This window comes from Vigna unguiculata, chromosome 5 (genome assembly GCF_004118075.2).
Source record: "Vigna unguiculata cultivar IT97K-499-35 chromosome 5, ASM411807v1, whole genome shotgun sequence".
Taxonomy (NCBI): Eukaryota; Viridiplantae; Streptophyta; class Magnoliopsida; order Fabales; family Fabaceae; genus Vigna; species Vigna unguiculata.
The window spans coordinates 12,011,875-12,083,963 of NC_040283.1; the positions used below are offsets into that span (position 1 = coordinate 12,011,875).

At 31.9% G+C, this 72,089-nt stretch overlaps 6 protein-coding genes across 8 annotated transcripts; 2 read left to right on the forward strand and 4 right to left on the reverse strand.

Moving 5' to 3' along the window:
• Positions 1-103: 103 nt before the first annotated feature.
• LOC114184362 (glycine-rich protein 2-like) lies at positions 104-418 on the forward strand. The gene has a single exon (XM_028071674.1). It carries the CDS (start codon positions 104-106, stop codon positions 416-418), a length of 315 nt encoding a protein of 104 aa, XP_027927475.1.
• A 12,487-nt stretch (positions 419-12,905) lies between these two features.
• Positions 12,906-22,455, forward strand: LOC114184094 (delta-1-pyrroline-5-carboxylate synthase-like). The gene is made up of 20 exons (XM_028071332.1): positions 12,906-13,064; positions 13,527-13,598; positions 14,745-14,848; positions 15,066-15,168; positions 15,293-15,454; positions 15,569-15,864; positions 15,963-16,113; positions 16,206-16,370; positions 16,487-16,564; positions 16,734-16,823; positions 16,983-17,069; positions 17,245-17,331; positions 17,395-17,491; positions 17,572-17,675; positions 17,812-17,887; positions 18,438-18,588; positions 18,667-18,735; positions 21,628-21,694; positions 21,788-21,858; positions 22,067-22,455. Exons 1-20 carry the CDS (start codon positions 13,014-13,016, stop codon positions 22,146-22,148), a joined length of 2,163 nt encoding a protein of 720 aa, XP_027927133.1. The 5' UTR covers positions 12,906-13,013; the 3' UTR covers positions 22,149-22,455.
• A 1,803-nt stretch (positions 22,456-24,258) lies between these two features.
• On the reverse strand, positions 24,259-27,291 carry LOC114183291 (NADPH-dependent aldo-keto reductase, chloroplastic-like). 3 transcript variants are annotated; one of them, XM_028070260.1, is made up of 8 exons: positions 27,209-27,291; positions 26,598-26,730; positions 26,423-26,473; positions 26,191-26,267; positions 25,435-25,522; positions 25,061-25,336; positions 24,712-24,957; positions 24,259-24,610 (listed from the first exon to the last, which is right to left on the reverse strand). In XM_028070260.1, exons 2-8 carry the CDS (start codon positions 26,721-26,723, stop codon positions 24,524-24,526), a joined length of 951 nt encoding a protein of 316 aa, XP_027926061.1. In that variant the 5' UTR covers positions 26,724-26,730; positions 27,209-27,291; the 3' UTR covers positions 24,259-24,523. The 3 variants fall into 3 exon arrangements, with proteins under 3 accessions (XP_027926061.1, XP_027926062.1, XP_027926060.1); XM_028070261.1 differs by lacking the exon at positions 27,209-27,291 and adding an exon at positions 27,122-27,143; XM_028070259.1 differs by lacking the exon at positions 27,209-27,291 and adding an exon at positions 26,833-27,104.
• A 1,545-nt stretch (positions 27,292-28,836) lies between these two features.
• Positions 28,837-31,703, reverse strand: LOC114183510 (uncharacterized protein At2g39795, mitochondrial). Its single transcript, XM_028070551.1, has 3 exons — positions 31,381-31,703; positions 29,384-29,718; positions 28,837-29,297 (listed from the first exon to the last, which is right to left on the reverse strand). Exons 1-3 carry the CDS (start codon positions 31,633-31,635, stop codon positions 29,141-29,143), a joined length of 747 nt encoding a protein of 248 aa, XP_027926352.1. The 5' UTR covers positions 31,636-31,703; the 3' UTR covers positions 28,837-29,140.
• Positions 31,704-43,790: 12,087 nt separating this feature from the next.
• Positions 43,791-47,526, reverse strand: LOC114185972 (wall-associated receptor kinase-like 20). The gene is made up of 3 exons (XM_028073963.1): positions 46,690-47,526; positions 46,056-46,127; positions 43,791-45,040 (listed from the first exon to the last, which is right to left on the reverse strand). Exons 1-3 carry the CDS (start codon positions 47,504-47,506, stop codon positions 43,965-43,967), a joined length of 1,965 nt encoding a protein of 654 aa, XP_027929764.1. The 5' UTR covers positions 47,507-47,526; the 3' UTR covers positions 43,791-43,964.
• A 20,792-nt stretch (positions 47,527-68,318) lies between these two features.
• On the reverse strand, positions 68,319-69,104 carry LOC114183841. Its single transcript, XM_028070995.1, has one exon. The coding sequence runs from the start codon at positions 68,977-68,979 to the stop codon at positions 68,704-68,706; it is 276 nt and encodes a 91-aa protein (XP_027926796.1). The 5' UTR covers positions 68,980-69,104; the 3' UTR covers positions 68,319-68,703.
• Between the last annotated feature and the right edge of the window lie 2,985 nt (positions 69,105-72,089).

The following is a 72,089-nucleotide window of genomic DNA, read 5'->3' on the forward strand; positions in this document are numbered from 1 at the left end:
ATTTCAAAGAAATTATTCAGAAGTTTCGTGGAAAATTGGTGCTTGAGTTTTGTCTTATAAATATACATAAATGTGAGGATCAAAACGAGCAACAAGGAAAAAGATGGGGTGTTTTTCCTCCCGAGATAGAAACACAAGAGATGAGAACAAAAGCAAGAGTGGTGGAAGATTGCAAAGTCGTGGCTATCAAGGTAGCACCAGAAGAATCGATGCTGGTTTGGTTTCTGTACCGGACATGGGTTCGGTTGTAACTGATTATGGTTCCACTGCTCATCATCATGCAAGTGGTTATCATGGCTGTGCTGGTGGAGGTGGAGGCGGAGGTTGTGGAGGAGGCGGTGGCGGCGGAGGTTGTGGAGGAGGTGGTGGTGGTGGAGGAGGCGGTGGTGGTGGAGGTTGTGGAGGAGGCGGCTGCTGAGGTTCGTCTCTTTGACATTGTGTATAGTGTTATTATTTTCCGTTTACTATTTGCAAGAGTTTTTACTTTTTGTCTGTTGACTGATATTTTCTGTAATGCTTTGATGTCATTATATTAATTATGTTTAGAATTTCATGTAAACTTGGTTCGAATTTGAGTTCTGAAACTAAAGAAAATATTGTGAATTGAATGCATAAAGTTTGGTTTTTAAAATTCACAGTTTCTTTGCATGGATATGGCAAAGGGCTGCCCCACAAAAAAAAAAAATGAACGAGTCTTGTGCTAAAGTTGTGCACACGTATGATGAAATGATGTATCCTGAGTGGTTAACTAATGTAGTAATGTAGTACTCATAGTAGTCCAATAATTATATACAGGTTAAATATGTTTTTGTTTAAAATTTAAAATTAGTCTCTTTTCAAAATTTTTTAACCAATTTAATCATTTTAAATGTATAAATATAGTCCTTTTAACCAAGATTTGTTAAATTTATTTGATGTTTCAAAAATGTTTTAGGATAATATTTGAGTTAACATTAAAAACAAATATATTAAATGCGGTAAACAATTCAAATACTATGGTGAGATGTGTTTGTGACATCATATAAACTTAACAAAATTTAGTTAAAAAGATTAAATCTACACATTTAAAAGGATTAAATTAGTCAAAAATGTTGGAAAAGGTACTAATTCCAAATTTCACTCAAACTTCAGGAACAAAAACATATCTAACCCTTATACAAACTTAAGACATTTTTCATTTTTTGGTAAATAAAAAATAAATGATAAACGAAGAGAATTTTTTTTATTCAACTGTAATTTGGGCTCTTTGTTTTTACAAAATTCACAATTTTAGGCACAAACTTTTTTTCCTACTATTTTACTCTTATACTTTCATTTATTCGCAATTTTATAAGTTATTTGAATTTCGTTTTCTGCTTTGTGTTGATCCCTTGGCTTTTAATTATTCATAGTCTTTTATTACTTTGAATATGACGCAATCAAAATTGAGAAAAAAATATTGATAATTAATAATTCGAATAAAAATTAGAAACAACTATCAACTAAAATCACAAAAACAGACTTTTTAAATACGATATTTATGATTTTTTAGGTTAAGTATCAGTCTCATGTGGTGCAGATGACCTAGATTTACGCTACAAAGTATCCGATGTAAAATTGGAGACGGACGTAATTTGTTTCATTTTTTTTAGACTTAAATATCTTTTTGGTCCTCATTTTCGTAATGTTTGTTGCGGATGGTCCTCATTTTCATAGAATGTTTAAAATGGTCCTCATTTTTACCGAATGTTTAGAATGGTCCTCATTTTCGCAATTCGTGTTTTATTTGGTCCTTTTTTGTAACGCCGTTTAAATCATTAACAGAACATTGTACAGGTGGCACGGTTTGTATTAGGGTGTGTTACGTGTACTGTAAAGGTGGCTTAATTAGATATTTGGGGATAAGTAAGTAAGCTAGGATTTTGGTAGGGAATGTTTGGGCAGTTGGTGAGTTTTGACAATCTTGTTCCTCCATTCCCAATTGGTATTGCTGCAATCTTCTTCCTGCAATCCCATTGTATAGGTATGTTACGGTCCCAATCTTCTTCCTTTCACTCTGGTTGTAATCGTTGGAGGCAACCGTGTTGTATCACTTCGTGCACTATTGGTGGTTCAACGATAAAGGATAACACACAAATCAGCAAAGGAGGTCATAGAAAAAAAATGTAGCATATGCCGTCAGATTGGACATAACATGAACAATTGCCCAGATAAGTCTGTGGATGAGCAGACTGCAACACCTGCTGAGACTGCACCAGATGCCCAAATTGCTGAGAATGCACCAACTGCTGAAACTCAAACAACTCAACCACCAAGGAATGAAGTGGAGAATCAAGCAACACCACTACCAACACCAGAAGAACCATCTCAGCAGTTTAGGATAAAATTACAGATTAGGAGGAGACCATGATAGCAGCTACAAACATCTTAGTTATTTTAGAATTTCTGATGTAGAATTCATTATTGATGTACTACATTTTGACTTTCCTTAAACTTCGTTCAGTTTCACTTTTGTCAAACATTGATGTAGTGCATTTTGATGAGGATGAATTAATGTTATGAATTTAACTTCTTCCAGACTTATATCAATTTAATTTTTCCGAAACTTAAATCAATTTCACTTACTTCAATGCTCAGATTAAGATGTCATTTTGAACATGTTGGGACTAATATCAACATAATCAAACTAATTCATTTCTTCATTTAACAATAGTACAAAATAGATTGGACTTTAAAAGATTACACACAATAACAGTACGAATAATACAATAACAACTCAAGTGAACCCTATTACTAATTGCAGCCTCTTCTCAGCAACCTTCAATGACTTCTCTAAATCATTAATCTGCCTCATTTGTGTCATGATGATGACATCCTTTTCATCAACACCACCATTTGAAAAAGTTGCAGTCCACATTATTGGAACCACCACTCTGTAAATCAATAAACCAAAAATTAAAACCAATTTATTATTAACACAAAAATAAAAATAGATTGTACCCAAAATTTTCTACCAATATTCTTTGGAGTTCTTGCCATCCTCAAAGCAGTCATCCCTCTACAACTACAAATCGGGGTTAATTCGTTTCTCGTTGAACCACCAATAGTGCACGAAGTGATACAACACGGTTGCCTCCAACGATTACAACCAGAGGTAAAGGAAGAAAATTGGGACCGTAACATACCTATATAATGGGATTGCAGGAAGAAGAAGATTGCAGCAATACCAATTGGAAATGGAGAAACAAGATTGCCAAAACTCACCAACTGCCCAAACATTTTCTACCAAAATCTTAGCTTACTTATTTATCTCCAAATATCTAATTAAACCACCTGTACGGTACACGTAATACACCCTAATACAAATTGTGCCACATGTACAATGCTCCGTTAATGATTTAAACGACGTTACAGAAAAGGAAAAAATAAAACACGAATTGCGAAAATGAGGACCATTCTAAACATTCAGTAAAAATGAGGACCATTTTAAACATTTTGTGAAAATGAGGATCATTCGCAACAAACACTACGAAAATGAGGACCAAAAAGGTATTTAAGCCTTTTATTTATTTAATTTTTTTTTTGGCTTAAATCAAAATCAGAAATGCATAAAAAAAATGCTAATCTGTATACAATAAATCATGGTGTTCTGAAAATCATAGTCTAAATGATTAACATAATTTTAGAATACATATACATGAAACGAAATTATAAATAGCAACAAATTATAATACAAAAATTAATGGAAAGATTTATGTGATTATAAGATATGTAAAAGCAACCAAGGTTTACATTGAGACTCAATTAATTATATTTGCACTACTTACAAGTCAAACCAAACTATGTAAAGACATTGTAAGTGCACAAATATATTATAATTCAAAAAAAATAATACACGAGAACCTACCTAAAATAAAAGAATTACAAACAACATAAAGAGAAAATAGGTTACAGAGATCATATGGCAGAGGTAAATGAAGAATGACAATGTGAGAAAGCACATAGAAAATAAATAACATAAATCATGACAAACAAATGGTAGGTAATGTTGATGGAGAAAAGAAAACATAACATTAGAAAGAGAAGAGAAAACAACAACATCAACGACACAAGAAGAAAGCAACGAGAATGATGCAAAAGAATTGTATAAAAGACACCTACGATGATAATTCCAAAACAAACATCATCAAAAATACATATGAAGTATAGTATGAATATTAGGATAACAATTCAATTAGCGGTCGAAAATACATATGAAAAAGACAAACACGTAAAGTAAAAAAAAAACACGTGTAAAAAACGAATGATTGACATGACTCATTATTTTTCACGTAAAAAAAATTATACAATTAAGTGAAGAGTATTAAATCTATACATTAATATACAACCTAATAAAATCAAACTTTGAATTTGAATTTGAAATAGAAACAAAAATCAAAATCACTTTATAGTTTCGGGAATTAACTCATAATTTAATTTACTCAATCTATACTTCTATACTATTAATTAAGAAGTTTCTCTTTTTGGTGTAGACACATTTTTTTATTTTTTTTTCTTTTGATAATAATTTTTCTAAAGTTAAACAAAAGACATTTTCTTTTTAATTTTACCCTTTTAACAATTAGTTTTCTGAATTAAAAAATTACAAAAGAAAAAAATTATAAAATTTAGTTATTTTTATGATTATTTTTATAAAAATTATTTTATAGCTTATTTATATAATTTTTCAATAATTAAAAATTATTTTATAATTTAATAAAAGTTTTACTATAATTAAAAAATAAGCATTAGTTTAGACTAATATCATATAGAACAAATAATTATTTTATTGAATATCACATAAAACAAAATACGGTATTTTCGAAAAAATGAAGAGAACGTATATCCTTAATAAATTCAATAAAAAAGACACACACAAAATAGGGGTCTCCTAAAAGTCAAAGTCATTCTTCAATTCAATCAGTTTTTTCTTAGTCTTGTTTTTCTTGTTTGCTCATTTCCTCAACGCATTTAGTTCTCTCAACTTCTCACTCCCACGATCGTCGCTCCGCTTCATTCGCTTCCACATCCGTGTTAGTGCTTTCGGCAACAGTATATGTATATATTAATCTTCATTTCTGTTATCATGTTTTATCGTGTTCATTTCCAAATCCGTATCGGTGATTTCTTTCGCTGATCGGAGGATTGGGAATTTCGTTCTCAAGTCCCGTGTTGTGAGAACTGATTCATGTTTCATTTTTGCATTAGTGGCCATGCTCATTTGTGTTAATAATTTTCATCTGAGTAATTAATTAGTTTTAGTAGCATCATTTGCGTCACACTAATGAGTATAATCGGAAAACTCATCCGAAGAGTATTGTAGGACTATAAAACTTAACATTGATGGCGCCAAGTCCTTGAAGCATTTCATCTGTATGAACTTCTCTAGATGCAGCCATTACCTTTTGAGCACTTTCAAACATCAAAGAAGGTTATTTGTCAATGTCATTCCTCCATTAATTCCATTAATGGAAAGCCTAGCTCTGAACAGGTAACATCTTGCCAATTTTTACTGTTCTTAGGACAGAAACCATTGCAAGTTTGTTTGGAAATTGGATTTTTAGTTAGAAACAGTAGTATTATGAATGCAATCCAAATCAAGCTGTTATGAGAAAATCAGATGGCAAGGTAATGTTTGCTCAAGGAAAGGATTTCGTAGACTTCCTATTTGATTTTCTAACTTTCCCTTAGGAAGAGAATTGTTCGGATGTTGGAAGGATATTCTTAGATGGGCAGCGTTGATGGATTAACATTAGTATAGATGAAAACAAGTATTTGAAAGGAAAGGAAGGGAACAACCGCCTTATTAATCCTTATTAATCCTGTTCTTGCCTACAGTTTAAATTAAGCATGCATATCAGATGTTACTTATTAATGGTCTATTTATGATTGTTATTAATCTTGTCCTTGTCCTTGGGTTGTGGAACCATTGGTTTAAATTTAAAACTTTTGCTTCCCATATTATTATGCTTTTTGTTATAAGTTACACACAGTCTATATCGGTTGTTAATACTCTTGTCATATTGAAGGCTTCTTTAAGCTCAAAATCGGCTAGACAATCGGTTTCAGTCATTGTTACTTGATCTAATTAAGTGCATTTCAGTGCTAGTGCTTTTCACTTTCACTTTATGCATATCTGATATTGAGAGGAAACTAGTACTTTTGAAATCAATGTCTGCCGGAGTAGATAAAGATGTTGTGAACTTCTTTGTTCCTCTCTAATAGTGTGTATGTAAATAGAACTTTTATTTTTTAGAATTTTATATTTGTTGGTATTTTAAATACTTGAAAAAACCAAGATAATAAGTACTAATATGTTTGAGAAATATTTTTTCATATTTTTTAAATACACTCCTTACTTTTTAAAGCCAGGTGAGAAATTTTTTTCATATTTTTTAAATACAATTATTATTTTTTAACCTTTTTCTTATATCCTTTATACGTAAATGAAGAAGTAGTATAGGGATGTCACTACCTTATGAGCTCATTTATTAAGCTTGAACAGGACAAGAACAATGGTATAAAATAAATAAATACATAAAAAATTAAAAAAAAACCACGAAGTGACACATGACAGTTACTGTTCATGGCCGTTAATGATTTAAACAGTATTAGCAAAAAATGACCCAATTGAACACAACCAAAATTAGGACTTATTTGAAAAAACTTGACGAAAATTGGAAAAAAAAAGTATTTTAACCTTCTAAAAATAAGTAAATTTATTAAACAAATATTAAAATATTTTTTTTCATAATTTTTCTTTCGGTATCTCTTCATAAGTATAAAAAAAATCTTATACTTGATTCTTGTGATTTATTTTTTATAAAAATGGGTAATTTGATTTCAAAATTATTAAAATGGTGTAGATTTAAAAAAAACCGAGTTTTGACACATTGTGTCATGTTGACGTAATTTCGAAGAAGTTATCATATATAAGCAATTTCGCTACAGCTGAAATCAAGTTATGTCAAATTTAAACGACTTCTTTCGAAAAGTTAAAATCGGTGTAGCTTGAAATGACTTTGATTAAGGTTAATTAAAGAAAAACGCAACGTTATGTCATGTTGACATGACTTCAGTTGTCTTACGAAGTATGTTGAAGTCATCTGAGGTTGTGACAACTTATGAGTTTATAGAATGTGTTGAAGTCATATGAAGTTGTGACAATTTCCTTTTTATTGAAGTTGTGGGTGTTTAGCACGATTTCAGTGTGTTGAAAGATTTAATGAAATTTTTTATGCTTTTATATTTTTTAGTTTTTTATAATAAAATAGAATACGAAGAAGGTTATGAATAAAAAAGAAAATTCAATTAATTTTGAAGGACTACATTGTTTGTTACATTTGGGAAAAGAAATTACTTATGGGATGACGTATCACACAAATGTCTTCTTCTTTCTTGTCTAAGTCTTATTTGAGGAGGTGGAGTTGGATCATTGATAAGTGTCCAATGTGAGATAAATTTGAGATGAATTTGACACTTATTTTGTTTGATTTTAATGATTTTTTGTATGAATCACCCCTAATTTAGTTTGTTTTGCAGCTTCCAATATCAACAAAGAGTCAAAGTCAAAAAATAAAGAAAATTAATGCATTTTTGGAAATTATGGGCAAAACTGATATTGGTGTAGTTGAGTGGCAGAGTTGAGGCTTGAGCCACACTAACAAACCCATTGCGCAAGCAAACCTCAAGCACCAAACTCGAGGTTAAGCCATGAAAACTCATTCTTTAGGAAGTTATCTCAAGAGTTGTAGCACCAATGCATGAACCCTAAGCCATAAAGGAAACCCACCTAGGGAGGAAACCTCTACAGTTGGAGCCATAAGTTCACTACTGAGCACTGCCCTAAACAATTTATAAGAGTAGAGTTGCACCCTTGTTTAGACAAACTTTTTGTGAGAGTTCTTTTGAGAGACTTTTAGAGAGGTCCTTTAGACACTTTCTCTTGAACTTAGAAAACATTATTTGAGGGTAAAAGAGGATGACTCTTCCATGTATTGTATTGTTCTCACGTCGAGGTATATACATCTCGTGGGTGGGACAAGAAATTAATGGGTGGTCCGTTAGCGGCCCGATAGCGGGTGGAACAGAATGTCCAAGAAATCTCGCTAGGATAAACTCTCTTTTTTTAACAATGGCTTTGATACCATGTTAGAAGTGGGATTTAAGCGTAACTTGTAAAACCCGTGAAATTTAATTAAATAAATAAACAATTAATTAATAAATGCAGGTGGGAGAATTAATTATGACATTAAATTATGAGTGAATGACGTGGAAAAGTACTAGCTCATGTGGTTGAGAGTACTTGGTTTATGTGAGAGGACTTGGGTTCGAGTCCTATGTATGCCATTTTGGTTTGCGTATCACTTTTTCCATTTTTGGGTTTCTGAAGAGAAACCGTCTGGCGGTTCAGAGTTCACCGCCAGGCGACGCGTGTTGGACAGCCCAGTTTCTGGGTTCTGGTTGAGTTACCCGGCGGTGATGTATACCCGCCAGGCGACGCGAGTCACATTGGGCAAATTCTGTGTTTTTCTAGGTTGTGGCGAAAATCTAATCGAAGGGAAAGACAAAGGAACTGGTTAAATGATGTTGTGATGGTAAATAGTATACGAATTTACTCAATTAATGGCAAGATTGGATGGAACAGTGGGAGGATACCTTATAGGGCTGAACATTTGGGGTTCTTGTCCTAATGATAAATTGGTAGTTAGTGATATTGGGAAGCGAGAACGAGAGCGCTCAAAGTGAGAATTGTGTGATAAGGAGTGTGAAAGGTTTAAGACCAGAATGGGGGGAAATGGAGTTGAGTTCGCAAGCACGGTGATGCTGGGATTCATACCCAGATTACGTGAACCGCTTGGCGGCACGGGATCTGCCGGCAGGCGCCATAGCAGAATCAGTTAGGGTGCTGGATGGGGGAAAATTGTGAAGTTTGGAAATTCTGGGGAGCATTCAGGTACCTATTGTGTGACAGTGTAACATAGATAGAATTGGCATTGTGAAGGGATGGCTATATTAAGGAAAGAGAGTTTGATAAAATAAATTGAGAAGACTATGATGGGTTAGAAACCTGGTAACTTTAAGGATGGCAGAGCTAAAGTATAAATTGGTTACTTAAATTGGATAGGTTATGTTTGAGTCCAAGTAGTAGTCAGAATAGTTGTTGAAAGTAATTGGAATAATTGGACGGGTGGGGAGTTCAGAGTATTAGAGTGATAACATAGAGAAACTTGATTACAATACGGTCATGGTTGAAGAAAGTGGGAAATGCTGTCAAAACAGAATGAGTGTGATGCTTGATGCGGTAATTGTGATCATGATTAGAGAGTGAATTTACATTGGTGAAACAGTGATAAAGGGAGACATTACAAGAGGAAAAAATTACAGTTAGTGATATGCTGGAGTGGTGATAATATAGTTGGATAGTCTGAATGATATTTGAACACAATCAGAACAGCCATTGTGAAATTACTGTCATGGCGCCTGGCGGCAGGGTGCAACCCGCCAGGCGATCGCGTCAGAGTAGAGTGGTACTGGAGTTGTGGCGCCTGGCGGCGAGAGAGTAATCCGCCAGGCGATATAGGCAGAGACAGTGGGATTTCTGGCGCGATGGCGCCTGGCGGTAGTGGGTTGACCGCCAGGCGGTGGCTACTGTGCTTGAGTGTTTTGAGGCGCTTGACGCCTCCCGGTACGTGTCCCCCGCCAGGCAGTTTGGAAGCTGTGGTGCCTAGCGGTATGTATCCCCCGCTAGGCGATTTTGCTGTTGTAAGTCCTAGTTATTGGACTTTGTAAGGTGTTCTACAAGGCTTTTGGTGGTGCTTCAAAGGTAAGATTGATGGGTTCCTTGAGTTGAGCTCGGAACGTATCCCTTGTGTTGAGCTCAGGATAGGGGTTAAGCACGTACATTCCTCGAGTTGAGCTCGGAATGGCATCCCTCGAGTTGAGTTCGGGATGGCAGATGAACATGATGAACCCTTGAGTTAAGCTCGGGTTGACGAGTGTTGCCGGTGTGAGTGTGCTGGTTGTGGCCAGTACGAATGGGTCCAGATAGATTGCCCTCCTCAGTTGTTGGCTAACGAGTTTGGTAGTCTTGGGACATTACGAACTATGTTCGTAATTGGGAACTCCACCTGGCGTTACGGTGTATGATCCGTGGCATTGCTTCTTGCACGTGCTCTGTCGGTTGTGGCCGATAGGTTTGGCAGCAAATTATCTTGGGGTAATCACTAGAAGAGGTAGAACACGAATGGTTTGGTTGTGGCCAGACATTAGAGAATTGAGTAAGCTATGGAATCTTGATTTTTGTAGAGTTTACAGCTGTATAACTGGTTATTTGATTATTGTTATGATGTATGTTGTTTTCATAAGCTCACCCTATCTGCTTGTGTTTGGTGATGATCGTGTACGCGGTACATGTGAGCAGAGACTGATGATGCAGGTGGAGTTGGTGAGGCTTAGTCACAGAGCGTGAGAAATGCTTGGGATTTTTATACATTTTTGTATTATTTTGAGTTAGACTATTTTGTAAACTCTTATGAGAGATTTTATTATGTTATTTTAGTTTTACTAACTATGTGTTTTTCTTTTATCCTCGGAAGTTAATAAATTTTAAATTTCCTGCGTTTTTGGGAAATGAGGTTTATTCATAAATGCGGCAACTTTATAATTTTAATAGTTTTATTTATTTAAATCAGTAATATCCTAACGGGATGTTACATAACTCAACCCCACAAAACTGACTTGTAAGGTGAGGTTTGCACCTCACTTATATACTATGAAATTGTCTTATTTCTAGTCGATGTTGGACTTCCAACAATACAAGAGAGGGACAAGGTGTTGAAATCTAGCTTCCACACACACACACACAGAGAGACACACACACACGCAGACACGCACACACGCACACACACACACACACACGCACACACGCGCACACACACACACGCACACGTACACACACACACACACCTTGCACAACAAGTGGATGGTCGTACAATGATCTGCATAATTCATAAATCATATGAGATTGGTAAGTTAGTTCAATTGGCCTTAGTAGGTATTTTCCTTTCTCTTGAGTTAAAACAAGTGATACCATATCAAATGTAAACACCAATTGAGCCACATTTATCCATCCTTGAAGTAGCACACCATGAAACCATCATATACATATTAAATTTATGTGACCCCACCAAGCCCAATTGCACCTTCAAGCTCAAGCCCAAGCCCAAGCCCAAGCCCATTAAAAGGCCCAATAACAAGAAGTATGATGAAGAACATTCAAATGGGCCTCCCAATAGATGGACACAAATATAATGGGCTTGTCACATTATTTTCATGGGCCAAAGAAATCAACAAGACTTGAAGAAGTGCATCAAAGCCCAATAGAATATATTTTAAATTGGGCCAATATTTGGGCTTTGCTTTCAATAATGGTGTAAGACATAAAAATAGGTGTTACATGTACAAATGGGCTCGACCCACTAAGAGTCTCCCTTAGGCCATGACTTCCTCATGGATCATGCATCCCATGGAGCCAAGTCCACACTCCACCTGTGTGCCTCCTTCATCCAAGGGCTAAGAGAGTGTCTCATTTTCCAAGTCTTCATCCAAAGGCTAGGAAGATGTCTCCTTCTCCAAGCCACCATCCAAGGGTGATGATTAAAGCTTCTCCTCCAAGCTTGATCTAAGGGCCAAGAATTAGCCTAGCTTTTAGGCTCACATATAAAAGCCAAAAGTAGACCATTTGTACATTTTACTCTTGAAATTTCTGATAGAATGTTTGTGTTGAGATCACTCCACTCTTCTATTATTTTGAGAGCACCTAAGCTAGAGGTTTACAACATTTCCTCTAGCCACCTTCCACTAATCTAGTTTCTAGTCTAGTTTTCCTTTCACCACTCCAAATTCCATTGCTACAAGAGCCTTAAACACTTGTCTCCATGTCATTTTCCGCTGCCTATGGAGTTCCTACTAGCCACCATACATTGGAGCTCCATCATAAATTCTACCACAATCACAAATTCAATCCAATCATCAAATGACATTGTCAAACTAGCCAATTCATAAACATATGTACTATATGTTTGTTCACTTTTTTTATTATAACAAAAATGTATTAAATTACCAAATAATTTTTAATTATTGAAATAAAAAAATATAAATTATAAAAATTTTTTTATAAAAAAAATTATATTTATAATTTTAATATAGATAATATTTGTTGTATTAATAAATTTTATTATGAGTAATTATTTAAATTCAAAGAATCATAAAATTGAAAAATATTTTTTTACTATAGATAATTATTTGAATTTAAAAGATAGTTACTAAAAATTTAAATAATGAATTCTTTTATTATTAATATGAATATGTTTGTAAAATTCAAATTAAAAAAGTATATAAATTTGATTTTGAATTTAATTTTGGAAGTTGAGGGTGTGACACACTAACCCACAATAAATCTCTCCAACCAAGTGTTGGCTAGGGAGTGGGAACAGGAGTTTCACGGATTTTGTGTCACTCCAACAAAAGAGGATCCGTGATTCACATAGAAAAAGACTCTTTTGGTGTGTCGTGTTAGAATATGCGATGATATTTTTGTAAATTTATAATAAATAATTAAAGTTAGGTATATAAATTTTAATTTTAATAAATAAATGCATAATCTTTTGAAAAGGGAAAAACTAACTTTTTTTAGTTAATATTTAAAAATATCTATAAATCTAGATTTTAATTTTAATATATAATAAAACTAATATATTTAATTTTTATAACAATAAAAACTAACCATTCTTTCTGTTTTTTCTGGGTTCTGTAGTAATTCATCTCATTATTCTCTTTAAAATTCACCTGGTATATCTCTCTAATCTCTCACTCTAACAACTTCATTCATAACAAAAATAACACCACAACGCTCTCCTCACTTTGTTTCTTCGTCTTCCCTTCTCTCCTCCTTCACTCTCAATTTGACGCTTTCTCATCCTTCTTCCTCGTTAATGGATCCCACTAGAGCTTTTGTGAAAAGTGTCAAACGAGTTATCGTCAAGGTTTCTCTCTCTCTCTCTCTCTCTCTCTCTCTCTCTCTCTCTCTCTCTCTCTCTCTATTTAATCGCATATTTCATAGCAACAACAACAACGTTCACTCTTCATCTAATCTGTTTCGCGTGCATGGAATGAAGAAAACCTAGAAAACTGTTATTCCTCTTTTCTAGTTTGTGTCACGATGCATGCATGGAGGATGGATTGTAATGCCAGTGTTATTTTCATATTTTACAGATGAAAAGGAACGAGATCTATATTCTTTATCGCTGCTATTTTGGAAGCATACATGCTGTGTATTGTTAATTAATGGTTCTGCTGATTACCGATTAAGAGATCAATAAATGGATTTTTTTTTTTCAGTTAGGAATTAGGTTAGCATTGCATTAGGAATTAGGTTAGTATTTTTGTTAATTAGTAAGTATATTATTATCATTAGCGAAACTAATTTTTGTTGGTTATTTTCTAAGGTTGGAACAGCCGTGGTTACTCGTAGTGATGGAAGATTAGCATTGGGAAGACTTGGAGCTCTCTGCGAACAGGTATAATTAATTAACACTTACCATACTGTCAAAATATAATTTGAATTTAATTTATTTGCACTTCAATTATCCTCCCATTTATTTTATGGAAATTAACATCCTATTAAAATAATAAATGCAGAATTTAATAATTTAAACATATATGACAATCTGTACTATTGTAAACATATATAAAATTAAATGGCTTAAATATATGGATGTGAAACGAGTGACTTTTTATTTTTATTTTTATGAAGTATTTTCTTTGGTTTTTAATTTCTGTAAATTTTCAAATTATTGTTTTAGAATAAATACTTTTGGTTCAACACTTGAACTAGTGGTGACACATCATATTGAAAAACAATTATTTTCAATTTTAGAGAGGTATAAATGCAAACAATTTTTCTTTTGCAATAATCAAAATCAAAAACATGTATATTTTAGCTAAAAAAACATTTAAACATAAATTAAATTTGTATCACTTAAATCAAAATATCTAAGCTCCATCAATTCTTAACACTTAACTATTTTTTATTGAGTACTCGATACAAATTTTACAACAAATTGGATAGCTCACAAATTGAAATTTTGTTTAAGTCTCTGTATTATCTCCATCAATTTTTGTCACCACATATTTACATGTGTGTTAAGTTAAAATATGTGTCAATTAATTCAGTAACTGAAAGTAGTTTAAACCTTCACAAATAGGAGTTTAGTTTTAATACTGAATTTTATGTACAGTTTCTCTGTGTTTTTAAAATATACTTTGATATATTAAAATATATTAAAAAAATTCATGTGTGAAAATTATAATGTATTTTGGAGTCAAACAAAAAAAAATGAAGAGAATACAAATTCACAAAATACCATATCCAAATCCAGCAAAATATTCCATTATTTTATTCCTAAATGTTTTTCCCCTGTTTACCTACAATACCCTCCTCTCCTCCATACCTTGATATGTTGCCACCTTCTAGCATTGGGTATGTTAGTTTATTTGAATTGGAAAAATTACATGAATTAAGGAAGATGGTGAATGGATGGAGTGAAACTCGCTAAATCTTTGTTCCGTTTCTTCTACGTAAAGACTAACAAAGTTTACATATATTTGATGTTTTTCTCTGATCATATAGTTTTTGTAGTAACTGAAAGCTATGTTTCCTGCAGCTTAAAGAGCTAAATGATAAGGATTATGAGGTTATACTAGTGACTTCAGGTGCAGTTGGTCTTGGCCGACAGAGACTAAGATATCGAAGATTGGTCAACAGCAGGTTTTTGAAATTTCTCTTTTGCTGTTAGTAAATACATATTTTTCAAATTCGTGCATCGAGCTTTGCATTAATAGCTAGTGCATAATACTTTAGTTACATCAAATCTGTAAAATTTGGTAAAAAGTTAAATATTTGGTGATGTTTTTGTGTGTGTAAACGCTACATGAGCATTGTATGAAAAAATGAGCGTAAAATAAAGGGGTGATTTTGTATGCAGCTTTTCGGATCTTCAAAATCCACAAGGAGATCTTGATGGGAAAGCATGTGCAGCTGTTGGGCAGAGTAGTCTCATGGCTCTCTACGATATCATGTTTAGTCAGGTTGGCACAAAATTAAATTGTGCATTCAATATTCCGGAATCTTAAATTTGTATGTTTTGCCATAATACAATAACAGGTATTTTATCAATCTAATTGATGTTGATATGTCATTTGCCTGGTGCAGCTTGATGTAACTTCGTCCCAACTTCTTGTAAACGATGGGTTCTTTAGGGATACAGCTTTCAGAAAACAATTGTCAGACACTGTGAGCGCATTATTGGATTTAAGGATTATCCCCATTTTCAACGAAAACGATGCCGTTAGTACTAGGAAGGCGTCCTACGAGGTATGCTGCTTCTCCTTACACAAATTTTCCTTCTGGAAACTTACTCTTTCTTTTTTTTCCCTTAAAAAACACTAGTTTGATTTTCTTGGTGTCGTGCGTTTGATTACTTTTAAGGGCAAGAACTGTCTGCAGGATTCTTCTGGTATCTTCTGGGACAATGACAGTTTGGCAGGTCTATTGGCTCTAGAACTTAAAGCTGACCTCCTTGTTCTATTGAGTGATGTTGAGGGTCTTTATAGTGGCCCTCCATCTGACCCTAAGTCAAAGTTAATTCACACGTATGTAAAAGAAAAACATCAAAGAGAAATTACTTTCGGAGAAAAGTCAACATACGGAAGAGGGGGTATGACTGCGAAAGTCAACGCGGCTGTTTGTGCTGCTTTTGCTGGCACACCTGTGATTATTACCAGGTATGAAATATGCATTCATGGATCACCTAGGCACAAGCATAGTTGGGTAATTTTGCATTTTTTGCTGACCTCAAATCGCATTTCAACCGCCATGGAAGTGGCTTTGCTACAGACAACATCATAAGAGTGCTTCGAGGGGAAAGAATTGGTACTATCTTCCATAAAGATGCTCATTTGTGGACCAGTATAAAGGAAGTGAGTGCTCATGATATGGCAGTTGCAGCACGAAATAGTTCTAGACGACTTCAGGTGAGTGAAGTTACACGTATAAAATGTGAAGGGCAGGTTCACTTTCCTGAGTTTCTTTTGTTTTATTGCATAATTGGTGCTTCTGGTTTCAGCTCCTAAATTCTGAAGAAAGAAGAAAAATATTGCTGGCAATAGCTGATGCATTAGAGACTAATGAAGGTGCGATAAGGCTTCAGAATGGAGCTGATGTTGCTGATGCAGAGGAGCTGGGATATAACAAAGCACTCATATCACGTTTAACCCTGAGACCCGAGAAGGTAAAGACTTTATACTGAAGTGAAAAGTTGAAAGAAAACTTTTCAAATCATATATCGTGAAGTTTTCTCTTTGATAGAACATGGTTTTGTTTGACCTCGGATTTTGTATTTTTCAGATCTCCAGTCTTGTAAAGTCTGTTCGCCTTCTGGCTAACATGGAAGAACCCATTGGTCAGATTTTAAAGAGAACTGAGGTCAAAGCCCCTTATAATTATTTTAATACAGTACATAAGTAACAACTTGAATTATTTAAACATTCAACAGCTATTTCCTTTTAGACGTATTAACTTTTGTAATTATCCAATACCAAATTCTAAAAAATGTTATTAACTTTTGCAATTCTGATTACTTCTCTGTGTCCAGCTTGCAGACAAACTCGTCCTGGAAAAAATATCATGTCCTTTAGGTGTTCTCCTTGTTATATTTGAATCTCGACCGGATGCCCTTGTTCAGGTTAGGAGACCCTATTCCTTCTCAATTATAATTAAAATTTATGTCTCGTTATATGAGCAAGTAGAGATTTAAAATTTATGTCTAGTGAGACTGGTAAAGTAAGTCTTAAAAATTTGTTTCGTGCATTGAATGTTGATCTTTGTTGAAATGGATTAATAGATAGCTGCATTGGCAATTCGAAGTGGAAATGGTTTACTTCTTAAAGGAGGAAAGGAAGCCAAACGATCAAATGCAATCTTACACAAGGTTTGTGCAAGTCATTACCTTAGACCTTTATTATCTGATTGATTTTAATAATAATTCTCCACTTTATTAGGTGAGGATTGACCAAGTTTAATGAGCACTATATTAGATCATTTATAGTATTCTCCATAATTTTAGTTTATAAATGCTTATATATTCACTTTCATCATTATTGTAGGTTATTACTTCTGCTATTCCAGATACAGTGGGTGCCACACTCATTGGGCTTGTGACTTCAAGAGAAGAGATTCCAGATCTGCTCAAGGCAAGTAAAATTCCTAAACTCATTTGTCTGAAATAAATTTCAACTAATTATACTTTTCCACAGCTTGATGACACGATAGATCTAGTAATCCCTAGAGGCAGTAATAAGCTTGTTTCTCAAGTCAAGGAGGCAACAAAGATTCCTGTCCTTGGTCATGCTGGTAATATAGTATTTACGTTTTTTATCTTTGATTGATGTTACAGTGTACGATTTTATCAAGTTATTATTTTTGGAATGCAGATGGAATATGTCATGTATACGTTGACAAATCAGCAAATATCGATATGGCAAAGCAGATTATTAGGGATGCAAAGACTGATTACCCTGCGGCTTGCAATGCAATGGTAATTGCAGTTTACTTCCCTTGGAATGTCTTCTCTAATGCATGTTTATCTGCCTCATATTTCCCTTTGAGTTTTCTTCATTTGCCATTCATTATGCAATTTGATCTATTGACTCTGCTCATTACAATTTTCTAAGGAAACCCTTCTTGTACACGAAGATCTGTCAAGGAATGGTGGACTTGTTGAACTTGTTGCTGAACTCCAACGCCAAGGTTTGACCTTGGTTGCTGTGAATAAATTTATGATGAACAAAACATGCACATTCAAGATGGATTTTATATACGTTCTTTTAAATTGCACCGTAGCTTCTTTTTCAACACCCTTTTAAAATTTCGATATTATAAATTTTGCTGATTATTTGTCGTCGTTGTTATTGTTCTAGTTGTTTATTTTTTTCCTGAAAACTAATGAGTACTCTGTGTGCAATGAACATCTTTTTTTAAACTTAGTACAAATTTGGAAAACATAACTAAACCCAAGACAGAATGCCTTTTCTTAGGTTAGAGAGAATGCATTTAAAATTGAAACAGAAAATATGTATAATGATTAATTAAAAGGTAAACTGTTGTCATATTTATCAAAGCTGATCATTTTGTTCTGACTTCTGAGGTATGAGTTTCAAGTTTATGAAAAACTAATTTCATTCTGTTTATTTAAATATAGTTTTTTTTTTTCTAAAAATATTACATGGATTTGTGCTGTTAAATTGGAACACATGCACACAGGGGATAACAAGACTTGTGTGATTTAATCAATCTGCAGGCGTTGAAGTATATGGTGGACCAAGAGCCTCTACCTTGTTAAATATTGCTCAAACAAAATCTTACCATCTGGAGTATAGCTCACTAGCTTGTACAGTTGAAATTGTAGATGATGTATTTGCTGCCATCGACCACATAAATCAACATGGAAGGTAAATTCGGGTTCCCCTGCAAAATCTACATTTTGCATTGCTATATTCTAAACAAATCTATTTCTTTCCTTCCTGTAGTGCACATACTGAATGCATTGTTGCAGAAGACTGTGAAGTTGCTGAAGCTTTCTTACGTCAGGTTGACAGGTAAATATATTTTTTTCCAGCAACCTTGTTGGTCCTTTGCTTCCAGTGCCAAATTCCAAGAAATATTAATCCGGCACTATCGTGTGGTAGTTTAATTCCAATGCACGTAGTAATTTGTCTGAACCACTAACCTCTCACTTTCTAAAATTTCAATGTGTCTGGTATATTGGATATTGCATTTGTCCAGTACAATTCTTCATATTTGATGATTTTTTTGAGCTCCATCTATATATTCTAAAACAATTTGGGATAAAGTCACCTTTTTATAAAACAATGGAACGTCTTCTCATTACAAAGGCAGTTTTTGTAGCTAGCTGTTTCATCTGTATCAGTAGAAATGTTAGGATATTAATGTAATCAGCATGTTATGGATATTTATACTACACTTTTGCTCTACTATGTTTCTGTGATACAAAAGAAAAAGAAACGACTAAATTATTAATACAAGCATATGTGTAGAGTTGTTAAACCATTAAAGGAACAGAATTGGTGTCATTATTACAGAGGCTGTGTAGTTGTGGCTGGTTGTTTCATTTGTATTCTTAGAAATGCTAATATTAATGTAATTAATGTAATAAGCATGTTATGGATATTTGTACTTCACTTAGTTCTCTAGGGTTTTGATCTCATCATTTGTTCTGTAGATTGATAATAGAAGTTGGAGTTTGGGAATGTTTCTTACCCTCTAGGGCTGTTCACAGGTTGGGTTGAGTAAGATTTGTGTAAACCCATTACCCAACCCACTAAAAATATATTGGATTGGATTGGGGTTAGGTTTCTACATTTTTTATGATATCCAACCTAAATCACTCTTGAGTGGATTGGATTAGGTTAGGTTAACTAGATCAAGATTTTGAAAAAGTCTTTTTTGTTAAAAGTTGTAATTTTCAAGTATCAACTTAATAAAAAAATAATTCAATTTTTACAAAAAAATTAATTCAAGGCTTTAAGTGGGCCAATAAATCAAGTTGTAACAAGTTAATTCAAGAGAATATAGCTTCTAAATGTGTGCAGAGAGTTTAAAGTTGTCAAAATGAATGATAGTGAATTTGTGGAAGAGTTCCTTGATCGACTTTAAAGGTGGTGACACATATAAAGCTGTTTAGAGAAGAACTGAGTAATCAATGTGTGGCGGAGAAAATCTTAGCTTGTCTTCTTGAGAGGTTTGAATCAATGATCTCCTCTCTAGAAGGGAACAAGAATTTCTCCAAAATAACAATATGACAAAAATGATGAATTCTCTACAAGCCATTGAGCACAGACGATCTTTCAATGGAGGAGAGTATGGAAGGTAACCTAGAAGCACAAACAGAGGTAAAGTTCAAAAATGGAAAAGTTGTTGGTGATAAAAAGGAGACGTTTGAGGAACAAAACAACAAGGGTAAAAGTTGGAAAAAGTTTCCACCTTGATCCTACTCCAAAAAGAAAAAGCATACTAAAAAGTTTTGTTGGTTCAAACTAGAAGTCAGGTGAGTCTGTAACCAACTTGGGTTTATAAAAACAGACAATACCAACAAGGACAAAGTGCTTAGATTGTCCTACACACCTCTAGACAGAGGAGAAACTCTTTGTTGCAAGTTGCTACTCAGGAATAAGAGCAGAGGAAATTCGTTGATAGAGAGTGGATGCACAATCCATGTGTCTCATAATACTACCATTTTAAAGAGCTAGGAAAGACATACATATCCAAATTCATTATAGGAAAATGAAAAAAACATAGTACTGAAAGGTAAAGGAGTTGTGTATGTCAAGACTCTCTCAAGTACAAATTTATTTAAGATGTTCTATTTGCACCCAAACTAAGTCAGAGTATGTAGAGTGTGGGAAAGATGATAGAGAAGAACTATTCTCTAATTTTTGGAAAAATGAAGTGTAAAATATTTTACCCATTTAAATGAAAGATAAATGTTTCTAGTTGAATGGAAGAATAAACAGGAGCAGGCCTTTGCAAACAAAGCGGGCAACTCACATCTGTGGCACAAAAGACTTGCCACTCAAATTATTCCACTGTGAAATATTTGAGCTCAGAATGTTAAGACAGATTGAAGGTCAAGAACTCTAATACAAGTCCTGACATGGAATCTATAAAAGTAGAGCATGAGCAGATGAAAAAGGAATACAAAGAAGAATAAGACCCTTAATGATTTGCCGCAAAAAAACATTGTTGTTGTGAAGCAAGAAAAAGATTATAAAATGTGTTGAATCTTGTTGAAGATCTAAAGAAGCAAAATGAAAAAATTCAATGCCAAAATCATTCACCTTAAACAAAAAATGTCAAAGGATAAGGAAAGGAAAGGTAGATGGTTAGGAGGGGCATCAGTTCAAGGAAACTCACTTTGACAATTCTAACACATTTGAGGAAGAATGGACAACGAAACAAGAGATTGAACTTCACTAGCTCACACATGTTTTTAACAAAAATGCCAACAAGATGATGATCGTGGTGATAACAATGATGATTATGATTTGGAGGTGCATTGCAGCTCTAAAAATCAATCAGCATATATAATAATGAAGGCACTTCTGAATGCCTAGTTTGAATTGGTAAGATAAGAACTTGGAGTATTGAAAAAAAATCTCAAGAAGTATTAGAATTTGAGAATGATTCTTTTTGATGGATCACTCTACCGGAAACATTTTATTTGTACGGCCATTTATCATAACAAGGGGAGCCTTGAGAAGACTCCTATGTCATAAGCAAATTAATATAAAAAACTATCAATTATCAGACTTTCCTAACAGTTTTTATCACGTCAGGATGCATGTGATCAAATAGAATTAATGCTTCGTTGTGTTTTTATGCATAACTATTGTTTGAATTATGAATTAGTCTAGTTATAGACTTGATGTTTCTGACTGAGGAATATACATTTTTGCCTGGTGCACAAACAGTGCTGCTGTATTCCACAACGCAAGTACAAGGTTTTGTGATGGAGCACGATTTGGCCTTGGTGCAGAGGTAATGAATGTACTTTCCATTAGCATACTTTAACAACAGCTTCATAGTCATTCATATTTTCTTTTGTATATTCCTGGTTTTATTGTTGATCAGGTTGGAATAAGCACAAGCCGAATTCATGCGAGAGGTCCTGTCGGGGTTGAAGGGTTGTTAACAAACAGATGGTACGGAATTCTTCAGTGCCTTATGTTTTTTCTTCCATTCTAAGTACACGTCAACTGAACAAACATTTTCAATTATTCTTGAACATTTTTTGTATGTAAACATATCTAGAAATATAGTTTTAAAACTGTACTGTTTTTGAAGATCATTTCTTCATTAATTGTATACTGAATTAAATTAAGCTAGACTAAATGATGCACTATGATGCAGGATATTGAGAGGAAACGGGCATGTGGTAAATGGTGATCGAGGGATCACCTATACGTACAAGAATCTACCAGTAAAAGCATAAATGCGCAGCTAGAGATTGGTAAGGATTATCGTCATTCACCTCATTAAACCAGCAGCAATTTTTCTGTTATATTTTTCTCGTACAGAAGTTTCTGCTGCCATCCGTGCAGTGTATATTTTGACTTCCATTTACCCCTTCCCAGATTTTTTTTCCTCATCTGGAACATGCTTAGGGGGAAATAAAATAACTGCACGAATGATTAGGCTATGTACTCGGGATTTTTTTTTTTTTATTAAAGTACTACTTGAGATTGTGAAACAGCAATGCAGTGACAAATAGGATTATATATTTATGGTTTTGAACAGGATTATACATTTATTATTCTTCTAGATACTCTATCTTACATTATTAATAAACGTTGCTGTGAGTTAAGGGTTGTGCACTACAAAGTTTAGATTACAATGTGGATGAATTAAAAGACGCAACTCTGTATTTCTGAACGTGCATCAAGAAAATATCGATCCAAACTAATAAACCCTTAACATGAAGAAGGGCCAGAGAAGCTCAAAATGTGCTTATATGATAATTTGAATAGGAAAGAAGCCTGATGTTACTTAGAACGCTTTAACAGAGATGGACTTTTTAAAGTAAAACAGTTAAGAGTTGAAATGGCGTAGTGATTAGTTGATAATTGGACAAAAATGTGTGTGTGTGGCACTCAAGTTAAGGAAAAATGTAATTCCTAATACTGTGAAGTGCAATAATCTTTTCGATGGGTTGTGCAAATAAAGGGGAATCGTATGTGCAATCTCATTGATGAGATGCATGATGGGGCTCCAGACTCTAGCCTATTTAGCTGCAATTTATTGTTTGACGATTTTTGCAAGAGTAAGCAACAATTTTTGAAGATAACGTAGTTGCATTAAATTTGATGATTGTTTTCCATGGAATTTGTTCTCTTGTGACCGTTTAAAACATACTTACGATTTATAAATAGTTGGCTAGTTTCACAAGAACGTTTTCAATTGCTTTTGACCAAAGTCGTTCTCCAAAATGTTCATCATCAGACTAAACAGTATGGTACGTGGAATCTAAAAAGAGAGCCTCTTTGATACAGCTACCAAGAAAAGAGGTGTTGTAATAAACCTTGTGTGAGGTGACAATGTAAAACTTCTCCCTGCGTTGAATATTGGAAGTTTTTATTCTTTTCGGTATGTGAATCTTTTTTTAAAAGACAAAGGTGTTAAGTGAAGTTTTTCGATCAAAATTGACATGCAGAGCAGCACGTCAAAATGTAATAAAAAAACAAAAATATTCACGAGGGTCAAACAATAATTAGTACAATAAAGACTAACATCGAAGGTCGAAGCTTATTATTGTAGCATGGAACTGCAGAATAGAATGAAAAATACTCTGGCTGTGTTTAATTCCTTTCATACTTGTTTATTTTTATTTTTATTTTTTTCTGAGACAATTATAGACTTCTCAACAATCAATTCTCATCCTAAATTCTAGGGGAATCCTAGTGGAGTTGTGTAGTTTGCATACAATCATAGGTATAATCTCAATGCTTCCATTGTACTCCAAGATGAAATTCTATCATAACTCTATGAAATTTTGCAATGTTTCCACAATAACTATTTTGAAAACCTAAGGAAGTAGAAATAGTGTTAGGAGATTTTTTTTCTCATTCATTTTCATCTACATAACAGTCAATTTCTCATCCCAAATCTATTTCATCTTTTGAAAATTGCTTTCCAAACAAGTGTTTTAAGAAAACAGATAGTTGAGAAATATTTGCACACTACCATCCCACCGCTACTTAAGCAACCTTTATGATCTGAAAACTATATACTTCATGAAAAGAAAAATCAAACACACCCTTAAAATGTACTCTCACAGTTTATCTAAAAAGGTGTTTTCAATGGTAAACATTATTTTACAAGTGGTATACGTAATTGTTGCTAATCCAAATTGTAAATATTTTACTTTCGGTTCATAGAGAAAGTCTTTTCTGGTTATAATTTTATCTTTAGAGTCTGGATAAATTATTTAAGTGAAACTTGTTTTGAAAGGGCCAAACTGATTTCATTCTAACAGTTTATTGTTCTTGCTAAGGGATACAGACTGACAGAGTGCTTGAACAAAAATGAAATGCACTAATTTGCTATTGAGCAGCAATTGTTTTCTTTTTGTTCTGCTTCCAATAAAGGAATAATTTCAATAAAAGTAAAAAGTATATGAAAGGTCTCAGAAAATTAAAGAATGACTCAAATTTTTTTCTGTTCGTATGTGAAGAATCACATACAACCCCAAGGAAAAGGGGTGATTGACTTTGGACAATACAAACATTAAAACATTCCCACAATTTCTATTAGCAACAGGAATTTCAGTGTAAAATAACATCCTGAGATTCATCAGAAATAATCTGCATTTCATATCTCTCCATCCCATAATTCTTCGAGACTTTTGTAAGGACTACGAGTTTCATGAACTGCAGTGTCACCACGAAGTAACCTTTGCTGCATCAGATAACAAATAAATGAATAGATTGAAAAAAAAAAATACAACTATGTATTCTGCATAAAATTGAATTCTTAGTATATTTCAAAGTCATTCTAACCTGGTGAATCAGTGATAATTTTAAGAAGAACTCAGGAGGAATACACCAATCAAACAAACTAAGGTTTTCCTTGATCCTAGATTCATTTACACTTTTTGGAAGAACACTGTGGCCACTTTGGATTCCCCAACGCAACGACACTTGTGCTGGAGACTTGTTAAGCTTTTCAGCAATTTCAATCAACAGTGGTTCCTTCAAGACTTCCCCTTTTATCCATGACCCAGGAGAGCCCAAAGGAGAATATGCCTGAAGGAAGAAGTTGTTGGTTCTTAATTGTTATCAAAACAAATGCAACAGAACCTCAATTACAGGATCAGAAAGACATCATTAAGATTGGTCAGAGTAATACTGTGAGATGAACACCAGTGGACATGCATAAATTGTGAAGAGCATGTTGCTGCCACACAGGGTGACATTCAACTTGGTTAACTGCTGGTGGAATCTTGGCATATCGAAGCATGTCTTGCAGCTTCTTAGTTGAAAAGTTGCTCACCCCAATTGCACGTGCCTGACCCGATGCAAACAAACCTTCCATAGCATTCCATGTATCTGGAAGACACAATGGAGCCATGATCTCAGGGTCCCAACCTCTTGAACCTGGCTTTGTCCTAAAAGGCCAATGCATCTTTGACAAAATAATTTATCATCAAATTTCATTCAACCAACCTCCTCCAATTTCAGTATCATTCATTGCCTAGACAGCTTTAGAATCAAGAACCATACAAGGTATAAATCAATGTAGTCAAGTTGCAGGTCCTCAAGAGTCCTAGCCAGTGCCTTTGAAACATCTTCAGGAGCACAGTCACTGGTCCTGCATGGTTAAAATTCAAGACAACCAGAGGAAATTCATTACTCCTAACAGAAATATACGACACCGAATGAAGTTTTAGGTTTATCTTCCTTTCTAGCATTCTAAACATTTCTTTATAATCAAAAGGTAAATGAAATATGTGTTAAATATTAAGTTGTTCCAATTCCAAGTTCATTAAGATATTGTATGTCCGCTATGGAGCCTAAAATTCCTAAATATACGACACCAAATGAAGTTTTAGGTTTATCTTCCCTTCTAGCATTCTAAATTTGTCTTTATAAACAAACAGTAAATGAAATATGTATTAACTATTAAGTTTTTCCTATCCCTAATTCAATGAGATAGCATCATTAAGGTCAATTACAGATATAATCCGCTTTGGAACTAGGAATTCCTTTACAATTTTGTCCTTACTTGAAAATATAAAAAGGGGAAGCTGTATTTACTCCTAAGCGACAAGAGACTATTGGATACCCGAACGCTCTCAAGTAACATATTCCAATCATAGATTCTCATAACATTAGTGAGGTATTACTCTGAAATTAGAATGATGCTCGTTATTTGACTAAAAACAATAATGCATGAAAACTAAAGTTGCCAAAAGCATGATCAGAAAAAAAAAAGTGTGGTCAATTTATCTGAGGTTAAGAATTCGTCCAGATTTTTACCATAACTTTGATGTGATGAACATCTCACTACGCTTTACAACCCCAGTAGAAAATAGTGTTTTCAGAGCCTCTCCTACCTGCATCAAATGCAAACTTCGTGGCATCAAGAAAAAACCAGAACAAACAAAACCAATTATCCTCACCCTCAACCTCCTCAAAAAATAATATTAACAGACAAAAAACTGATAGGGATTCTGAACTTGTTGAATTCTGGATTAATAAACAAATTTACCTCTTTCTCGTTATCATACACCCTTGCACAATCTATATGCCTGTAGCCGGCCTGCACCCAACAATTTACAACATTTTAAACCAAAGCAGAAATTTGCAGATGAAGCTGCTTCTCTTGTTACCAACTCTGTCTCAATTAAACCAAGAAACTAAGACATTGAATAGAAAGAAACCACCTTGACGGCAGCAATAACAGCTTCACCAACAACACCTGGAGCAGCTTTCCATGTTCCAAGACCAACTGAAGGAATCTTTGCTCCAGTGTTCAGATCAAAATATTGAGGCCCTTCCATGGTTTCCATGAATCTCCTGCATAAGAATCAAAAGGATTAAGGATTAAACTTTGATATAAAATAATTAATAAAGTAACAAGCATAAATAGATTTGAAACCCAAAGGCAGCAATCTATACCCTTTGGAGTCAAATTGCAAATTGCGTACAATTTTTATCTTCAGTTTTTTGTGTCTTAATTATATACCCCTATTGTTCCGGGAAGAGTAATTTCTTATTGAAAAAGCAAACTTTTGTATTGTTCCGGGAAGAGTAATTTCGCATTGAAAAAGCAAACTTTTGTGTACGGATTGATATTTGTCATGAGGGCAAAAGTTTAGGCAGAAAAATTGGATCAGTGGATGATGATTGTTAACAAGAAATTCGGGGCAACCAATGAAAAGAATGGAAAAGTGAAATTTGGCTTTACCCTAGTCGCTGATTAGCAACAGAGATTCAGGTGATTATGCATGATAAAGCAAGATAACTACAATCCAACAAAAAATAACAGCAATACCTTCAATATGCAACTCTTTCACAGTTTCTCCCAGGTACTCGGTTGCATTTTATATTTAGCTTTTAGAGTTAGATTACACTTTTAATCGTTTTATTTATGATTTGTAGTTCTTGTCCCTTTTGTTTTATTTTTTCGATTTTATTCCTCGCATTTTATAAAATTTATAATTTTGTATTAGTTCTCAATTTTGCATGTATTTTGTTCTTTGTTTAATAGATGTAGCATATTTATTCAAAATATCATAACAAATAATTGATATGAAGCCAAAAATTGTTTTCGTTTAAAAAAAAAACTAGAAAACCAAAATTACGGATAAAAGTTGAAAAGGAAGTCAAATTATCATTTAGCTTATGCAAAATAAGGAAATGTTCTTATAACAAGGACAATTTGTTAAAGAATTAAAAATAAAAATATTCGAAATTATTAGTTCGGGTATTTTTTTTTTTGTAAGAAAAAAAATAATAATATAAGAAGTGTGAATGGACATATTTTAAAAAGTTCATTTTAATTAATATTTTAATCAATCACTTTAAAGACTAAATACTTACTTTTTATATAATAAAAATACAAAATAAATCATTTTAAACGTGAAATCAAATTTCTTATTTATAATAACCCATTTAAATTATGTGATAAAATTATTTTAATTATGAACACTTTTTAAGGAATGTATATATTAAAATTCAATTTCCAAGTAAAGGTAAAATATGGTGAATTAGAAAAGATGCACAGATAAGAGATCAATCAAGTATATACAGATAGTCAAGAGTTATAATGCATGAAATTTGAGGAAAACGGTAAATATTCATTTGAGATAGTGGACTAAGTGTGTAATAATTTTCTTTTTATCATCTGGTATATTAATAATTAATAATGTTACATATTTAATATTTATCCATAGAATAATTACATAAATAAATTATTTAAGTGGTGACTTATTTGTTAATGAAACTATTTAAGGAAAAAATATCCATAATTAATAGATTAAAATTTAAAAAATTGAACTAGTTAAATTCTATTTAAGTCCACTGTTTCATTTTTCTTTTTTGTCAAATTTAAAACTGATTATCATCTTCCATAAAAATGATCAAGAATACTTTAGAAAATGTAATTTTCTCTTTTCTATATATAAAATGAAGCAAATTAAATAAATGTAAACTTTTTAGTCAGCATTTTTACTTCCATATAAATTTAACAAAAATTGGAGAAATGAAATTTATATAAATATTACACGGATTCTAAATAAATTGTAACTTCTAAGACTGATTCAACATTTGTAATGCCAAATTAAGTTATGATAACATTAATATCAGTTTTATATAAAATCATTTGACTTATAAATTATAATATATTCATATATTTTAATAAGAACTTCCTAAAATATTTTATCATAATAAATTTTACTTCTAAATATATTTATTGTTTCATAAAAACAGCATTCCATTCAAATCGAACTGGTCGCAAGCTTAAATGTCCGGGAATTCTAATCTTCAAAATGAAATAAGTAATTTCTGTTTGTGATCACGTTTCGAGCATTACACCGCATATATTGCTAAAATTGATCAAACTCCCTTATACCCACACAACACAAGGGTAAACAGAGCAATTACGAGCATGAATATAGATGATTATGAAGCAAAACCCTGATGGACTGAATATCCATCTGCCTAATCTATAAACAGCAGTGAATATTTTGAACTTACATCACAACAATGAAAGGTAAAAGAATGCATGGGAGAACCACCCAATGAATATTGAATGATGGGCATGATGGTAAAGGACACCTAAACAATCTTTTAAGCATTCAAGTTTTTTAAATTTATTAGTCTACACCAGTAACTTTCATCACGATACAGGACAAAACATATGATTGTATACCAAAAAACAACGGCCTCTGTCAACATTTCATGATCTTTAAGTCTAACCATTCTTTCAATGAACGAAGTTCTTCAGGTTCTTCAACCACATTAAATATTCCTTCCTGTCTTTTGCAAACATGTATTCCTGCAAGAAGTTGGTTGTGCTGGGCTTGATCCCTCTGATCTCGAGATACTTGTGAAAAGCCTTTTGCAGATTTTCATCCAAATCACTAAAAAGGAATGGAGAAGAAATGGTCAGAAAGTATGGCAGAGAGATTATATGAAACTAAAATGGATAATGATACTATATTCTTACAGGAACTCAGGCCCCTCGTATGCCAACTGGTCCTCGGATTCCTCTGACTGCTTTATTGACAAACTATCAATGGAAATCTCATCGGGAAAAGCAGTGATGCCAAATTCCAGAGACACTCCATTTCCTTTGAAAACACTCACAACTAAAGGAATGCTAGATTCACTCTCATTCTTCTCATCATTTTCGTTTTCGTCATCCTCATTTTCTTCAGGTCCAACATTAGGGATGTCAACTTGAACTCTGATAGTTTCATCCCCAAATTGTCTTTTTAGTTGTATGGTTCTTTCCCCGGGATTGTCCTCAATCTCAAAAGGAAAATCATCTGGGATATCAACCTGGAAAAGTTATACAAAAAAGACAATGAAATCAACCCATGACCCAATCCGATATACTAGAATACCAGTGGAAACTCTATAGGACAAAACAAATTAATGGCATTCCCGCAACAAACTATCCCTGACCATAGTTCGGGCAAGGCTCGACAAGGAAAATGGTTGATAAACTACACAGTACGTTTCAGGCAAATCAGGAAATGTCTTAGAAATTTCAGGTAACTTTAACCTTGAATATTAGATTGACTTTAAAGCCAGCATTCTGCACATTTTCATACGCCAAATATACTTCAACAATTTAACAATAGTGTGATATTTCACAAACCTATGCAAACACATTTCCAATGGGAAAAATACTTACAAACTTCATTTCAGTTTCACCACCACAAACAAAAACTGCATTCAATATTGCAATATACTAACAACATACACTTTACAGAACTCCTCAGAGTATATTTACCAAACTAATAAGCTAATATTGACTCACACCACTGATACCTCACTAATCATAGCATATATATGCCCTCAGAATAAAATTTAAGTGATAAAACTAAGCAACATCGACAGATAAATAATCAAATGTAATCACATATATGAAATAAAAAAGAGAAAGGAAAAATAGTTAAAGTACAAAACCCCATATGAAAACCAACTGATCTCTAATCTAGTTCTCACAAGATTCCTCCTAAAAATTTGCCTGAGCACTATAAATTTATTAGACCAAACGTTTTTCAATCCAGGCATGTCATACAGCCGACTTTGCCAAAACACTAAGACACTCAAATCCAACCATGGTTAGCAACTTAACTAAGATTAGAATAAATTCATTGACTTAAACATTAATAAAGAATCAGACAGAGAATCCCAGTTAAACTACAACACTACAATAAAAAGCATGTATGAGTTATAGATATGAAGAAAAATAAGATTAGAATTATAAAGTTATAAAATAGATAACAAAATAAAATAATTTCCAACCACACGTATAGCAAAAAAAAAATGCTTCAAATCAAACATTAAAAACAGTAGCAATTATTATGTCCCAAACCATTTCCCTAAAAATGATACCCTCATAAACTGACTGAGTTAAGCAAATAAAACCAAGTCGCATATTATAAAACTCAAAAGAAACACAGGGTTCACAAACCACCACCACAACGTTGTTACCAATTCATAAAAAAAAACAGTTCAAAATTACATATGCCCCATTTGAACACAGGTCTAATCCAATCCATTCGCATAAACCATCAATAATCATCTACCTTCACTCAACATGGAATCCCTCAAGCGAATAACCAACTTAGGATAAACTTTTCCATAAAATGCTACACTTCTAAAAGAAGAAAATAAGAAAAATAAAATAAAATATACTTCTCTGATTTCTCAATTTAGTTTCTTAAAAATCCAAATTTTAACTTACGCATATATTTGTTATTTTTTTCTTCTTACATTCTTACCCCATTCAACGTCGTTTCCATATACTATAACTGAAGTCACATGAAAAACAGAAAGGAATAAAATTCGCCAGCACAACTATAGTCTATTCAATATTCTTACAGACCCAGGAAAAGAAATTCATGGGGAATGCGCAAAAAGAGATAAACTTAGAAAAAGGAACAAAGTATCCTTCAAAACCAGTAACAACAGTGAAAAATAATAAATTACCTGGTGCTGAGCATGAACGTCTTCGACGGCGCATTGGATCTCAGATTGAAGCACTTGAGCGAGTTGTTTATCTGCACTAGTCTGCGTTGCGAAGGCGTTAGCGAAACCTAGAGAGGGTACAGTAATCGCTGCCTCTATATGGAGAGCAGAGAGAACATTCTGGGATATTCTAGAAGATGACGATGCCGTGGCTCGGCGACCAAGCTGAGGCAACACGGAGGAGGAGGCGCGGCGGAGCATTGCGTACATCGCCATTTCCGTGTGGACAGACAGAGTCGAGAGAGAAAGGGTTTTAGTGTTAGGGTTTTGGGTATAACAGTGAATTTTGGGTTTACCTTATTTATACAAGTGTGAATAATAAAAATGTATTTCTCCCTCTAAATATTTTTTTTTTAAAATTTTCAAATTAGTGAATATGTCTCCTAGAATTTTATTTACTTTTGTAAAATTTAAACACGGATGTTAAGTTTCACTAAAATTTAGATATGTTTATATATTTATATATATATATATATATATATATATATATATTTTAAATATCAATATATTTTAGATTTCCTTTAACAAGAAGAACAAGGACAAAAGATATACTGTGAACTATTTTAAAAAAAATAGTAGTCTCATTTTTTAGATATTTATGGGATTAGGTTGGTTGAATAATTCATTCTTAAACATCTTTAAAATGTATATTTATCCATACATATATAGGTATATATAAATTAAACATCTTTAAAATGTATGTTTATACATTAGGTATATACAAGGAGGACTTATTTTGTTGGTGTATATATATTTTAACAATAGAGATTTAATTATATTTTTAAATTATATGAATCTAGTTAAATCCTTAAAATAATAAATAATAAGGATTTGATTATTCTCAAAATCATAAAATTCCAATGATTTAAAGTGTTCTTATTATATGTCCTATTCAGCAATAGAATCATTCCATTATACTCTAGTATTTAGGAAAAAAAAATCCTAAACTCTTAACATGAGATAGAAAGAAAAAAAATGTCTAGCAAATTGTAGAAGCATAAGTATAATTTATTATTATTATTATTATTATTATTATTATTATTATTATTATGATTATAATAATAATAATAATAATGTTAATGTTAATATTAATAAAAATAATAACAATTACATTTTTATTTTTAACTTTTAAAACGACGTTAATTTAAATTTAATTATTTTACAAATTAAAATAATTATTTTATATTTTTAATAACTATTTTTTAATTTCAAACATTTATTTATAATAAAAAATTTATAAAATTTATTTATTTTTATAATTGCTTGTAATCAAAAATATTTTATAACAATATGTTTTTTGTTAGAAAATATTTTTTGACACATGTGTACCATATGTCATTAGTTTAAAAACTAATATGAAAAAATAATTAGAAAACATTTTTCTTTTATATGATAAAGAAATACATCAATCTTTATTAAATCTTTATTAGGCTTTACATGTGTTATTTTTCATTTAGATATAAAAAAAAGGTAAAAATGTAAAGAAATTTAGAAATTCTTTATGTTTTCCTTTATTAGGCTTTACATGTATTATTTTTTATTTAGATATATAAAAAAAAGTAAAAATATAAAGAAATTTAGTAATTCTTTATGTTTTCCTTTAAAGGTAAATCTTAATAAGAATGAGGTTACCTCAATTCAAACATTATAAGAAAATCTTATTAGTAATTAGGAATAAAAAATAATTAGTCACTGTATTAATCAATTTAAATATTAATTTATAAACTAAAAATTATTAGTAATTAAAATAGTTTCTAGATTGATCTCTAAATTGATCACTACAATGAATTAATATCTAAATTCATCACTAACATACCAAGATTTTAGCTACCAAAAACCTTTGTCTCTAAATTTGTATATAAATTGGTTACTAACTAATAGGGAAAATTTACTAGTTTTTTTGGTAATGAAAACCTTGGTAGTTAATATTAGTCACTAATTAAGGGACTAATTCACTATAATGACCAATTTAGAAACTATTTTAGTTATCAATAGTTTTTAGTTTATAATTTGATATATCAATTGGTCACTATAGTGACTAATTATTTTTTATCCCTAAAATTGGTCACTAATAAGAATTTTTCTTGTAGTGAGTAAAGCTTTTATTATAATTACAAACTCCATGTTGTCTTAGTGACACGACCCGACTTAAGAACTATTTTGCTCGGAAATATTGACTAGAAGGTGGTTGAGACCATTTGTGAGAGTTGAATTTAAGATTAAAGGGGCTTTCAATATGGAAAGACCCTGTATTGTTACCATGAATGAATTGAAGAATCAATAACATAAAATACGAAAACTCAGAGTAGTATGAACACAAAAGCAAGACAAAACAGTAAATTAGTAATGATTTTGAAGTTTCTCACACCCTGAGACCAATGGTGACAACTTTTTCCATTATGTCATCAGGAGCTATCCCTAAATAATCGACTAAACAATGACTTCAAATTGGAGTCACGGGTCCATAAACAAGTCATCTCCAATTGTGAACGATGGTGAGTTGCATGAATTTTTAATAGTCTCTATTAGATTTTCCATGTTTTATTAGTTTCTTGTATTGTTAAGTTTCCAAATCAGAACCTATTTAAGATGGGTTCTTCTCCCTTTCCTGTAAGTTTAAACACACATTATCAAAGTAATGAGATTTATTTTACCCACTTGGACTTCCACACTTTTACCTTTTGTATGCTAAAGCATTTACCTTTTGTCCGATGAAGCTTTTATCTTTTGTATGTTGGAGCTTTTACCTTTTGTATGCAAAAGATTAGTTGTACTATGACATCATTGTAGGATCAATAACAAAGAACATAAAAAAAATCATAGTAGCATGAACACAAAAGTAAGACAAAGCAGTAAATTAGCAATGGTCTTGAAGTTTCTTACCTCCCCAAGGCCAATGGTGACAACTTTTTCAATTATTTCATCAGGAGCTATCCCTAAATAATTGACTAAATAATGACCTAAAATTGGAGTCACTGGTTCATAAACAAGTCATCTCTAGCCGTGAACAATGGTGAATTGGCATGAATTTTTAATAGTCCTTTTTAGATTTTTCATATTTTGTTAGTTTTCTATTTGGTTAGGTTTCCTTATCAAAACCTATTTAAGATGGGTTCTTCTCTTTTTTTGTAAGTTGAAACACACACGATCAAAGTAATGAGATTTATCTTACCCACTTGGGTCTTCCACACTTTTACTTTTTCTACGCTCTAGCTTTTAGCTTTTGTATGCGAAAGATTTTGGCCTTTTGTACGTTAAAGCTATCTTTTTTCCTTTTGAGTTGTGTATGAGCCTTCATGGCTTCAAGTCAAGTTGTAGTTTCTAACCATATTCAATATGGTATCAGAGTATGTTGAATACTTACTCTGCTTCCGTTGCCTGCTATCCTTCTTTTATCTTCTTTTAAGATTTCTTTAAGCCTTCTTGCCTTATTTGATTCATTACCAGATGATCCAATTTATGATGCATGGGAAAAAGTTAACGTGATGATTTTGTCTTGGATCAGCAAAACTTTATCTCCACAGATTGTAAAAAGTGTGGTTTAAACTAAAACTGCTACAGACCTATGGGATGAGTTGAAAGAAAGATTCTCAAAAGGTGACTACTTTAAAATCTCTGACCTTCTACATGAAATACATTCAATCAAGCTAGGTGAAAGAAATGTTTTAACCAATTTTTTACTGACCTAAAAATCCTATGGGAAGAACTTGGTTTTTTAGACTGATAGCTAGTTCTTCTTACTCTTATGATTTATCAAAAGTTTCTGTCAAGAACAAAGATGTATAATACATGGTTTCTTTTTTGAATGGATTAAATGATGTTTATAACACGGTCATTATGTAGATACTTCTTATGGAATCACTTCCTAACATCAACAAAGTCTTTTTTCTGATCATGTAGCAAGAAAGACAACTCGTTAACATTGAATAATTGTTGAACATAAGTATTTGATTAATGTTGTTGAGAAATCTAACAACCGGAAACAACAAGATCAAGAATCTTGGAAGGCTAAAGGAAGAGGAAACACCAATTGGCATGGTCAAGGAAGAGGAATGGGAAGAAATCCTAATCTAGGAAAACAATGTTCATATTGTAACAAAATGAGTCACACTACCGATGAGTGCTACTTAAAGCACAGATACCCACCATGGTACAGATAGAACAAAGATCAATTTAATCAAGATAAAGGAAATTAGTTAAACAACAATGATTGATTTGGACAAGTATGCAATCTCAACATAAAAGAAGACGCTTTATAATGTAGTAATCAAGTTCCTAAAAAAGTTGTTAACCTTGCACTTGAGCAAATGGAAAGACTCTTGAAACTCTTGGAAAATACTGATAACACTAATAACACTGTTAACCATGTTCAGAAAAACATAATTAGTTCTTCCAAACCTGACAATCATCAAGGTACTTGCTTTTGGATTCTTGACACAGGTGCAACGAACAATGTTACTTGTGTCAAAGATTTTTTTGTTACATTTTACAAAATCAAACATGTGCATGTTGAACTACCTAATGATTCCTATGTTGTTGCTCATTATGCTAGCACCATACAAATTTTGAAAACTCTCGTTCTTTTTAATGTCTTATTCATACCAAAGTTTTCTTTTAATCTAATATATGTTCAAAATTTAATTAGGGATTTGAATTGCAAACTAATATTTTCTCGTGAGCAATGTCAAATTTAGGATAGTTCATCATTGAAGATGATTGGACATGTTGATTTTCATTGAGGCATATACTACTTACAAGGTTTTTCTCCCATTTTTTATAACAATTTTCTTTCTGTTGGTATCCACTTTCACTTGTAAAAAAATTGATATTGACTTATGGCATTATAGGTTAGGACACCCTGCTAGCAAAATTGTTGAACAAATATGCAAAAAATTGCCCTATATTCAATCTATTGTTAAAAGTATTTGTGGTGTATGTCATTATGCAAAACAACACAAACTGCCTTTTAAGTAAAGTACAACCCGATCTCTTTACATTTTTTATCTTGTTAACATAAACATTTGGGGGCCTATTTCCATACCTTCCATTCAAGGCCATGGAAAAGGAGTCAAAAGTCCTCCAAGACAATGAAACATGGTATTTGACTGATCTTTCTTTTGGAAAAGACCCATTGGATGTAAATTATGTGTGTGTGTGCGCTCGCACCTTGATAAGATACTGTTTTCTAACTCCTAAATCTTAATTACCACCATAATTAACCAAAAACGTCCATACATCTTCTAAGTTATCAAATTCAAGACCAAGTTTAAGACTCAAACTTGTATCCATCAATTACTCCTATTAAAATATAAATAAAACTAAAATAATTTGTTACATTGGTCTAAAAAAACAAAGACATGAATATTCTTAAGAAAAAATCACTACAAGAAATCAACTTATTATTTACACCAAATTTTCGTATGTAATGTGTTGTTATTTACGAATTACCTACAGAACAAATTTCGTAGGTATTGAGCTGGTAGGAAATTTTATCTACGAAAATATACTTTGTAGATAACTTATCTACGAACTTAAAGCGTCCATAATTATCTACGAAAATATTCGTCAAAAAAAATTTATCATCCAATATTCGAGTTACCTACGAAATATTTCGTAGATAAATTACCTACGAAGAATTTCGTAAAAACTCAAATATAAATAAAAAAAGAAATTAAAAACATTTTAAAATCCTTTTAGTATATATATATATATATATATATATATATATATATATATATATATATATATATATAACAAGTTCGTACATAAAAAAAAAAAATCTCATTAATTCTTGACTAATAAAAGTATGAACAACAATAATCCCACGTGCTTCATTTAATACCAAACATCACAATGAACAATATGCCAAAGGTACTTCATGTACTACTACCTTATTCACCTGAATAATATAATGAATTCTTATATAAAAATTAAATAAATCTCATGTGCTTCATTTATGATCCATTCCTATCACCACCTTCATTCCTATTATGCTAATCAACAGTACAACAATATCGACCTACTAGCCTAATATCTATAAAGATGCTTAAATATACAAAGCTCAGGTGCAATAGTTAAATAGAAACCTAGACCTTCAATAGTTTCAACCAAACTATGTTGCCAATGGTGAAGACCGTGACATCAAGAATATTTGCCAATTTCCTTTTTCAAGCCTAATCTGAATTTTGATAACAAGTTCATGAATACACACATTAACACTTTTGTGATTCTCTAATGGGGAGGTATATCAGAGCACACATGAAATGCATATTAGCCAATAGACAGTTAGATGTAGTTTTGTAAAAATTAATATTTTCTTTTAGAGAGCCAGATAAATTTAACACATAATTCTACAGATAATAACTCTTAGTCTTATTTTTTATTAGTCTGTCTCTGAGATAGGGATGACAACGGGGCGGGGCGGGTACGGGTATCATGATCCCATCCCCATCCCCATAATAAAAATTCATCCCCATCCCCATCCCCATAATAAAAATTCATCCCCATCCCCATCCCCAAACCCAACGGGTATACAACTTTTGACCCATCCCCATCCCCACCGGGTAACGGGTATTTTCTTATACCCATACTCATACCCATTTTTTTATTGTTCCATATATCAATTAAATATTTTTTATAAAAAAATTTAAAAATCACACCAACGGAATCATGATACTATCAAAATATTCAATATTAAAATAACATACTCTTTTTGATTTTCATGATGTCAAATATTAAGAAAAATATTATAATAGTATAAATCTCAAATTAAAGTATCAAATAACAACTAAATAAAATTCAAATAATTATATAAAAGCTAAAAAATTACACTTTACTAAAATTTTATAATAACCAAAATATTTATTAATTTTACAAATGATCAGTGGTTTCATTTGCATTCGATCCACCTACACATAGAAAAAAAATGAAAAATTAGATATGATATAATAATTGAAATTGAAAATTTTAATTATTAGAATATAATGTACCTTCTTCATCAGATTTATTTTCACTCATGAGAACATCTTTTCCTTTTAATTTTTTAACACCTACAAACACCAAATGTAGAATATTAGATGAGAATTCACAAAAAATACTAACAAAAAATATTAATAAATTTGAGTAACTTACCTAGATGGTTTGAGTTCCATATCCAACTTCTTGTACACATCAAAGCCTCTATAGTAATATGATGAAGTCGACTACGGTGAGAAGTTAATATCTGACCACCAGTACTAAAAGCAGATTCAGAAGCTACAGTTGTTATTGGAATAGCTAAAACATCCCTTGCAATTGCTTGAAGGGTTGGAAACTTTAACCCATTTGTTTTCCACCATGATAGGATATCAAATTGAGAGAGTAAACAAAGTGTATAACAAAAACAAAGAGAATGAGAAATATGTTATATATATATATATATATATATATATTATATTATATTATATTATATTATATATTATATTACTATGTATATATATATTATATGTGTGGATATCTTATGTTTATATATATATATATATATATATATATATATATATAATTATTTATATATATTATATTATATTATATATTATATTATTATTACTATGTATATATATTATATGTGTGGATATCTTTTATATATATATATATATATATATATATATTTATAGATATATATTTATTTTAAGTATATATTATATTATATTATATAATAATATAAATATAATAATATATATTATATTATTATGTATATATATTATATGTATATGCGTAGATATTTTATGCTTATATATATATATATATATATATATATATATTTCTTTTAAATTTTTATAAATTTGTCATGTTATAAATTTGTTTATAAAAGATCTCACTAGTTAAATGATTAATTTGTTTTATACGTATATATTATATATATTATATTATATTATTATGTATATATATTATATGTATATTATATTATATTATATTATATTATATTACATGTATATGTATATGTGTAAATATATATATATATATATATATATAAAAGTATATTTTATTTATATGTATATATACTATATTATATTATATTATATTATATTATATTATATTTTATGTATAAATATATTATTTATTTATATATATTTTTTAGATTATTTAATAAATTATAAATAGTTTAGTAATTTAAGCGGGGACGGGTATTTGGGCGGGTATATATATATCCCCATCCCCATCCCCATCCCCAGTTGAAAATTTCGGGTATTACCCATACCTATACCCATACCCAGTCAAAGCGGGGATTCCCCGTTAAAACGGGACGGGTTCGGGTGATACCCACGGGCACGGGTTTATTTGCCATCTCTACTCTGAGATGACAGTGAATAAATTGATTAAGCATGAAAAACAGGAGATAACTTCATAATTAATGTTTTTCAGTTAGCTGAAATGCCTAGGCTTAAACGCGAAAAACGTTATGTAGTCTTAATCTCTCAATTGTCTTCGTCCCCTTAAGTAAAACTTCTTACTTCCTTGTCTTCTTCACTTAGGTAATTAATGTCCTCATTCTTACCTAAACTCTGTACCAAGGCCTCAGCTTATTACACAAATTAACAAACACAACATTAAATGCTTATTGCTTTTTCTTTCTTTCTCTTTCATTATGTCACTTAAATTATTTTTTAGTCTTTTAAGTTTAATCAATATAAAACTTTAATTATTAATATTTTATGTGAATAGGTAATTAATATGTGTTCTGGTAGTGTGATAATAATTGAATGATACATTAACAATGGACTAAAATTATTTAATTTTATAAAATTGGATATCTCACAATTTGCTAAGAAAAAGTAAATCATGTTAGGATGGCAGCAAGCTAAACAGAACAAAACTTCCCCAACATCATGCAAATAGATACAATATGAGAAATCTTTTCTTGAGCAAATATCACTAGTGCATATTCATCTTGAACAGGTGTTGGATCCAAATTTCCAAGAATACAATATTGGACTAATGTGTCATTCTCTGTTTCCATTTTCTTAATTATCCACCCATGGTGCGTCTCAAAATGCATCCTATCAGAATGAAGAACTTTCAAAGCATAAGCAACACCACTAGTAAGTGGTCTTTCAAATGTTGTACTCTATATATTCTCGAAAAATATTATATAGTGAAACAGAAGTTCAGTGTTATTTTTCCTTACTTTTTCTCTTTTCTTTTGTTATTTTCATTCAAGATGGATAGTATTACAACAAGAACAACATGGGAAGGATCATAAATATAACATCGTTTGAAAACGGAAACCAACACTATGCAATATTCACCATATTCAAACCTTACAAGTCTACCACACTCATTCGCTCTAAAATGACATTAATATATATATATATATATATATATATATATATATATATATATATATATATATATATATATATCCGAATATAGACCAACTTACACATATCAAGCTCGGTCACCAATTTCTCTATCATTATGAGAAAACTATCCAAAAAAAACTCAAATTGTAAAACCCTAAATCATCTCTTATGACAAAAAAAATACCCCAATTCGCGAAGGGTTTATGAATCCTTCCTTGTGCGCTTCTTTCTAGTTTGTGAAGGGGTTATGTTTCGTGGACGTCAACTAGTTATGGTCAGACCTATGATGCTTTACTTTTCTCGTGGTTGCCTTAACTGCCAAAGAACTTCAACCTCGTTGGGATGCTTTGCCTTCGACAAACCTTAGTCGCATTGTTGTCGACGGCGTACGGCTGCAGTGAGCTTCGGAGTTGAAGGTCGACGTGAGCATTTCACTAATGGTCACATTTCCAGTGAAGGGAGTTACAGTGAAGGTCAAGATTGCAATTGAAGGTCACGTTTTTTTAAGTAAAATTTTGTATGAAAAAATTTTGTTAAAGCTTATCATATTTATCTACAAAATTTTTGTACGTAACTAATTTTTGTTATCAATGAATTATAATTTTATCCACCCGAAATTTTTGCATATAAAATTCATTTATTTACGAAAAATATTTCGTAGATAATTAAAAAATTTCTTGTAGTGAATCATGACATAGAGACAATAATATATATAAAATTCATTTATTTACGAAAAATATTTCATAAATAATTAAAAAATTTCTTGTAGTGAATCATGACATAGAGACAATAATATATGTCAGTACATTTGAATGTATTAAAGAAAATTAAATAAATAAAAGAACTATGTAAAATATAAAGGTGAAGAATATTCCTAAGCAAAATATTTGAGAAAGTTTGAAGATCACAAACAGTTACAAAAACAGTATTTTCATTAGAGTGTTTTTACAACTGTAAAATATGAAAGAGTAAAAGTAGAGATGTCAAAATGGGTTTTAACCCGTGAGCCAACTCGGCTCACTACGGGTTCGAGTTGGATTGGGTTGAGAAAAATTCAACTTTTTTAAAAGTGGGTTGAACTCAACCCGACTCACTTAACCCACAAATTAAACGAGTTCGAGTCGGGTTGAAAGTGGGTTGACCCACTTAACTCACCAATTTTTTTACAATCTTTTTAATTTTTTTTTAATTTTTTTTATTATTTCTTTTAATTTTTTTAATAATTATTTACTACTCCTATTATATTTGTTCACAATTTCATATTTTTAAATGCTAGAATGTTGCTTAATTATATTTGAATAGTTTGAATATTTAATTAATTTGATTGTCAAGTTATATATGTTGATACTTTAATCTTTAACTATTAGTAAATTACTCAAGTAACCGTCTTATAAACATTTTTTTCTAAATTAGCATGAAAAAAATGTATAGTTTTTTTATTTATATTTTGTTGAATAGGATGACAGAAAATTTGTAATATTAGCCATGTTTTCTTAGACTATATGGATACTTTCTTGGAAATAATTTTTCATATATTGGTGGTGAGCATGATCAAAACATTGGTTCTTCATTTTACTATGATTGTCATCTCATGGGTTACTTAAAAATTTATTTAAATATTTGAATACTAAAAAATAAATAAATAAATAATTTTTTAGGTGAGTTGGTGAGCCAACCCACTTAACCCACCAACCCGTGGTGGGTTGAGCCAGGTTACAAAATTTCTGGCTCACCATAAAGTGAGCCAGATTGGGTTCACTCATTTTCAACCCGGCTCGTGGTGAGCCAAACCGTGTGAGCCGGCTTGACTCACTTTGACATATCTAAGTAAAAGGTTGTCGTCTAAATATATCATGAAAAATAAAATATATCTTAGGTTAAATTACTCTTTTGGTCCTTGTATTTGTCAAGTAGTGTCAAATTGGTCTTTCAGTTCTTTTTGTATCAATTTGGTCATTATTTTTTTTAAATGATTCAATTTGGTCATTGTCATCAATTTTGACCAAACAATGTTAAAGTTAATGTCACGTGTCAATTTGTGATTTTTTAATTTTTTTTACACATTTCATTTCACAATTGTGTCACGTGTCAAAATGATTCAATTTGGTCCATATATTTGTTTTTAGTTTCAATTTAGTTCTAATTTTTGTAAAAATGAAGAAACATTGCCCCTTCTTCAATTGAGACTCAATTTATTTTTTGTATAAATCTTATGGTGATATTCTTACTAAAATTTACATTTTTATTAAATATTTGTAGAAATATTTTTAAACAAACTTTTTGTTTTTAGTTTTATTATTAAATAAAGTTAAACCTCAAACCGAATTTCAAAAATTAACCATTTTTGTCATCATATATAAAGGAATTAAGTGTACCATATACTACAAATCTAGTGAAGATTAAAAATAAAATAACTTGTCGCACATAAGTTTAGGAACTAAATTTCAAGTTCAAAATAAAATATTTACACATATTATTTATTTATATTATTTTAAGTACTATTTTATAGTTTATTTTTTAATGTTTATATTATTGAAATAAATAAAGAATTTATAAGTCATTTTATTATTTTAAAATAATATAAAAATAACAAGTTATATAAATTTAAAACTTTTCATTAATTTTTTTGTGAATATTTTTTTATAAAACTATTAATAAAAAAACTTACCAATTCAATTTCATAAAGAAAAAAAGTAAGTAATAATTTTCTTACAAAAAATCACTCATAAATTTAAAATTAGTAAAAAATTACTAGCAACATTTAAATTCTAATTAAAATGGACTTATTTTTTTAAATAATTTTTTCACAAGAAAATTTTTTATGAAAGTTTTTATAAATTTCTTTTCATGTGAACATTTGATGGGATAATTTTTTACAAAAAACAAATAATAAGATTTTTTTAATTCTATCGTAATTAATTATTTAATCACTCTTCATTCAAAATCCTTAATAAAAAAAGTGTTTTCTTGTCGTTTTTTTTTTTTGTAAACAAAATCTTCGAAAAACCCACCAGGGAATATAAGAAATTCTAGTATTAAGTTGTGAAGCAGAATCGGGAGAAGGTAGAAAGTTATGATGAGGTCATGGAAGTATCTGCAAAAGGAGTGAAACTACACAAATTAAGAAGGCTACAAAAACTTTAACATCAAAAGAGATGGATATATATAAAAAGTGTGTTCTTCACACTCCTCAGATTAGCAAATTCATCATGGTTTGGAAACTTGACCTTTGACAGCTTTAATCAGGTATTCAATCTCATCAGCAACTTCTTTCATGGAAGGCCGTTTCTGCCTCTGATCATCCAAGCATGAAACTGCGAGATACCCCAATGACTTCATAGTTTCCAATTCCAAATCACTAGCTCCCTCTTTAAGCAAAGGATCAACCACATCCATCAACTTCTCCTCAACCATTTTCCTCTTCCCATACATGGCCAAGTTCACACTCTCTTCTTCCCTGTTGAAATCAATGGCTTTCTGAGCAGTGAGCAACTCCATCAGCACCACTCCAAAGCTATAAACATCGCTCTTATCAGTCAACTGAAAGTTACGATAGTACTCAGGATCTAGGTACCCCAGTGTCCCTTGGGCACTGGTGAAGATATGGCTCTTGTTTTCTTCAGCCAACTCAACAAGCCTTGATAACCCAAAGTCAGAAACCTTGGCATCAAGCTTGTCATCAAGAAGAATGTTGCTTGATTTCACGTCTCTGTGGTAAATGGGTGGCACCGCTGAAGAATGCAGATACGAAAGCCCTTCAGCTGTTTGGTGCGCAATTTTGAGTCTTTGGTGCAGTTTCAGGGGTTCCCTTGTGCCACAAGAGTGGCGATGAAGGTAATCGAAAAGGGTCCCATTTGAAACGTACTCGTATATCAGCAAAGGGTGTTCAAGTTCCAAGCAACAACCAAGGAGTCTCACCAAGCTTCTGTGGTTTACTTGGCACAGAATTCGAACCTCGTTTTGCATCTGATCAATGCCTTTGGTGCTTCCGAGCTTCGCACGCTTGATTGCAAAGACGGTTCCATCATCGAATGTCCCCTTGAACACTTCACCGAATCCACCAGTTCCGATCAGGTTTTCTCGGGAGAAATTGTTCGTTGCCTTTCTTATCTCTCTGCCAGTGAAGATTCTGGATGATAAAGCACTCGCTTTCACACTTGAGACTTCTTTTCTCTTACTGATTTTAGCCTCCTTTGTTTTTCCTTTTGCTTGGTTATGCTTCTTGTAGAAAATCACTCCTATGATTGCTAGAACAAAGACTATTCCTCCTATGGAAACAACCACTGTCCAAAACAAAGTTCAGCCAAAATGATCAGTGACGACAAAATTGCATTTGACACATATCTGAACCGAAACATATACAAAGATAAGAGATAGCTAACACTATAACAAATAACATGGTTAAAATTTTAAAGATAATCGTATTATAACAATTAAATTTTGATAACTCTCTTATAATTTAAGTGCACATATTTTGAGTGAGTTTGAAATATAAGAAAATAAAAAAAATAGAAGAATGAAAAATACTTAAAAAATAAAAATAAGCAAAAATTGTCAATTATAGTATAATTTTTCAAATTTTAATGCTTACATCACACACAGAAAACTCATAAAATTTCGGGATTTTATCTTTTTATGATCTATATTTCTGTTAGTGTTTATTCTTCTCATCTCACCTTCAAGTAGTCGAAAACTTTTAGATTTCGTGATGTGAGAATCTTATTTTTATTGGATTTGTCGGTCAAAAGATTACAAAGAGAGTTGCATAGAATTCTATAAAAACAAAAAACTGAAACATATAATCATATAACAAAATCTATTTCTAACGAGTTCAAAATAATAATACGTGACTAGAATAAAGGAAAATAATAATAAGTGGTTAAAATAAAGGAAACAATATATTAATGGTAACAAAGTCAGGTTAGAACCTATCCTAACGAGATTTTTTAAACATTTTATTTTATTTATTATCGGACAGCTAAAGGACTATCATTAGTATTTAGTCTCACGCATAAGATATATATACTTTAGATGAAAAGATGTATTGAAAGTCTCATATCAACTAAAAATAAAAATAATTTACAATATATAAGTAGATGCAATTCTCAAATATTATAAGTAATAGGGTTGAATTAAACTTCAAGTTTTCTTCTTATAAAAACTTACCACTAATTATGTCTTTTCATACAATATAACAAAGGCTTTATTGTTAATCTTGCAAAATTGTATAGCAAGTATCTCAACTGTTAAATATTGGCTTATAGCAGAAGAAAACTACAGAGGCTGATACAGACATACCAGGCACAAGCATCTTCTTTTTCTTTCGAACTTTGCAGTGGCTGTCTTTCCCATGTCCTGTGCACGTTCTGTCTGCATGTTAAAAAAAATCAATTAATTGATTTCTTTTTCACGCCAAGTTGATTGAAGAAAGGAAAAATATATTTATGTTATTTCATTAAAAATATAAAATATATATGTTTTAAAATTAAAAGGTGAAACACCTATGATTCTTCACTTCTTTTAATAAAAATTCACCTAAGTTGTTTTCAAAAATTGACAATAACATATTAATTGAAATTTAAATAATTTGTTTGAAATTAAATATTAGTTTTAAAATATAAATTTTTTAACGGAATTATAGAACTATTAAATGATTCAATTGTGAGAAATTAAACTCATATGTTAACTTAGTAGAGCAACTGAAATTCTTAATATCCTTTTAAGATAATGTTTTGCTCCCCCACAACCATTTTGTTTAAAATATACAATTAAAGCAAACCATAAAAGTTTGAAAGGTGAACTTAAATCTATTTGATATTTGAAAACAAAAATGAAAGTTCGTTATTTATTACTAATTAAAATTTATTAAATAATATATCTTTAAATGTTAAAAGGTAGACTAATGAAAAATAAATAAAAATTATGGCCATACTGTGTGTCTGAGTTTGTGGTTGACACGAACCATTGATGGGGTCCCACCCAAACCCAGCATTGCAGAAGCACCTTTGCACCCCATCCCTGGGCCCCACTCCACATTTCGAGTTCAACAATTCCTTGCAATCTATAGGTACCTTACAAACCGGTTCCTGTGGTGCCACCCACTCGATCCCCACCCCACTCTCCGGCCACCGCTTGCCCACAGTCGCCGCCGTGCCGTTGAAATCCACAAAACTCTCATACGCCGCGCACTCTCCGCCGTGCAAGCGAATCGCGAACTCTTTGCGGGCCCCACCGGTCCGGTACTCGCAGCACGTGCCAACGGCCACGCTCCCGCACGCACCGAAATCTGCGTGCTCCTTAATATAACTGTGGCACGCGCTGCTTGGGGAGCAGTTCATCGAAGGCGCGTGGGCGGTGCAGTTGAAGAGAAAAACAGTGTTCCCGGAAGCCACGCTGAAAGGAAGGGTCTCGTTCAGGTGCATGCCTTCGCTGTGGAAGTCCGTGGACACGCACGTTTTTGGAGCCAGCGTGGCGGGTCGGGTTATGATCCGACGAGTGAACGGGTCAATAGACCTGATCGCGTAAGATGATCCGGCGAGTGCATCTAACCAGAGCGTACCCGCGGTGCACCGGATCCTGTACCACGGGTCACCACAATCGGGTCCCGTGCTTAATGGGTATGGAACCGGGTTCGGACCGCAATTCCCGCACTTTCGCATGGCCTGGGCCCGTAGCAACAATGCCATAGTTGTGAACATTAGCATTGTAATAATGTTAGGTTGGTCCATGAAAGTGCTGAATGGAACCATATGGTAAAAAAAAGAAACAATTGGTGATATATAAGCACTGTTATCACTTGTTAGATATTTTAATTAATTATTTTATTTCTGAGTTAAAATTAAAGGAAAAATTAATAAAAAAATATATGAAAATGAGTGCCACAGTGATATATGTGTGTAGGAGAATGTGAAATTTGCTGCGATTTTCAAAAATTTGTGCAGTTTTATGGAACGATACAGATATGGTAAGTCCTCTGGTGCAGAAAAGTGGAATATGGTGTAAATGGGATGAGATTAATTGACTTTGAAAGTCTTAGGATACGATGAGGGAAACATTGCATGTAGCTGATTTTGGTTTTATAAATTAACTAGATCTCGCTTTTCTAAGGAAGATTTGCATGTTTCTTTTTCACCATGCATGAATTGAAGATGGTAACAAAACCCATCGATATTGTTTTAGGTAGATTCATATCACCATATGTGGATTTGTTATGAGGTTCGATGTTTGAAGACAAATTTACTGTTGGAAGACTTGAAAATGAGAATACACGAGGTACCCATTAATGAAATATTGACACATAAATTACAAGATGTATACTAATTCTTTTTTATTTGTTGTCACACTCTCAAATATTGATCCATCATGTAAATTTTGGAAAGCACAAATGGTGCCTAATTTTAATATTGTTTTCTGTTTGTGTGGCACCAACTCTCAATGAATTGTGAACCATTTTTTTAACCATCTATATGAATGATAAAAAGGTAAATAATTAACGGGTTGGAATGAAAATATTAAAATTGAAATGGTTCTTGAAAATTTATGACCACCTATGAATCATCACATCCTACATAGGCATATACTTTACAACTTTAAACCGTTATTAATTACATGGTACTAATTTATATTTATAGAGCAAGGATTCTAATAATGACTTGTATCTTCTATAAACTTCTTCTAGTAATTATCACTTTTGGTTAGCCTATGATTTGATTCTTCGAGTTTTTCAATTTCTCCGACATGACAAGTCAAAAATAAAAATAGTAGAAAAAACCTATTATATAACACCAAGTTAAAATAGTCTCAATAATTTCTCAACAACATTTTTTTTTTGACAAAAAGAATGATAGTAACAATGTGTTTCAAGGGTGATAACTAGTATTCAGTCTTCTGATTAAGAAATAAAAAAAATATTATGGAAACATATTTAAAAAAATCATAATTACAATAAAAAGTTCTTGTCTTACAATGGTGGAAGTGGGGAAAAAATATTCAAGATGTCAAATTACATTTTTTATATATTAATTATTTCTCAAATTTAATTAACACAGATGCAATTTTTTTTTTCATCATCATAAGTTTTTCTCTTGCAAAAGAATCAACTAATATACTATTTATCATATTTTTTAATATAAATTTATCACATCTTACCTATTTAGAAAAAAATAAATTTATCATTGTCTAGTAATACATAAGAGATAAAGTTATCACATGCAAAAGAAAAATAAATTGTTTAAAAAAAAACGGTAAAACATGAATTTATAAGAAAATATTAATCAATCCAAAGTGCTCTTAACATTTAACTCTTCAATTTCACCAAGGTGTAATTTAATTTTGAAAAGATGAGATATTGATGGCAAAAATTGAGATAGAAGGGATATGTAAGAAAGAGACGAGGAACGAAAAAAAAAAAGGAGTTAGGAATTTTTTATAAAATTAATATAAGTAATATAAGTAATATAATAATATATAAATATAATTTTAAAATATAAATTTAATTTTATAATATATATAAAAAATTAAATTAGAAAAATTTGGAAAAAATGCTGCAGTAGTGCCTAGAATACTGGATAAGTATTTATTTAAAAGGTTATTAACTAGTGCTTTAAAGACACCTGTAAAAAATAATTAATATACATTGAATTTGATAAAAGTTCATATTAAATTAATTTTAACCTCAATAATTATTAATATAATTTTACTCTACTTAAATAACAAAAACGTTGTAGAAATATTTTCACAAACATACCATTACCAAATAGATAATCATAATCACATAAAATAAATTAAAAGTAAAAAGAAAAAACACCGAATAATGATAATTTGTGAAGAAGAAAACGTTTTATATCATTTAATATGATATTGCATTAGTCATTTTTATTATAAAAATGATTGTATATAATTCTAATTTAATTTAAATTTTATTGTAGTATATTCTTTTAAACCAAAATAATGCTATACTATTCATATTTTTTATGTAATTTTATTTAAAATCCTTACAATTACATTAAAATTATTTTATAAAAAATTTTATATATTAAATAAATTATTCATTACAACGGTATACTATATATAGAAATTTTTATATTTTAAATAAACTAAAATTACATTAATTATGGAGATCAGAATTCATCTAATGTTAGATTTAACTATAAATTTTTAAAATTTTATACTTATTACTTATACCTTAAACCAGTGGCAGTGAGTAAGACACTTGAAACCCATTCTCCTTATCTAAATTAGATTTTGTAAGTGTCTATATTTAATTTGTAAAAACTGTAAGTCATACGGAAGATTCTCTCAAAGATACCAATGGATTCTCTGATTAAAGTGTCAACCAATAGGGAATTTTGGCATTATTTCGTCGTCAAAATCAAAAAGAAGATCTTGGGATATACATCTTTAACACATTATGTAACATATCTCTGAGAATTTGGAATTAATTACCAAGATCCAACACACCATTCTTTAATGATTTTTTCGTGACCCTTTTGCCTCCTCATCACAAACTTCAATGTGCCCTTTTCACATAACCCAAATCATTCCACATTAATTATTCTCATCACACACACCTGTTACTATGCTAATGGAGAGTTGCTCCGGTGGCTGCACGAACAAGCAGCCAATTAAATTTACAAGCAAAATGATTTTGAAAACATGAAATTGTCGTTACGAAAGTGAAATCACACTTCTCCATATATCCCAATTTCCATGGAACACAATGGTTTTGTTAATCACGGAAGAAAGTGCGTGATCGACTCCAGAATATGATGAAGGCTTTGTTTTAAAAGAGTTCCTTTCATGTGCTCAAGTCATGGTTTCGTTCTCGAAAACAACATCAAGTGTTTCCAACCCTCTTTTGCCTTCATACACAAGAATTCTAGCCCTAGTTTTCACTATTTCATATAAAATCACTAATGGAGTGTGCAATGGTGAACCGAAAGAAGCATAATGCCATGTACCAGAACCATGTTGCTCTTAGTTGTCATGCTATTGGAAAATCAAGATGTAGCGGAAGACTTTAAATGAATTTTAAATTTAATTTATCTTTGAAAAATTGGATAAAATTTACATCTATTCAAAATTCATATCATCTGTGTAGCTGAACCTTCACAAAAAGCTTAATTCATTTCTGCAAGTGCACCTTTAATCAATATTCTGTGCAACACTAGTCACGCGCATTCAGTTTTAAGGCTTTAAGAAACTTTTGTGGTTAATTATCTCCGATCGAGGTATATTTGATTCAAAACTTCTAGATGAGAGAAAATATAAAATTTGAGACTGATTCTATATATGTTCAGATTATCGCGAGAGGTTTGCTTCCAGCACATGCACTCTCAAAATTCGAAAGATTTCACTTTCTTTGTTGAGACATAGAAATGTTGCATAAATATGGTGTTATCCATAAATGCCGATCTTCTCAGAAAAAAAAAGTTCGTTGTCTAGATCCGAAGTTACCTACCGACAAGCGAAGTTAGAGAAATCCGGTGGCCGGAGAATGAAACGCTTGACGGTGGTGTTGATGGCGGTGAAAACATTGAAAGAAGAGAAGGAGGAAAGAAAAATAGTAACCATGAGGAACAAGAGAGAGATTTGGTGGTGGGGGTTGGTCATTGATTGTGTTTAGTTTACGCAATGGAAAAAAATGAAATGAAAGATCCTAGAATGTGGCATAGCTTCCACTTTGTTAACCTCGTACTTCAAATAATTGTTTGCTTTTTTCCTGGCTCCAATTGTTTAGTTGCAGTTAGCAATTTTTGAAACATCGAAATATTCAATGGAGCAGAAGCATGTGAGATGGTAATATACAAATGAAAAGGTTGTCTGAGTTGATATTTATTAGTTTTTATGTGTTCTCTTCTAAAGAAAAGATCAACCAAACACATTTGAACAAAGCAGGGGCTGTTGCCGACCAATGAAGTGTCCTAGTTTTGGACCTTTCAGCTTTGCAGCAACTCTGCATAGAAAGTGTTACAGCATTATGTAGCTACATAGAGCACAGGGAGCAACTGACTACAAAAGAAACCTAGCTTCTAAAAATTTATTGACAAAGTTGCATACTAAGACTCTTGTCATCGATCATGCTGCATGCACCATTACCTTCAGCCTGGGTAACAAAAAAAACTAAGAGGGAGTGAAAATAAGAATTACATTTTAGATTTTACTATTCATAATGCAAATTTATATTTTTAAATTGAATCATTTTTAATAAAAATTTCGAAAATAATCTAGAATATAAATTATATTTCAAATTTTATAATTCATAAATTTACACTGTAAATTGTATAATTTGTAATAAATTTTGAATAAAATTAGAAATATAAATTATATTTCGAATTATAAATCTATAATGCAAATTACATTATAGATTCTATAATTTATTACAGATTCTATAATTCATAATACAAATTTAGAAAATAATATGAAATTGTGGTATGGATTTGTATTATGGATTGTAAAATCATATTCCACATTTTAAAATGAAAAATACATTTAGGATTGTATATTTCCTAATGCAAATTTGGAAGACAATCCAAAATGCAATATACATTTTTAATTGTACAATCATTAATGTAAATTTACAAGAAAATCCAAAATGTCAAATACATTTCAGATTGTACAATACTTAACGCACATTTGAAAGACAACATGAGATGCAAATTTATTAATAAGAAGTAATTAAGTCATTTCACTAACACTGTATTCACTTGGAGGAGAGTATTTGAGAAAGAGTGAGTGGATGGGTTTGAGTTGATTTAAGAGTGAATTTTGTGTCTTTTTTTTAAGGGATTTAGAAGTGATTGTGAGTAAATTTAGAAGTAATTTATGTTAAAGTTTGAGAGATTTGATGGATGTGATAGATTAAAAAATATGTTTTAATAGATGTATTAATGAGACTATCATTTTGCCCTTAGTTTAATAAGTAGTATAAATTGATATTTGTATGAGTAAATTTATTTTCATAATTTTTTTAAACATTACAAAGGAAAAAAATATATTACAAAGCACAAATTCGTTCCATGACAAAGAGATCGAATCCTCAAGAAGCCCCATATCCGATCCATTGAAATGGGATCAAATTCCGCACAAAGTACCACAGATCCGATCCACTTCAACTAGGATCAGATCTCTCATTACCACTTGAGTGAACGGGTTCCAACTTTGCATGCCCTTCGTCATGCCTGGATGTGTTCCAACTTTCAAGAGTTCCTCACCATTTCACATGGACACCATCTCAAAACTCAACTTGCACACACACAAATATAAAAAAATCTGAAGAATCACCTGAAATGGCAACACATGAGAGAGAGGAGGGGTCAAATGGTAATTAAGTCCATTAATCTATGCAATTATTGACGAGATTGGTAATCTTCTATATCTCACCAATCATCTCTATACCTTCCTCTCAAAACCTTATAAACAAACATATAATAAACTCTAATTTTCATCTTTGATAAACCACTCTCCCCGAAGTGAACACAATATAAGAGTACGGGGATGCAGGGTAAAAAATATGCGAGTGCAGGAAGAAATCCCTAATGTGAAATAACCTACGTAGAGAACACATTGAACTTCTCACTTCATTGGCCCAGTTCAGACTCTCTTTCACAAGACCTATGGAATTGTTCTCCCACTTATCATTTATGGATTGTTGCTTCCTGTACCCCATTTATTTCCTGAACCCCTATAAATTAAAATATCTCTATTTTACCCTTTAGTCAATATTTAGTCAAACAATAATTTGAAATTCCCATTTCTGTCGCACCTCCCTCCTACTACCTTTTGCTCCTTCACTGTTCCCCTGCACACATCATATCCATTCTATATCGCGCCTCCCTTTACTCCTGCACCCCTACACCATGTGTTGAGGCAAGGTAGCATGCTGTGGCGCGAACGCAACATCACAGTTCCAAGCAAAGAAGACATTCAAAGTGGGTTCACGCATTCCAGACTCACCATTTCGAAACAATATTTTTCCCCAATGTCAGGTTTTGTCTAATGCATGTGAGCACTTCCACCCCAACATCATGAAGAAGAGAAGTAGAACTCTTGAATTGCACATGGAAAAAGAAAAAACAAGATTTTTTTTTGGAACAGATGTTCTGAAAGTGATTTCCAGATCCGAAAATATATTTTTGAAAAACTGATTACGAATTTCTTTTCGTATTCTGAAATGACTATTTCGAAAGTTGTTTTCAAATCCAAAACTACATTCTAAACTCAAAAATACATCCCAGAATACAAAAAAAATTCAAAATAGATGTTTTAAAAGTCATTTTCGAATCTGAAAATATATCATCATGGAACATCGTTTTGGAATTTGTTTTTTTTTTAATACAAAATACTGTTTCGGAAGGTATTTCCAAATTTAAACATATCTTCCAAAATAATCATTTCAAAAATCTTTTTCTTATATTTCGAATTGGATATTCTAGAAAGCCTTTTTGGAATTCGGAAATATCTTACTGAACATCCAATCTAAAAAATATTAAAATTAAGGAATAGTTGGGATTTTTATTATATTTTTAATGATGGATTAAGTTCAACCTTTTAGGGGTGTAGAAAGAAAAACAGTGAAGTTTAGGAAGAAACACCCTCATTTATGCACAACCTTCTTAGCAAGTTTTTCCTTCCCTCCTAGCTCACCCTCTGATAAAAGTACTAAGAGTTGCTTTCACTTTTCTCGATGAATTTATCTCTTGACTTAATTTTGAGGAATGAATTCCTTATAAATGACCAAAGTTTCACTTGCGCTTCTTTCTTTCAACATATAGTTTGCATAAAAAACATCCCCCTCGCTCTTCTTGTACAAGCATTTAAGTTCTCATTCAAGTTGTGTTATTAATTATACGTTACCAAATGCATCCCTATTCCACATCTTAAATTTCGTTTTCTTCAACAATACCATCTTCTATTTGAGAAATAAATTGCTAACGGCTCAGGTCAAAGGTTGAGCCGAGTTGGGCCAAACCGAAGTTTGAGCTGAGTCGATCCAGACTAAAGTTTAAGTTGAATCAACTTTGGTCAAAGGTTTAGATGAGATAGTTCTGAGTTAAGTTGACTGTAACCGAAGTTTGAGCCAAGACGGCTCAAGTTGAAGGTCGAGTTAAGTTTGCCTAGACATAGGGTTTAAACTAATCTGCTATAGTTGAAGGTCGAGTTGAGTTAACATGGATTGAATCGGTTCGAATCGGCTGAGGTCGAATCTATTTAAGTTGTGTTGAGATCGAATCGATTCGAAATGACCTAGCTCAAAGTAGCTGAGATCGAGCTAAGTTAAGTTAGAATCAAAGGTGGAGTTGAGTTTGCATAAAATAGAAATTAAATTGCTTTATGCAAATAAGAGAATTGAAATGTAAGATATTTCAATTAATTCATCTAAACTAATTAAAAATGGGGACCTATTTCAAGTGGATCAAATTTTTCAACATAGAAACTAAATTGAGATAATAAAAATAAAGGGACCAAATCAATATTTTATTATTAAAATGGGGACCAAAGACATAATTTAATCTAAAATATTTATAATTGAAAATTGTGTTTTGATGCTGGGCCATTAAGAACATATAAATAAGTACTTATCCTTTTTGGTTTAAAAAATGTTGGAGCTACTTATGAAAGAGCTAGGAATATAATTTTCCATTATTTGATATAGCTGATTTTATGCAAGTGTATTGTTATTAAATCGAAAGCTATAGATTCTCATTTGATTAATATGAGAAAAGCTTTCAAGAGGATGATAAAGCATAATTTGAAAATGAACCCTTGAAAATATGTCTTTGGTATGTTTCTTAGATTTATTGTGCGTGAGAAAGGTATGTACATTGATACAGACAAAGCTAAAACTATATTTGATACGAAAGCCCAGTGAATAAGAAACAATTGCAATCATTGTTTGGGAAAATAAATTATCTGAGGAGATTTATATTGAATTTGATAGGTAAAACTCATGTATTTTCTCCATTGTTGGGATTAAAAAAAGAACATGATTTTAAATGGGAAAAAGAGCATGACGAAGCCTTCAAAAAAGTAAAGTAGGCATTGATACCAATGACTCGAGGAAAGCCCTTGAGGCGTTATTTTGGAATAAAAAAAAACTCTTGTTTGAAGTTGTTTATATAAATATAACTTATTCATAATCGTAAAGTTTTCTAACTTTATCCATTTTAATAAAACAAGTACAAAATTACACCATTAAAAAAAACTAATTTAAAGAATTTGTTAGAAAAGAGATTACCAAGATTAAGTGGAGGAAGTACTATTTCAAGTTTGCAAAAATGAAAGGGATATTCTGACAATGAAGACACATTTTTCTCTTTCAATAACTAAGTTTTTAAAAATGTTTAAAATAAATAATAAAAAATTTAGGATTAAAATTAGTATAAAATTATCAAATAAAATAATAATTTATTGAATACAGAATATATCTTATCCTACTTAGGTTCTAAAACAAGTTATAAAATAGAAAAATCTCTTTGTTCTAATTGATAACGGAAAATATTGGAAATTGCTAAAAATCTTTTTGTTCTAATTGATAATAGAAAATATTGGAAATTAAAATATTTCTCATTTTAAAGTAGTTTTAATAATATGAATGTCGTAATCAAATATAAAAATATTTTGTAAACTATTGTTACTTGTCGTAATATTATAAAATATAAGAACTTTGTTCTTGGTTATTGACAATGGACGATTTTGGAGAATAATATTATTTGGCCTGTTTTGAAAAGTTATAATCAATTTTGAATATTTAAATAAATTAATATGATTTCATTTAGAGTAATTTTTTGGAAAAATAATTTTTATTATATCTACCACTAGTATTTTAGCCTCATTATACAACAATTATTTAGAATCAAGATAAACTAAAAAAAGTAACTCACAGTTATTGCCATGATTTGATAAGATAATCAAACATCAGAGGTTTAATATGACTATCACATATCAAGGAATAACTATTTGTTTGATAACGAGATAACTAATTTAAGTTTTAAGTAACATGTTAACATTATGTATCGTAGTTAGAAAGAAAGGTATGAGATGAATACTCTTTGAAATTTTAAAAGAAACTCAATAAAGGTATGTTAACATTATGTATCAATAATTTAAGACATTGTTACAGAACGTCTAATCAACTCAATAGGAGAAATCAAACTTTCAACATAATCAAACATATAGATCCAACGTAAGTTATCCCTCATCTTTTTGAACGTCACTGTCTTGTCTCTCAGATTATAAATTATTAGTTGCTCCACACGACGTTGAAATGAATTGTCAATAATCACAATATCTCGATCATTCTCAATCATGCACAAAGGTAGCAAATTGCTATGAAAAGAAAAATTTTGATCAGCTAAAACTCTCGTTACGTAATCAAACATATTTGGAGGTAATTGTATAGAGTTAACTCCAAGATCTTGAAAAGACGTATTCAGCAAGAGAGTCCAAGATCTTTGATTCCCAAACTCCTTCATCTGCCATATACTTAGATGTTTTGTCATGTGATTGTGAAGAAAAAGACTTAAACAACCACCCAAAACTCCAATAAGGGGTGCTTCATTGGAATGGAGGTGTTCATCAAAAAAGCAAAAATCTCTTATGATCACCCCATTAAGTTCGTGAGGAACCAACATTTGTGTATATTTTTCCGTCTCAAGATCAAGCGAAACAATCACCACTTTATCAAATGAAATATCACGGACATCAATGTCATTGTAATTATAATTTGGTAACCCTAACCAATTAAGAGTGTTGTTTAGGTATATTCCATTACCTTCCACTATAGTAGGATTAGCAGCAAAATCTTGAATCTCTCTCCAACCACTCTCGTCATTCAGGTTCCAAATTAAGGATCTAAAAGGATGGTTGGAATTCAAATAGTTAACTATTGCAACCACTTTGTAGGCATGCCTTGAGTTATCATAGCCATCCCTAACATAACAAAATTTATGTTATTAGGAAGTTCTGACATAGAATGCAAGTTTTCAAATACTACTTTAGTGGCAGGATTCCATAAGTGAAGAATGATTGGACCCGTTATGTTGCATATAGCTAAACATACCAAGCCATTGCATGAACCAAGAACCCGATACTTGTTCCTTTGAGGAAAAGATTGATACATGATATCAATAGGAAAGAATGGTGTTGAATCTTCAAGAGAACTAGCATAGAAGGATGTTGAATGTTCAAACAAAGAACGGATAGGTGAAGGAACGAAAAAGCATGAAGTTCTGCTTTCATTGAAGTAACTTAACAAGAAATTGATGCTTTTGCGTGAGTTCATGAAATGTGGATCCAAGATGAGAGATTGAAAGTATTTGCTCACACACATGAATCGCAAAAGAGATTTTACTGGAAGCCTCGACAAAATTTCCATTACCATATCTTTACACCACACCTCTTCGCACATCATATTTCCCTGCTTTTATTTTATTCTGAAAGTCAAAAATATCAGAACATTACACATAATCTATGGAGTAAAAATCTTGTTTTAATAAAAATTTTGAATATTTTTTATTTGATGTGAATATTTTAATAAAATATTTATTTAGCAAAATTTTTCAACTTTGTTTCCGTTATCAAAATCTTAATTTTTGGGAAAAAATATATATCTGTCTACCACTATCTTAGTCTTATTTCTTGAAAATTTATGTTTATTTCCTATAATGAAAATTAAAATGTTAATAAGCAAATATGTTTAATATATAATTATCACCTTGATAGACATATAAGGAATATTTGGGCTCAATATAATTTATTTCATATCATCAAAATTAAAATTTGAATAATCTGACTAAGGAACTATTCTATGAACTAACTTTCTCCACAAAAATCTTGTTCATAATGCTTCTCACCTTTCAAACAATAATCATATATATAATCACATAATAATTGTATAATAATTATAGAAATCAAACAATTAAAAAAGAAAGTATACATAGAATATTCTTACCTTTTACTTCAACTCCACAGTTTTCCAAACAGAGAAAACTCAGAAATATTTCTCCTCAATTGTGTAGTATGTGAGGTGAAACTTCTTATATATAGATAATCAAGACCCTGACTCTCAATCAGTGTCAAAACAAATATCTAAGATATTGTGTCTAATCAGATATTGTTATAACAAATTATATCATATCAAAATCTAATTTAATCATTTATATCTTTTTTCTCAGACAACTTTCTGTAACTACTTTGTTATTACCTTTTCAACGAAACAATGTTATTTTCATTCAATTGAAGTAATCTTATAATAGGATTAAATAATACACTTTCTATTTATAAACATAATTGAATAAATCTTAACTAAAAAATAATCACCAAATAATTCTCATGTTTTCCCTTAACTAAAAAATAATCACCAAATATTCTCATGTTTTTCCTTATAAATTTATTTATTTATGGTTGTCTTTCAAAAGCGTTATTATGTTAATAAAAATGCCAAAATAGGTAGAATTGATTAACTAACTACCCCTTCATCAAAAAATTGTTGACCATGGAAGATATGTATAAAGAGATCAAACTAAACAATATTTTTTTCTTATTGTATTTATTTGTAAAAAAAGTAAAAATAAATGTTAACTTATTACGTAATCGGATTATCAGTTTAAACAATAAATTATAATGATAATTAATTTTTTTTATATTATATATATATATATATATATATATATATATATATATATATATATATATATATATATATATATATATATATATATATATATATATATATATATATATATATATATATATAGAAGTATATTTAACCTATTCATATATTTTGATAAATAATTTCACGCAAGTAATTTTACAAACTTTCCCATCAAAAAATGGTTGTCAATTATATAGAGTTGATCAAGATGACACTCTGTCGTTTAGGAGTAGAAATAGGTTAGTTTAAATAGGAAAATTATTAAGTATAACTTTCTGTATTTTATTATTATGTAACATAATTTATAACAGGAAACACAAAATTAAGATTTTATCTTTGAAACCCAACATCATTCAGGTAATTATTCAGTTTAAAACTATCATTTAACTATTGCACGATTAATAAGGAAACAACTGTGAAGCTTCAAAGAACTGAAGATATTTTTTTCTTTTTTTATAATACAATTCCATTATTGTAAGACCCTAGAAAATGATGTTTTAAAAATATAGTAGTTTAAAAATAATGAGACTCGATTATTTTAATATTAAAAGATTTTAATATAAATAGGATTGTTATAAACGAGTTTCATTATTTTAAAACACACTATCTCTCTAGAAAACCACTCTTCTAGAGTTCTCTGACTTCTCTCTAGAAGTTCTGCCTCTCTGGTCGTCTGATTGAAGAACCGAGACCATAGGATTGATCTCCTCGGCGAGCTCTTCAATTTGGACCGATCAGTTTCTCCGTTCGTGTAAGTTGAGTTTCCGCTCTCTTTTTTAGTCTTTTTCTGTTTTCTGTTGCATGTGAGCCCTTTTCCGCTTGCATGCGACATTTTAATCATCAGTATGAGTCTCTGTTGATCAGTGATCATAACGGCATGTCCTGATCGTTCTTGTGATGTTTCTATGTGTAGATAGAGCATCCTGTGGAGTTAGAGGTGTTGACGTTTTTAAGGCGTTGACGCTTATAAAGTTGTCTAAACAGGATAACATGTAAGGGAAGCTAACTGTTTTACTTGTATTTAGTATAGAAATCATTCTGATGGTTTTGAATTGCATGATTGAGTGTTGTATGAGTGCTTGTACTGTGTAATTGAGTGTATGATTGGATTATGATAAATTTCTGGACTGTTGCATGTGAGAACAGATTGGGAATCTGGTATTTTTGCCTAAGCGAAAACACCAGAAACTCATCCCCTGTCTCTGTGCGAGATCTCGCTTAGGTGAGCCAGTCTCGCTTGAGCGAGAGTCACTCTCGTCTCAGCGAGAAAGCTTAGCCTGAGTGAGAATTCGCCCAGAGTTTAGATTTTTCTCTATTTCGAGCCTCGCTCAAGCGAGAATGACTCGCCTAACGACAAAGCTCTTTCGCCTGGGCGAGCCCTTTCAGCTTGGGCAAGAACCTCTGCAGATGAGTGTTATTTCTCTATTTCTAATGGATGAAGCTATGTTTAAATGTTAAAATGTGAACTTAGTTATGATATGCATGAATTGTTATGACTGGTAATATATGTGGTGAAATTGCATGAAGTTGGAATATGAGAAGAAGTGGTTGAATTAGAATTTCAAGGGAAATTCAAAAGAGTATGTTAGTGTGTGTAAGGGCATGAGGACTCTGTATGGGTTGGTATCCTGACGCTCCAATAACCATTAAGGCTCATGTAGAGTGTAATGGATTATGTCATGAGGAGTAGCAGGAGGTCCTAGTCTGTGGACCCGATTCAGTCACAGACGCGAATGGGACTTACCTTGGGAGTGGTTGGGTGATAACCCCTTGTGTCCAAACTCTGCAGAGTTTGGGAACCGTCACAGGTGCAAGCCACCCAGAGATCCAATGTCGCTTACATAATCCGGATATCGAGTCTAGAGTAATATATATGCATTGTGTTTAGGGTGGTTTATGTGATTCTGGTGAAAATGAGAAAGATTGCATGATTTCTGTTTATAATTGAATTGTATGATTCATTTAATCAGATTAGCTTACCCTTGTTTTCTGTGTGTCTGTCTCGTGTTGTATGTTTTCCTTTTGCGATGATCACCTATTCAGTGGGAGCAGATGTGATTGCAGCGTCAAAGGCACTTCTGGAGGATGAAGAACCATCGTTTTAGGTTGATGAGGAGGTTTCTAGTGGGATCTTTAGCAGTGATCAGTTTAAGTATAGAGTTTATTAGTTTAGTTTAAGTGTATAAGTGATATATTTTTATAGTCACAACTTTTGTAAGACTATATTAATATATTGTGTACACTGGATTATCTGTTTTGGAACTATGATGAAACTCCCTATTTTTATTAGCTTCAAACTGCTAAAATTGGGATGTTACATTTATGGTATCAGAGCAGTTCGTCCTTAGGATGACCCGAGGGTTGTGGGTTTGTCATGTCTTGTTTGTGTTGGAGTTCGAGTTTAGTAGAGTTTGTCTTTGAAACCAAAAGTATTAAGAACAGAAAACGTCTTTACAAAGTAATGAGGGTGCACACTCATGACTAGATCAAAGATTGTTTTCCTTTCTTAATTCTAATGGTTTGAGGAAAGAGGACTGATAGACAAAAAGTTCTGGCTATCAATAGATGTTAGAGTTTTGCTTTCTGTGTCCATGATTGTTTTGTTGCACCTTTGTGGTTTGCGTTTAGTGTTTATAGTGATAGAGGAATGCAGATTGAACGTCAACTTGACCTGCTTACCTTTGTGAGGGTTGGATGTAGTTTTTGAGACAACTTTTTGCCTCGAGGATATAAGTTTGTTGTATGAAGTAGATCGATGAACAAGGAAAGTTAAGCTTTGGGATAGTAGACTGGATAAAGAGGTTAAAATTCAGCATCAACATTTAGACTAAGGAAGCTTCAAGAGCAGGCTCACGAGATCGAATATCAGAAGTTTCCTAAAAGGAGTTGAGTTCAGAGGTTAGAAATATGGAAGATATCAGTGTATGCCAGCGCAACAACGTTTGAGAAGACCAACTTGGTTCTACATTCTAGAAGTGTTGAGGTTCAGAGATAAGCAAATACAAGCAGTGTTAGGAGTTGTGTCATTGGACATAGTCATATGGTCATATCTAATGCTTTCTTGGATTGGTGAAAGAGAAGCAATTGGTAGATCCTAGGTTGTAGGAAACGGTGAGGTTGCTTGGCATCAAACAAGCTAAGAAATATAAAGATCTTGAAGTGTAAAAAGACGACAAATCTCTTGTGGAAGGTTAAGATAGAGCAGAGTTTACGGATCAGTTAGGTAAGGTGATGTTTCCTAAGTAGAAAAATAATATGTGCATAAGGATGAAGTGGCATAAAGGTTTCATATTAGGTTTAATAATCAGAAGGAGATGCTTGGATCTTTTTAGTAGATAACAAGATGTTTCAAGGAAAAGTAGTTCATGAGTATAAGCATTGACATTGGGCTGAGGTAGAGAAATTCAAGTGTGGGAAGAAGAAGCGAACCGTTAAGTTCGATCTTGTGGGAACGATAAAAGCTAGAGAAGGCAGAGTACCGTAAATAATGAAAGGAGAAGGAAAAATCTTAAGTAGTTGGAATTGTGTCTACGATAGTCGGTGTTGGAGCTGTTAATTATCAAATTCAAAAGGTGGTGTTTGGGATATGAGTTTTGGTTTCGTTCGTGATCATAAAACCTTGGTGTCGTCAATATGATTAATGAGTTATGGTTAACTGCAAGGAGGAGTTGGAGTTTGAGCTGGTAGTTTTTCTTCTATGGTGGACAAGTGAAGATTTCTTGGATGCGTGGTATGTTTTGGGGTGATCAAAGGATTCAAATTCAAAGTCAACTTGAATTACTTCCTTTACAAGGTTTGGTCGCGAGCATAAATCTTAAGGGTGACTTGGTTGTTTTCCAAGATCATTCGGGTGGAATATGGTATCATAGGAAGTGATGTTCCTTGTTTCAAGAAGGTGAGTAAATGGTTGTGCATCAAGTATGGAACAAGTTGAAAAGTGAAGACAGAGTGTTACCGGTATGAGTGTTTATCTAGTAAAGGCCCGCGAAGAACATATGCAAGGGATCTTAGTGGTGAAACAGTTTTAGTTATGTTATGAAGCAGATGTTAGAACAATCACCGACAATCGGTAGGGTTCATTATGGCATTGATATCTGAAACGTAACCAGTGTCAATAGTTTTACATTGGATGATTTTGATAAAAGTGTGGAGTCAAGACAATAGGTGGAGAAGTCCTTAGAAAAGCAATGGTTTAATCGTAGTGTGTCATCGTGAGTAATCCAGTCTAACAAAGTTTGGAAAGAGAAGTAATTATATGTTAAGATCTACAACTGTAAGTGGTTAAGATGAGTGGGAAAAATGTTAAGGGAAAGAAAGTTCTAAGAGTGAGTTTAAGTAAGGTTTTTCAAGAAAGTTGTTATCAAGGTTTCGCGACAAGTTTCTCAAGTGTGAAGAGAGTCGTCAAGATATTGAAGAAGAACATGATCAACGCTTCAATGATTGATTATTCTTTGAGGTCTATTGTGGCTAAACGCATCAGGTGTGAAAATGGTTGTTGATCAGAGTGACGCAGCGGAATAATGGTGGGGGTATACTTATCAATAGTGGGAATACAAGAGATGGGGAAATATCTTACTCATGACCTGGTGGTTGATGTAGTAGTGAGTTCTCTAAAACAACAGAGGTGTTAGTGTTTTGAAGAATTGTTAAAGATGTCTAGTGATCATCAACAACTAGAAGTATGGAGTTGCATAGAGGGAGATGGATAGGAAACAGGAGAGATGAATCGAGCTACGGTTTTGAGTTGTGCTATCACCTTAGAAATGGAAAACTACTAGTATATGTTTTAAGCGGGAAGAGAATTGTAATGGTTGGTTCAATAATGAAGGGAAAGAATTGGTGGAGGGATGGTTGCAGATTAGTGGTTTAATAAATGCTGAGGAAGTTTCAGAATTTGGTGTCGTTGTTGCCGCAAGTGAAGGGTCTAGTCGGGAAGTGGGATAGCATTGTTACAGACTCTGCTGCTCTGGTCAAAGTCAGTTTGAGAAGCATGATGTCATGAGGATGATGATGGATAAGGTGGTCAAGAATGTTTTGAAGTTGTGTGCGATCAAGTCAGATGAGTGGTACCTCAAGGAAGAAACTAGATAATGAGAAGTGATAACAATCACGTTTTAGGTTGAGATCGGTTGCAAATCTTTAAATTTTGGTAAAAACCTACTAGAAGTAGTGGAGAACATATGGAAGGTGAGTAAACATATCAGACATAAGTGGGTTGGTTAGGTGTAAAGGATCATTCAAGTTTTAAGGTGGAAGGTGGAGAGTTGCTTAGAGAGTAGTGACTAATCTAATCTACACTGTTAATCATATATCGCTTAGCACAAAGGCATAGTTTTCAGTAGTTTAGGTGTTGCAATCGTTAAGTCAGTCATGTCTAGGTGGTTGTTGTAGAGAACATGAGGAGAGCATGGTTTTCTTTCTATCTGACGAGTGAATTTTCGGGGATGAAAACTTTTCTTGTTGGGAAGAATGTAAGACCCTAGAAAATGACGTTTTAAAAGTGATAGTGGCTTAAAAATAGTGAGACTCGATTATTTTAATATTAAAAGGTTTTAGTATAAATAGAATTGTTATAAACGAGTTTCATTATTTTAAAACACATTATCTCTCTAGAAACCACTTTTCTAGAGTTCTCTGACTTCTCTCTAGAAGTTCTGCCTCTCTGGTCGTCTGATTGAAGAACCGAGACCATAGGATTGATCCTCTCGGCGAGCTCTTCAATTTGGACCGATCAGTTTCTCCGTTCGTGTAAGTTGAGTTTCTGCTCTCTTTTTTAGTCTTTTTCTGTTTTCTGTTGCATGCGAGCCCTTATCCACTTGCATGCGACGTTTTAATCATCAGTATGAGTCTCTGCTTATCAGTGATCATAACGGTATGTCCTAATCGTTCTTGTGATGTTTCTATGTGTAGATAGAGCATCCCGTGAAGTTAGAGGTGTTGACGTTTTTAAGGCGTTGACGTTTATAAAGTTGTCTAAAGAGGATAACAGGTAAGGGAAGCTAACTGTTTTACTTGTATTTAGTATAGAAATCATTCTGATGACTTTGAATTGCATAATTGAATGTTGTATGAGTGCTTGAACTGTGTAATTGAGTGTATGATTGGATTGTGATAAATTTCTGGACTGTTGCATGTGAGAACAGATTGGGAATCTGGTATTTTCGCCTAAGCGGGCAGCTCTCGCCTAAGCGAAAACACCAGAAACTCATCCCCTGTCTCTGCGTGAGATCTCGCTTAGGTGAGCCAGTCTCGCTTGAGCGAGAGTCACTCTCGTCTAGGTGAGACAGCTTAGCCTGAGCGAGAATTCGCCCAGAGTTTGGGTTTTTCTCTGTTTCGAGCCTCGCTCAAGCGAGAATGACTCACCTAAGCGGGAGAGCCCTTTCGCCTGGGCGAGCCCTTTCAGCTTGGACGAGAACCTCTGCAGCTGAGTGTTATTTCTCTATTTCTAATGGATGAAGCTATGTTTAAATGTTAAAATGTGAACTTAGTTACGATATGCATGAATTATGATTGGTAATATATGTGGTGAAATTGCATGAAGTTGGAATATGAGAAGAAGTGGTTGAATTAGAATTTCAAGGGAAATTCAAAAGAGTATGTTAGTGTGTGTAAGGACATGAGGACTCCGTATGGGTTGGTATCCTGACGCTCTAATAACCATTAAGGCTCATGTAGAGTATAATGGATTATGTCGTGAGGAGTAGCAGGAGGTCCTAGTCTGTGGACCCGATTCAGTCACAAACGCGAAGGGGACTTACCTTGGGAGTGGTTGGGTGATAACCCCTTGTGTCCAAACTCTGCAGAGTTTGGGAACCGTCACAGGTGCAAGCCACCCAGAGATCCAATGTCGCTTACATAATCCGGATATTGAGTCTAAAGTAATATATATGCATTGTGTTTGGGGTGGTTTATGTGATTCTGGTGATTTCTGATTATAATTGAATTGTATGATTCATTTAATCAAATTAGCTTACCCTTGCTTTCTGTGTGTCTGTCTCGTGCTGTATGTTTTCCTTTTGCGATGATCACCTATTCGGTGGGAGCAGATGTGATTGCAGCGTCAAAGGCGCTTCTGGAGGATGAAGAACCATCGTTTTAGGTTGATGAGGAGGTTTCCAGTGGGAGCTTTTAGCAGTGGTCAGTTTAAGTATAGAGTTTATTAATTTAGTTTAAGTGTATAGGTGATATATTTTTATAGTCACAACTTTTGTAAGACTATATTAATATATTGTGTACACTGGATTATCTGTTTTGGAACTATGATGAAACTCCCTATTTTTTTAGCTTCAAACTGCTAAAATTGGGATGTTACAATTATTTTATATATATATATATATATATATTTTTTTTTTTCCGGCAAAAAGTGTAACATACAAGCACATATAATAATAATAATAATTATTATTATTATTATTATTATTATATATTTGTTTATCTTATTAGCTTATTGATAAAATTTTTAGCTTAAAATTTTGTAATATATATATATATATATATATATATATATATATATAAGAAACGATTTTGTAATACATTATAAGTAAATTTTTTTAAATGAATTAATTATATAAAATGAAATAAATTTAAATAGAAGTAGAGATACTTTTGGTTAAAATGGTATTGTCTCAAATTATCCTCTCAAATTTGGTGCCAATACACATAATTATCGCATTCACTCACTCTTCTATCAATTCAAAAAACCATATTTTTCACCTCATAATTTATCTTCGCGTTTACTTAAAAAAAAGACTACCTTAAATGAACAGAGCATAAGCTCCAAATGTGTTGTACGGATGAAAAAAAAAATCACATTTGATGGAATAGCACATTCCTCATCAAGAACAACATCGGAGAGAATCCCAACATAAACTTAAGTAGGCACTTAAGAAGACCGAATCCGAAGCACAAGACTAATCAAAGAAAAGAAAGAACCACCATTCCCAGGGCAGAATAGCAAGAACAAGTACCCAAAGTGCCAATTTACATCTTCTCCCTTCAAAGATGATATTTCAATAAGATTTTCAAGATGAACAGGGTGGATTGATCAAGGAATATTAGTGTGGTTCTTCAGAAAAAGGTTCCAATTTTCTACTATGCATCACTTGATGATGCTTTTGATTCCATTTGAGGTGGAGAGATAAAGTTGGGAAGTTAATTATTACTGTTATTATTATAAAATAAGAAGGAATGTGAAAATTTTCAATTGGGAAAGTTTGGATTAGGTTGTGGGAAGAAAGTTGGTGATGATATGACATTTCTTCTGTAGCTGTAGCCGCCCTCCACACAAAACCTTGTGCTATTAGTTAAAACAAATTTTTAATTAATATATTGTTTGAATGATAATGATGGAAAAGATTGACCAAATGTGCCAAAAGAAACCAACCACACACTTATTTTACTCATTATTACAACCACGAATAGTTTATTAATTCTTCTAGTTACTGCCTATTTCTTCTTAATTCCGTCACTAAGATCAGAAATTTTGGTTATTACAACCTCTGAAAATAATATGTTTAGATATTATTGCAAAATAAATTGAGAACAAATATTATCTAAATATATTACAAAAATGAATTAAAAGAACAACACAATCCTAGAAATGAGTACAAAATAAATGCTTTTTAAAGGACTTAAAATCAAAATTTTACAATTCATTAAATACTTAATTTGAAGAAAAAACTTAAAAAATATATCATAGAGACCAACCAAAATATAAAGCAAAATTTTGTTAAGAAAGATAAAAAAAAAAACAAAATTTTGTAACAATTATACAAGTTAAAATTTTCTTCTATAGTGGTAACTTATAAAGTAAATCATGTAAACATAACCTAAATTCAAACGCCAAGAAAAAAGAAAAGGTGAATGCAGAAATCAGAACATTGAACAAACAATAAACAATTGCAAGGTAGTTAAAAAAAAAGAAAAAAAAGACATCACATTTTGGTTATTATTTTGTCTAGAAACTCATAGTTTGAAGTGGCCATTTGGCCATAGAACAAGAACAATTTCTTAAGCATCAGAAACCCATATCTACAACTTAATTACACAACAATACCACCATCAACCACAACCTAAGCGTATGAAGAGACCCTTTTGGTTGTTTTCCACACGCTCATCCAAAATGGAAATAAAACAACATTCCCAACACTTGAAACCACAAACTTGAACTCTTGAATAATCAAAGAGACCACCATCACTTTCCTTCCACCAGAACCAGTTGGTCTGCACCTTCAGCTTTTTCTTCTTCAGGCACCAACCACTTAGCTCCGCAGTCATGTTCTTGTTCATGCATGTTCATGCTGCAATTCTACGATGTGTCAAACACTGATGTGGGGACTGAACCCCAGAGGAAACAATGATTTGGGTGGCAGAAGAAGTAGGGTTGTTGGAAGAGGGTGAAGGTGCAGAGAATGAAGCTGGTGCTTGAATTGAAAACCTTCCTGAATCACCAGGAAGTCTCATGTATGAGTAAGAAGGGGACTCACAAATCCATGATCCTAAAGGACCCTCTTTCCCAGTACCCTTGTATTGCATTATGGCCTTGTAAACGAAAGGAATCAGACCCTCCATTTTCTATGTGTGCTGGTTTGAGAGAAGACAGAGAGAAAGTGAAGGGTTTTTGGGTTTTGGTTTTTCCCTTTGGGGTGTCTCAAATGAGATGAATGTGACGAGTGGAGAACATGATGAATTCCTAGGGTATAAAAAAGGGTTGGAGAAAAATGATGACGTTGAGAAAGTTGTTTTGGATGAGAGTCCAATTCTTCACGCAAAGCCAGGAAATTTTCAACACAAACTCACACGTATGACCTTGAAAGCTACGTGTGAACCAACACCTGCATATAGCACACAAGTTTTTTCTATTATTACTGTTATCTAGCTGGTTTTGTAGGTTTCTCTTTGATGGGTTTGAGCTTTTGGAACACGATTGGATGGTTTGAGTTTGATGGTGTTTGAAGTTTTGTTTTTATTTTATTAATTCCCTCCCAAACTATTGACGGAGCACTGGTTTCTTCAATGTTTGGTTTTCTCTTTTATATTAATATTATCTATACTCCGTTCGTTGTTTGGATGTTGTTTTTAAAGTAAGGTGCTTCGAAAATTAACAATTTGTTCATTCAACGGCGGCCACTTGTACCTGTGTGATGTTTGAGCATGACATTGGATCTTTACTATTTATCATGTTTTGCATATGAAAATTGATTAATGCATATTCTCATGAAACGCGTCACTTCATGTTTAGGTAAGTGACAAGATTAGAATGTAGGTGCACGAAAAATAAAATGAAATAATCAGTTATAATAAATAGTAAATGAATATATTATAAGCAAAGTGAAGTAACAGGTGAATGCATATCTGAATCTATTATACATATGGATATATACTGCCCTTACCTAACTTTTTTTTTTTTTCAATTTATTTCTATTCTTCTTTGTTTTGATAAAGATGGTTTTTTCCTAGTTACATGCACTCATTCGTATGCTTTAGAGAACAAGAAAAAAGAATAGAGAGAAAACAAAATCCATGGTAATTAAAATATTCACGTTTGGTTTAGTGAATTCGTGATTTACTTTCCAATTACTGAAAAGTAATTGCAATTTTTCATACTCAAGACTATAAATAATTACTTACAAAATGAACTTTACATTCTGTTTGTTCTCATATTTAAAGATTATAATAAGGTCTACTTTTACATGTTCTAAGAAGATTAATTTCTAATAGATTAAGCTATAAAAAAAGTTCCGTTAGGTTATGGGCTTTATGTAGTGTAAATAAAGTTCACTAGGGTTAGCATCTCAATTTATAATAAGTAGTATCTTATAGCTTCAGGCATGATAATCTATATATTTAGATTTATAACTTTGGATTATGCGCATGTTTTCTAGAAAATCTTATAAGCCAAAGTATACCTTACCTGTCTCGTCCCATGCGCACGAGACTAGTCAAAAACAATTCCCACTTTAAGGTTGATTGGGCGCAGGTTTAAGGTCTATCCGCGACCCTTGTGCACTATTTGTTACAGCACGCATGGAGGCCACAAGACAAAATAAGAAACAAAAATGAAGCAAAAATAAAGAGAATATCGTCTCGTTCTTGAAGAAGCTCATTCCCTCCCAAATCTGAATTCTCATGAATATCACTCCCACACATGAGAAAACCTAGGTTTTTCCCCCAAATTGATTTCGCTTTGCAATTCAGCTCCGTCAGGTCCTCCGTCGTAGTCTTCTCTGTCACGTCCTCTCCATCACGACCTTAGTAGCTCAATGTTATTCAGTCTCCGTCGTAGCCTTCATAGTAACCTCCATCGTAAACTAAATAACAAATCAGTCACTTCGCCATTCAGCTCCGTCATGTCATCTCCATCATAGTAGCTATGTGTCATTATACGTGGTAGTCTAATGCAACGTTGTTTCTCACATGATTGAAATTTTAATGTTGTTCAAAGTCAAAAAGATTAAATCCATTACTTTTGAAATAACGAGTATCCAAATGATTTAAAATTTTAAACCATTTTCAATTTTTCATAATAATATATTTAATCTTAAAATTTATTAAAAAAATTATTTAGAAAACAAATATAAAAATAGAAGTTAGAACTTTATTATATATTTGTTTTTTAACTTTAAGAAGTCTGAGTATATATAAAATTTGTTTTTCCTTTTTTAAATAATTTGAATAAAAAAACATTTTAATAAAATCCAACTCAAAATTTGGTTACTTGAGAAACAATTTTGAACTGGTTTTGCGATACTGAAAAACTACATTAAAGATAACAATTCGAATTTTAAGAAACTGAATTCTGACGTAAAACAAAGTTATGTTATTCAAGTAAATATTGTGCACAATGTGCTATGTTGGAAAATAACTTCAACCGTCCTATGAATAAAAATTCAAAATAAAAAACATCTTCACAATTAAATAGTTAAATGTAAAAACACTAAATCCTTAAAAGTATTTCTTTACATTTACATATTTAAATACAATAAAAATAATCAAATTTATTTCAAATATCTTAAACTTTTATACTTTTAAAATTATATTTTTATATTTATTCTAAAATAAAATTTCTTAAGTAAATTTCTATACTTTTTCTATTTTCAAAATTTTATAAATTTTAATCAAAATTCTATATTTTGCTATAATTTTAAACTTCTACTTTTAATTTTTTATAAATATTAAAGAAATTTTAATATATATATTTTTTTTTATTTAAAAATTTTAAAATGTATATAGATTTAGTGATGATAATAAAAATGAAAAGAGTATATTGCAAGAAAATTTTTTTGCATGAATGCAGTCCTCACTCGATTAATTAACAGAAAAGTTAAAATGAGTATGCAATCAATTAAGTCACCACTTTTCTTATATACAAAACAAAATGAAAAATACGATAGATAATTATATTATTATCATTTCGAATGGATTTTAAAAAATATATTTAATAGTTGAATGATTTAAACGTATATTGCAGTCTAATTTTAGTTTAATCATATTTGAACCACTCAACTCTCAATTAGTTTTATCAACACTTTAGTGACTGATCTAGCGAAGTCATTAAATATATTAAAATTTACCTCCACAAAAGGTTATGCTTAAAGGGACAAATTAAGAAACAATATGATTTCAATTTCTTATTTTATGCAACCTTGTGTCCAAACTAAATTCTTATATTATAAGGTTTT

Coding starts and splice junctions, on each gene's coding strand:
- LOC114184094 (XM_028071332.1), top strand. CDS start 13,014: ATGGATCCCACTAGAGCTTTTGTGAAAAGTGTCAAACGAGTTATCGTC. Junction 15,455..15,568: donor CTAGGAAGGCGTCCTACGAG/GTATGCTGCTTC, acceptor ATTACTTTTAAG/GGCAAGAACTGTCTGCAGGA. Junction 17,888..18,437: donor TGCTGAACTCCAACGCCAAG/GTTTGACCTTGG, acceptor ATCAATCTGCAG/GCGTTGAAGTATATGGTGGA.
- LOC114184362 (XM_028071674.1), top strand. CDS start 104: ATGGGGTGTTTTTCCTCCCGAGATAGAAACACAAGAGATGAGAACAAA.
- LOC114183841 (XM_028070995.1), bottom strand. CDS start 68,979: ATGGAGGGTCTGATTCCTTTCGTTTACAAGGCCATAATGCAATACAAG.
- LOC114185972 (XM_028073963.1), bottom strand. CDS start 47,506: ATGGTTCCATTCAGCACTTTCATGGACCAACCTAACATTATTACAATG. Junction 46,128..46,689: donor ACCACAAACTCAGACACACA/GTATGGCCATAA, acceptor TTTAACATGCAG/ACAGAACGTGCACAGGACAT. Junction 45,041..46,055: donor AAAGAAGATGCTTGTGCCTG/GTATGTCTGTAT, acceptor TGTTTTGGACAG/TGGTTGTTTCCATAGGAGGA.
- LOC114183291 (XM_028070260.1), bottom strand. CDS start 26,723: ATGGAAACCATGGAAGGGCCTCAATATTTTGATCTGAACACTGGAGCA. Junction 26,268..26,422: donor TGTATGATAACGAGAAAGAG/GTAAATTTGTTT, acceptor CATTTGATGCAG/GTAGGAGAGGCTCTGAAAAC. Junction 24,958..25,060: donor CCACTGGTGTTCATCTCACA/GTATTACTCTGA, acceptor TTCTTCCTTCAG/GCATATTCTCCTTTGGGCTC.
- LOC114183510 (XM_028070551.1), bottom strand. CDS start 31,635: ATGGCGATGTACGCAATGCTCCGCCGCGCCTCCTCCTCCGTGTTGCCT. Junction 29,719..31,380: donor ACGTTCATGCTCAGCACCAG/GTAATTTATTAT, acceptor TAACTTTTCCAG/GTTGATATCCCAGATGATTT. Junction 29,298..29,383: donor TACGAGGGGCCTGAGTTCCT/GTAAGAATATAG, acceptor ATTCCTTTTTAG/TGATTTGGATGAAAATCTGC.